The sequence below is a fragment of the Halichoerus grypus genome, chromosome 14 (genome assembly GCF_964656455.1).
Source record: "Halichoerus grypus chromosome 14, mHalGry1.hap1.1, whole genome shotgun sequence".
Taxonomy (NCBI): domain Eukaryota; kingdom Metazoa; phylum Chordata; class Mammalia; order Carnivora; family Phocidae; genus Halichoerus; species Halichoerus grypus.
The window spans coordinates 30,372,247-30,444,335 of record NC_135725.1 but is presented as its reverse complement, the minus strand read 5'-3'; the positions used below and the strand labels follow the sequence as shown (position 1 = coordinate 30,444,335).

General features: G+C 39.1%; 1 pseudogene; it reads right to left on the bottom strand.

Annotated features, from left to right (window-relative positions):
- Positions 1-44,556: 44,556 nt before the first annotated feature.
- Positions 44,557-44,951, bottom strand: LOC118550602 (ATP synthase F(0) complex subunit f, mitochondrial pseudogene; annotated as a pseudogene).
- Between the last annotated feature and the right edge of the window lie 27,138 nt (positions 44,952-72,089).

The following is a 72,089-nucleotide window of genomic DNA, read 5'->3' as shown; positions in this document are numbered from 1 at the left end:
TGACTACATGTTTAAGCATTTAGTGCTAAAATTTTCTCTATTAACACAGTTTTAGCTGCATTTAATATATTGATAATCTATATTTTAGTTTTCATTCTTTTAAAATTATTATTTTAAAAAAATTTCTTGAGACATCTTCTCTAGCCTATGGATTATTTAGAATTGTATTTTTAAAATTCATATAACTGTTTAGAGATTTTCCTGTTTTCTTTTTCTTATTTATTTCTAGTTTGATTTCATTATGCTCAGAGAATATATTTTGTATGATTTAAATTCTTTTAAATAAATTGGAGTTTGTTTTATGCCCAGAGTATGGTTTGTCTTGGTGAATGTTCCATGAATGCTTGAAAAAAAAATGTGTATTCTGCTCTTTTGGGTGGAGTATTTTGTGTGTATATATATATATATATATATATATATATATATATCTTGTTGGTTATCTTGTTCAGATCTTCTATATCATTGCTAAATTTTAGTTGTATCAGTGGCTGAGAAGGGGGTGTTGAAGACCCATAATTATAGGTTTGACAATTTCTCTATTCAGCTCTGTCTTTAAATAATAGGGTGTATGTTTTAGACTAATTTTAGATTTAGAAAAACATTAAGCAGAAAGCAAAGAGAATTCTTATATACCTTCCCTCCTTTCATACTTGCACATAGTTTCCTCTATTAATATCTTGTATTAGTGTGGTACATTTGTTATAACTGATTAGCCAATATTGATACATTATTATTAAGTAAAGCCCATAATTTACATTAAGGCTTACTCTGTGTTGCATGATTCTGTGTGTTTTGACAAATGAATAATGTCATGTATCCACCAGCAGAGTGTCATGAAGATAGTCTCACTGATGTAAGTATCACTCATGCTCCCCTTTTACATTACTGCTGCCCTCACTTTCCCTCGCAGAATTCTAGCAGATGATCTTTTTACAGTCTTTATAGTTTTGTCTTTTCCAGGATGTCAGATGGTCACCTTTGCAGAATGGCATCTTTCACTTTAAAATATGCATTTAAAGATCTTCCATCTTTTCTCATGGTGTGATAGCTCATTTTTTATTACTAAATAATATCCATTCACCTATTGAAGGACAACTTGGTTGCTTCCAATTGTTGGCAATGATGACTAAGCTGCTACGAACATTCATGTGTAGGTTTTGAGGTAGACATAAATTTTAACTAATTTAAATGAATATAGGAGCATGATTGCTGGATCTTATGAATATTTTTAGCTTTTTAAGAAAGTTCCAAACTGTCTTCCAAAGTGGCTGTAATATTTTGCATTCCTACCAGCAATGTAAATGTTCTTGTTGATTCAGACGATATCAGTGTTTTGAATTTTGGCTTTTCTAACAGGTGTGGTAACTCATTGTTGTTTTAACTTGTAATTCCGTAATGCAGTATGGTCACGAGGATATTTTCATATGCTTATTTGCTATCTTTATACCTTCCTTTGTGAAGTGTCTATTCAGATCTGTTGCCTGTTTTTTAATTGAGTTGTTTTCTTGAGTTTTTCTTGAGTTTTAAGAATGCTTTGCAGGTTTTGAATACAAGTCCTTTATCAGGTAAGTGTTTTGCAAATACTTTCTCTAGCTTGTGGCTTGTCTTTTTTTTCTCTTTCTCTATTAAAACAGTGTTGTTGCAAATGAGAAGTTTTTAAATTTAATGAAGTCCAAGTAATTTCATGGACTGAAATTTTGCACTTATTTCTAAAAACTCATTGCCAAATCCAAGATCACTTTATTTTTTTTTTCTATTTGTCTTTTAGAAGTTTTATAGTACAGCTTTTTACATTTAAACCCAGTGTATTAGATTCCTTTTTTTTTCTTTTGCATGTGGATGTCTAGTTATCCCAATATCATTTGTTGAAGAGACTATTATTTCTCCATTCAATTGCCTTTGTTTTTTTGTCAAAGATCTGTTGACTAGATTATGTAGTTAAGATGGTGGAATAGTAGGGGGACCCAGAACTTATCCTTCGAATATAGCTAGATCAACATTCAACTATTTTGAACAACTAGGAGGAGGATTGGAAGATTAAAGAAAAAATCTGCAGAGTTGGAGCAAGAGAACATGGCAGATGTGAGGTTCAGAGCTGTGAATTAGGGGAGCGGAAAACTGCACAGCCATGAAGGGGAGGGAACCCCTTTTGCAGAGCAAAGTCAGGAAGAGGGAGAAAGTGGGAGACAGCCCGGTGTGTAAGGACTGCACAATAAGCCACAGTGAAGAGATTCCCTGGGTTGCACAGGGAAAGATCGCTCCCCTTCCTGGAGGGCATTTGCAAGAGGGTATTTTGCCTCTCCAAGAACAAAAGGCCAGCCAGGGGTCATTGAGTGGTGCTCAACAACAGGGTCAGAGGTGCACGCAGAGGGCAGAAAACCTCTTAACAACTTTTCACTGTGAGCCACAATAGGCTTAAATCTCTGTGTGCATGCAGATTGGCTGCTTTTCTGCAGCAGAAGTGAGCAGAAAGCAGAAACTGGAGCAAATTGCAAACAACCTGGCTGCTGCTTTTCACTGTTTGCCACAATAGATTTAAGCATCTGCCACAGCTCTTCTGGGACAAGAGGGAGTAGGGGACTAACTCGAGGCAGACTGCCAATAACCTGGTTCCAGCTTTTTTCTGAGCATTACAATAAACTCTAGCCTCTGCACGCACCCTGGAAAACATCTTTTTGGGAATGGGACAGTGCTGGGCATGCCCTGAGCCTCTCCTCCAGGGGACTGGAGTGGGGACACACCTTACCAGGCACTTTAAAATGTGGAATTTTGAATCCCAGCCACTGGCCAGAAATAAAATACAGGAATTCTACGGCTCTGGGCACTCCAATGGCCCAAGGACAGACAGGTTAAGGGCAGGGAACTGATGAAAACCCAGGACACAAGAGATTGTTTTTCTGAGAGGGCCTCCTGAACAGCGGTGGCCAGGACTTCTGCTCCCCAGGCACAAGAGGGAAGGGTGAGGCCATATTCTAACTCCTCCGCCCACCAACACGGTCGGACTTCAGAGAGAAACCAAGTGCCTCCACTGGAGGCTGGAGTCCGCTACACTAACCCCTGCCCCCCTGCACCTGGCAAAAGCATCTTTACAAGGGTGAGTCAGCTTGTGAGCCAGCCCAGCAGGTCTCTCCCTCAGACCAACATAGGCCCTTGCATCCACCAAGTCTACTGATTAAAGAAAGCTCCAAAACATCAGCATCCAGTGGAAATAGGACCAGGATTGCTTCTTTTTTTTTTTTCTCTCTCTCTCTCTCCTCTTTTCTTAATTTTCTTAAATTTTTAAATTAAAAAAAAAATTCCTATTTCTTACTTTTTATTCTTTATCTTGTATTATATATATTTTCTTCTTTTTCTTTTCTCTTTCTCTTTTTTTTTTTTTATATCAGGCTTATAATCTTTTGTTGATTTGTTGGTTTGTTTCCTTCTCTTATTTTTCAGACAGGTTTCTTTCTTTTTTTCTCTCTCTTTCTGCTTTCCCTGCTCTTTTTTCCTTCCTTCTTTCTTGTTTTTAGAATCAGGCTTATAGTTTATTGTTTGTTTATTTGCATTTTTGTTCCATTTCCTTTTGTCTTGGATGAGGCCTTTGTTTTTATTTTTGCTATTTGGTTTTTGTTTCTTTTTCTTTTTTCTTCTTTTCTTTTTTCTTTTACAGCCTTATCTTGACAAGCAAATAAAATCACACCTACTTAATGGTCCAAACACTTCCCACTACAAGCAAAGAGGAACTCTAGAGGAAGGACCATTGTTAAAGAACAGCCAAACACAACAGCAGAGTGTACACACCATACCCCAGAAACATTTCCTGAGGTTTTTGTTGTTGTTGTTGTTGTTGCTGTTTTTAACAGGTTTTTTTATTTCCTTTTTTTTTCTCCTTTCTTTTCTGGACACAATGACTAGATAGAGAATTTCATGCCCAAAGAAAGAACACGAGATAGTACTCACCACCAGGGATTTAATCAATATGGATATAAGTAAAATGTCTGAACTAGAATTTAAAACAATGATTATAATGATACTAGCTGGGCTGAAAAAAGCATAGAAGACAAGAGAGAATCCTTTACTATAGAAATAAAAGAACTAAAATCTAATCAGGCTGAAATTAAAAATGCTATTACTAAGATGCTGTCACAAATAGAGGCTTTAACAGCAAGGGTAAATGAGACAGACGGTAGTCAGTGCTATGGAAGACAAAATGATGAGGAATAAGGAAGCTGAAAAGAAGGGAGAAAGACAACTACTGGATCACAAAAAGAGATATCGAGAACTCAGCAATTCCATAAAGTAAAATAATATCTGGATAATAGGGGTCCCAGAAGATGAAGAGAGAGAGAGAGGGACAGAAGGTTTGAACAAATTATAGCTGAGAACTTCCCTAATCTTGGGAAGGAAAAGGCATTCAAGTCCAGGAGGCAGAGAGCACCACTCAAAATCAATAAAAATAGGTAACAGACATATAATAGTGAAATTTGCAAATTTCAAGATAAAGAGAAGTCCTGAAAGCAGCTTGGGACAAGAGGTCTTAACCTACAAGGGTAGAAACATAAGCCTGCCACAGACCTGTCCACAGAGACCTGGTAGGCCAGAAAGGACTGGCATGATATATTCAGTGTGCTAAATGGGAAAAATATACGGCCAAAAATACCTTATCCAGCAAGGCTGTCATTGAGAATAAGAGAGACAATGAGTTTCCAAGACAAAAACTAAAGGAATTTGTGAGCACTAAACCAGCCCTGCAAGAAATATTAAAGGGGATCCTTTCAGTGAAGAGAGAGGCCAAAAGTAACAAAGACCAGAAAGGAACAAAAATAATCTACAAGAACAGCAAATTTACAGGTGATACAATGGCACTAACTTCATATCTTTTGATAATTACTCTGAATGTAAATGGACTAAATGCTCCAGTCAAAAGACATAGGAGAGAGAGGGAGGCAAGATGACAGAAGAGTAGGGGACCTTGTTTCATCTGGTTCCCTTAGCTAGATAACTATCAAACCATTCTGAACACCTATGAATTTAACCTGAGATGTAAGAAAAGAATTGCTGGAATTCTACTAATAGAAAAGGGACCACTTTTTGCAAGGTAGGAGGTACAGAGAAGTGAATCTGAGGGGATATATCAGAAGATAATCGGTGGGTGGAGGGAGCCTTTGAAAGCTGGCTACTGGAAAGTGATAGAGCCCTGGAGCACAAAGTTTGAACTTTTAGAGGTCTGCTCCAGTGAGAGACATCCCTGCCTGAAAGGTGTGCAGGTGGCAAAGCAGGGAAGAATCCTAGGTGGGACAGTGTGGTCCCAGGATCCTTGGGGCTACAGAAAGACAGGGGTGCCTGAGCCAGCAGAGTTCCCAAACATTGGAGTGGGGAAACTGTTGAGGGTCAGTGAGCCTGGGAGTTGGCTCTCAGCATAGTTCACCATAAACCACAAATCACAGCAAGATTGGGCAACCAGTCTCTGTGCAAGGGCGGTGCAAAGGACAGGAACAGCAACCCTTTGCCTTCCCTTGTGAGAGGCAGTGAGGGTGTGCCCATGCCCACAATGAGGCCACCACTCTCTGTGCAGGGGCCCTGCAAGAGGCAGGCCCATGGCAACCCTCCTAACTCCCCTGGGAGGATCCACTGGAGTGTGCACCCCAGGAGTCTACAGAGTTTGGCACACACAAAAGTGAAGACTACTTTTCCCTGAGGGTTAACTGAAGAGAGGGGACTGCGATCTTTCACTTCCAGGGCTGGAGATCAGGGCACAGCCATTTTTATTTTCATCCTCTAAAGCCATCGGGGAACAAAAGCCACATAGAGCAACCCCAAGAGGTTTACAATGGCCCCATAGCAAGGGGTGGTGCAACTCCATACACAGAACTGCAAAACTCCAGGGCTAGGGGAATACAGTATATAGAATTCTAGGCTTGTTCTCATGATTCTTTATCTATTAGTTTAAAATTTTCCTTTTCTTTTTTCCTTTTCAAATAATTTCTTCTTTTATCAACTTTTGTTTTGAACTCTTGTTTTAACTTTCATTTTTACATTGACAATTTATAGATATATTCTTCATTTTTGGCTTCCTTTCCTTTTATTTTTCTACATGTATAAGTTTTGCTTTCTTTACAATTTTGGGATTTAGTGTCTTCTAACAAACAGACCAAAATATATCCAGGACCAAGTGGATCACCCTGTTTTGTCAACCTGGGAGATTATATTCCCTCTTTTTCCTTTTTTTTTTTTTTTCCTTTCCTTTTCTTTTTTGGTTTCTGACCTCTTCAGATTTCTTTAGTGCCTATTTTTCTTGGGTCATGGTTGATATTTTTAACTTTATTCTCTCCTTCATCCATTCTTCACTGGACAAAATGACTAGAAGGGGAATTCACAACAAAAGAAAGAACCAGAGGTAATATTCTCTGCCACAGATCTAATTGATATGGATACAAGTAAAATGTCAGAGCTGGAATTCAGGATAACAATTATAAAGTTACTAGCTGGGCTTGAAAAAGCATAAAAGACATTAGAGAATCTCTCAGTGCATAAATAAAATCTAATCAGGCCAAAATTAAAAATGTTTTAACTGAGATTCAATCTAAACCAGATGCTCTAACAGCTAGTGTAAATGATGCAGAGAGTCAGTGACAAAGAAGACAAGATGATGGAAAGGAATGAAGCTGAGGAAAAGAGAGAAAAACAACCAAGGGACCATGAGGGGAGGGTTCGAGAAATCAGTGATACAATAAAGCAAAAGAATATTAGAATTATTGGGGTCCCAGAGCAAGAAGAAAGAGAGAGGAAGACAGAAGGTATATATGAGCAAATCATAGCTAAGGCAGTCCTAAGAGGGAAGTACAAAGCAATATAGGCCTTTCTCAAGAAACAAGAAAAGTCTTAAATACACAAGCTAACCTTACACCTAAAGGAGCTGGAAAGCAAATAGCAAGTAAAGCCTAAATTCAGTAGGAGAAGAGCAATAATAATGATTAGAGCAGAAATCAGTCATATAGAAATAAAAAAAAAACAGTAGAGCAGAACAATGAAACTAGGAGCTGATTCTTTGAAAGAATTAACAAGTTTGATAAATCCCTAGCCAGACTTATCAAAGAGAAAAGAGAAAGGACCAAAAGAAATAAAAATCATGAATGAAAGAGGAGAGATCACAACCAACATCAAGGAAATAGAAAGCAATTGTAAGAATATATTATGAGCAATTTATACCAACAAATTAGGCAATCTGGAAGAAGATGCTTTCCTAGAAACTCAGAAATTACTAAAACTGAAACAGGAAGGAATAGAAAACCTGAAGAGACACATAAACCAGCAAGGAAATTGAAGCAGTAATCAAAAACCTCCCAAAAAACAAGAGTCCAGGACTAGATGGCTTCCCAAGGAAATTCTACCAAACATTTAAAGAAGAAATAATACCTATTCTTCTGAAGCTGTTTCAAAAAATAGAAAGGGAAGGAAAGCTTCCAAACTCGTTCTATGTGGCCAGCATTACCTTGATCCCCAAACCAGACAAAGACCTAATCAAAAAGGAGAATTACAGACAATATCCCTAATGAACATGGATGCCAAAATTCTCACCAAGATACTAGCCAATAGGAGCCAACAGTATATTAACACGATTATTCACCATGACCAAGTGGGATTTATTCCCGGGCTGCAAGGGTGGTTCAACATCTACAAATCAACGTGATAAACCACATTAATAAAAGGACAAGAATCATATGATTCTCTCAATAGATGCAGAAAATAGACAAAACAGAGCATCCTTTTTTGCGTAAAATTCTTCAAAGTATAGGGATAGACAGAACATATCCCAATATCATAACAGCCATATACGAAATATCCACAGCAAATATCATTCTCAATGGGGAAAAACTGAGATCTCTTCCCCTAAGGTCGGGAATACAAGAGGGATGTCCACTCTCACCATTGTTGTTCAACATAATACTGGAAGTCCTAGCCTCAGCAATCAGACAACAAAAAGAAATAAAAGGCATCCAAATTGGCAAAGAAGTCAAATTTTCACTATTTGCAGATAGCATGATATGCTATGCAGAAAACCCAAAAGACTCCAGCAAAAAAATTGCTAGAACTGATACAGGAATTCAGCAAAGTCGCAGCATATGAAATCAACACTCAGAAATCACTTGCATTTCTACACACTAACAATGAGGCAGAAGAAAAAGAAATCAAGGAATCGATCCCATTTACAAGTGCACCAAAAACCATAAGATACCTAGGAATAAACCTAACCAAAGAGGTCAAGGATCTGTACTCTGAAAACTACAGAACACTTATGAAAGAAATTGAGGAAGACACAAAGAGATGAAAAACATTCCATGCTCATGGATTGGAAGAATTGTTAAAATGTCTATGCTGCCCAGAGCAATCTACACATTCAATGCAATTCCTATCAAAATACCATCAATATTTTTCACAGAGCTGGAGCAAACAATCCTAAAAATTGTACAGAACCAGAAAAGACCCCTAATAGCCAAAGGAATGGGGGGGCATCACAATCCCAGACTTCAAGCTGTGGTCCTGGCAAAAACAATCACATAGATCATGGAATGGAATAGAAATCCCAGAAACAGACCCCCAACTATACAGTCAACTAATCTTCGACAAACCAGGAAAGAATATCCAATGGATAAAAGACAGTCTCTTCAACAAATGGTGTTGGGAAAATCAGACACCACATACAGAAGAATGAAACTGGACTACTTCCTTACACTACACACAAAGATAAACTCAAAATGGATGAAAGACCTAAATGTGAGACAGCAAACTATAAAATCCTAGAGGAGAGGGGCGGAGCAAGATGGTGGAGGAGTAGGAGACCTGGATTTCGTCTGGATCTCAGGAATTCAGCTGGATAGGGATCAAACCATTCTGAACACCTACAAACTCAACAGGAGATTGAAGAAAAGAATAGCAACAACTCTCTGGACAGAAAAACGACCACTTTCTGGAAGGTAGGACGTGCGGAGAAGTGAATCCGAGGCGATATTCGGAAAGATAGACGGCGGGGGAGGGGCCTCCATCAGCCGCTTCTGGCAAGTGATAGAGCAGCAGAGCACGAAATCGGAACTTTTAGAAGTCTGCTCCGCTGAGGGCCGTAGCTCCAGTGGCTAAGCGGGGGGTGGAACCCTCATGGGACAGTGTGGTCTCAGGACCCTCAGGGTCACAGAAAGACCGGGGGTGCCTGAGTGCGGCAGAGCTCCCAGGTATCGGAGCGGGGAAGCCAGCTGCAGAGATGGAGCTGAGGCGTGGGCTCTCAGCTCGGGGTTGCCATAAACCGTGATCCGCGGCACAGTCGGGCCACTGCTCCTCCAGCAGGGACCCAACAAGCGGCAGATCCAGGGAGACTCACCTTCCTCCCCTGGGAGGAAAGGCACGGGAGCACACCGCAAGGATCGGCTGGGTTTGGAGACTCCACATGGGGTCGTGTGCCAGAGATAGAAATGCGCGGTCACAGGCCGGGTGAGCACGGAGTATGGCCAGAGACCGGGGAGAAGGGAGTGACTGACTGCTTTTCTCTGGGGGCGCACTGAGGAGTGGGGCCCCGAGTTCTCGGCTCCTCCAGGGCGGAGATTGGGAGGCCGCCATCTTCACTCTCCGCCTCCAAAGCTCTACGGAAAGCTTGCAGGGAACAAAAGCTCCGGAGAGCAAACCTGAGCAGATTACTTAGCGGGGACCGGCAAGGGCGGGGCAATTCCGCCTCCGGCAAAGACATTTGGGAACCACGGCAACAGGCCCCTCCCCCAGAAGATCAGCGAGAACAGCCAGCCAAGACCAAGTTTACCCATCAATGAGAATGGCAGAACTCCAGTGCTAGGGGAATAATGCACATAGAATCCATGGCTTTTTTATCATGATTCTTTAGTCTTTCAAAGTTAATTTTTTTTAAACTGTCTTTTTTTTTTTTTTGAATTTTTCTTTTTCCGTTTTTCAACCAACATCTTATCAATCCCTTTTTTAAAAAACATTTCTATTTTTCATTTTTAGAGTCATATTCTATCCCTTCATAGTAGTTACCCGTATTTTTGGCATATATATATAAGTTGTTCTCTCTTTAAAATTTTGAGATAGTTTCTTCTAACAGATCAAAATATACCCTAAATCTCTAGTGTATGGTTTTTTTCTATTCTCCTGCCTGATCACATTCTTTCCCTTTTTTTTCCTTTTTTTTTTTTAAATCCTCTTCTTTCTTTTTTCAAACAACTTTTTATCAGTTCCTTTTATAAAATTTTTTATAATTTTCATCTTTAGAGTCATATTCCATCCCTTCATCATATCAACCCTTATTTTTGTACTTATATAAGTTTTCTTTCTTTAAAATTTTGGGAGGCACTTTCTTCTAACAGACCAAAATACACCCAAAATCTAGTGTGTGGCACTGATCTATGTACCAGCCTGATCATATTTGATCATATTCTGTTTTGTTGGGCTTTGTTCTGTTTTTGTTTGTTTTTATCTTTATCTCTATCTTTTTCTTTTTCTTTTCTCTCCCTTTCCCTTTCTTTTCCCCCTGCTTCAGGTCTTTTCTGATTTGTTTAGAGTATATTTTCTGGGGACGTTGTTACCCTGTTAGCAGTTTGTTCTCTCATTAATCTATTCTCCTCTGGACAAAATGACAAGATGGAAAAAATCACCTCAACAAAAAGAACAAGAGGTAGTACCAACTGCCAGGGACCTACTCAACACGGACATTAGTATGATGTCGGATTTAGAGTTCAGAATCATCACTTTAAAGGTACTAGCTGGGCTTGAAAAAAGCATGGAAGTTATTAGAGAAACGCTTTCTGGAGAAATAAAAGAACTAAAATCTAACCAAGTCGAAATCAAAAAGGCTATTAATGAGGTGCAATCAAAAATGGGGGCGCTAACTGCTAGGATAAATGAGGCAGAAGAGAGAATCAGTGAGATAGAAGACCAAATGATGGAAAATAAAGAAGTTGAGAAAAAGAGATAAACAACTACTGGATCACGAGGGCAGAATTCGAGAGATAAGCGATACCATAAGACGAAACAACATTAGAATAATTGGGATCCCAGAAAAAGAAGAAAGAGAGAGAGGGGCAGAAGGTTAATGGAGCAAATTATAGCAAAGAACTTCCCTAATTTGGGGAGGAAACAGGCATCAAAATCCAGGAAGCACAGAGAATCCCCCTCAAAATCAACAAAACTAGGTCAACTTAGTAAAACTTAGGAGTCTCAGAGGCAAAGAGAAAATCCTGAAAGCAGCTCAGGACAAGAGATATGTAACCTACAATGGTAGAAACATTAGATTGGCAACAGACCTATCCACAGAGACCTGGCAGGCCAGAAAGGACTGGCATGATATATTCAGAGCACTAAATGAGAAAAATATGTAGCCAAGAATACTATATCCAGCTAGGCTGTCATTGAAAATAGAAGGAGAGTTAAAAAGCTTCCAGGACAAACAAAAACTAAAGGAATTTGCAAACACAAAACCAGCCCTACAAGAAATCTTGAAAGGGGTCCTCTAAGCAAAGAGACAGCCTAAAAGCAACATAGACCAGAAAGGAACACAGACAATATACAGTAACAGTCACCTTACAGGCAATAAAATGGCACTAAATTCATACCTTTCAATAGTTACCCTGAATGTAAGTGGGCTAAATGCCCCAATCAAAAGACACAGGCTATCAGATTGGATTAAAAAACAAGACCCATCGATATGCTGTCTGCAAGAGACTCATTATAGACCCAAAGACACCCCCAGATTGAAAGTGAGGGGGTGGAAAACCATTTACCATGCTAATGGACACCAGAAGAAAGCTGGGGTGGCAATCCTTATATCAGACAAATTAGATTTTAAACCAAAGACTGTAATAAGAGATAAGGAAGGACACTATATCCTACTTAAAGGGTCTATCCAACAAGAAGATCTAACAATTGTAAATATCTATGCCCCTAACATGGGAGCAGCCAATTATATAAGGCAATTAATAACAAAAGCAAAGAAACACATTGACAACAATAAAATAATAGTGGGGGACTTTAACATACCCCTCACTGAAACGGACAGGTCATCTAAGCAAAAGATCAACAAGGAAATAAAGACTTTAAATGACACACTGGACCAAATGGACTTCACAGATATATTCAGAACATTCCATCCCAAAGCAACAGAATACACATTCTTCTCTAGTACCGATGGGACATTCTCCAGAATCGATCACATCCTAGGTCATAGATCAGGTCTCAACTGGTACCAAAAGATTGGGATCATTCCCTACATATTTTCAGACCACAGTGCTTTGAAACTAGAACTCAATCACAAGAGGAAAGTCGGAAAGAACTCAAGTACATGGAGGCTAAAGAGCATCCTACTGAAGAATGAATGGGTCAACCAGGAAATTAAAGAAGAATTGAAAAAATTCATGGAAACCAATGAAAATGAAAACACAGCTATTCAAAATCTTTGGGATGCAGCAAAGGCAGTCCTAAGAGTAAAGTATATAGCAATACAAGCCTTCCTCAAGAAACAAGAGAGGTCTCAAATACACAACCTAACCCTACACCTAAAGGAGCTGGAGAAAGAACAGCAAATAAAGCCTAAATCCAGCAGGAGAAGAGAAATAATAAAGATCAGAGCAGAAATCAATGAAATAGAAACCAAAAGAACAGTAGAACAGATCAACGAAACTAGGAGCTGGTTCTTTGAAAGAATTAACAAGATTGATAAACCCCTGGCCAGACTTATCGAAAAGAAAAGAGAAATGACCCAAATTAACAAAATCATGAATGAAAGAGGAGAGATCACAACCAACACCAAAGAAATACAAACAATTATAAGAACATATTATGAGCAACTCTATGCCAGCAAATTAGATAACCTGGAAGAAATGGATGCATTCCTAGAGATGTATCAACTACCAAAACTGAACCAGGAAGAAATAGAAAACCTGAACAGACCTATAACCACTAAGGAAATTGAAGCAATCATCAAAAATCTCCCAACAAATAAAAGCCCAGGGCCAGATGGCTTCCCAGGAGAATTCTACCAAACATTTTAAGAAGAATTAATACCTATTCTTCTGAAACTCTTCCAAAAAATAGAAATGGAAGGAAAACTTCCAAACTCATTCTATGAGGCCACCATTACCTTGATCCCAAAACCAGACAAAGAGCCCATCAAAAAGGAGAATTACAGACCAATATCCTTGATGAACATGGATGCAAAAATTCTCACCAAAATACTAGCCAATAGTATCCAACAGTACATTAAAAGGATTATTCACCATGACCAACTGGGATTTATCCCTGGGCTGCAAGTTTGGTTCAACAGCCGCATTCAATCAACGTGATACAATACATTAACAAAAGAAAGAACAAGAACCATATGATCCTCTCAATAGATGCAGAAAAAGCATTTGACAAAGTACAGCATCCTTTCTTGATCAAAACTCTTCAGAGTATAGGCATAGAGGGTACATACCTCAATATCATAAAAGCCATCTATGAAAAACCCACAGCAAATATCATTCTCAATGGGGAAAAACTGAGAGCTTTCCCCCTAAGGTCAGGAACACGGCAGGGATGTCCACTATCACCACTGCTATTCAACATAGTATTAGAAGTCCTAGCCACAGCAATCAGACAACAAAAAGAAATAAAAGGCATCCAAATCAGCAAAAAAGAAGTCAAACTCTCACTCTTTGCAGATATGATACTTTATGTGGAAAACCCAAAAGACTCCACCCCAAAACTGCTAGAACTCATACAGGAATTCAGTAAAGTGGCAGGACATAAAATCAATGCACAGAAATCAGTGGCATTCCTATATACCAACCACAACACAGAAGAAAGAGAAATTAAGGAGTCGATCCCATTTACAATTGCACCCAAAACCATAAGATACCTAGGAATAAATCTAACCAAAGAGGCAAAGGATCTGTACTCAGAAAACTATAAAATACTCATGAAAGAAATTGAGGAAGACACAAAGAAATGGAAAAACGTTCCATGCTCATGGGTTGGAAGAACAAATATTGTGAAGATGTCAATGCTACCTAGAGCAATCTACACATTCAATGCAATCCCTATCAAAATACCATCCACTTTTTTCAAAGAAATGGAACAAATAATCCTAAAATTGGTATGGAACCAGAAAAGACCCCGCATAGCCAGAGGAATGTTGAAAAAGAAAAGCAAAGCTGGCGGCATCACAATTCCGGACTTCCAGCTCTATTACAAAGCTGTCATCATCAAGACAGTATGGTACTGGCACAAAAACAGACGCATAGATCAATGGAACAGAATAGAGAGCCCAGAAATGGACCCTCAACTCTATGGTCAACTAATCTTCGACAAAGCAGGAAAGAATGTCCAATGGAAAAAAGACAGTCTCTTCAACAAATGGTGTGGGGAAAATTGGACAGCCACATGCAGAAGAATGAAACTGGACCATTTCCTGACACCACACACAAAAATAGACTCAAAATGGTTGAAAGACCTAAATGTGAGACAGGAGTCCATCAAAATCCTAAAGGAGAACACAGGCAGCAATCTCTTCAACCTCACCAGCAGCAACTTCTTCCTAGAAACATCGCCAAAGGCAAGGGAAGCAAGGGCAAAAATGAATTATTGGGACTTCATCAAGATAAAAAGCTTTTGCACAGCAAAAGAAACAGTCAACAAAACCAAAAGACAACCAACAGAATGGGAGAAGATATTTGCAAATGACATATCAGATAAAGGGCTAGTATCCAAAATCATGAAGAACTTATGAAACTCAACACCCAAAGAAGAAAGAATCCAATCAGGAAATGGGCAGAAGAGATGAACAGACATTTTTCCAAAGAAGACATCCAAATGGCCAACAGACACATGAAAAAGTGCTCAACATCGCTCGGCATCAGGGAAATCCAAATCAAAACCTCAATGAGATACCACCTCACACCAGTCAGAATGGCTAAAATTAACAAGTCAGGAAATGACAGATGTTGGTGAGGATGCGGAGAAAGGGGAGCCCTCCTACACTGTTGGTGGGAATGCAAGCTGGTGCAGCCACCGGGAAAACACTATGGAGGTTCCTCAAAAAGTTGAAAATAGAGCTACCGTACAATCCAGTAATTGCACTACTGGGTATTTACCCCAAAGATACAAATGTAGGGATCTGAAGGGGTATGTGCACCCCGATGTTCATAGCAGCAATGTCCACAATAGCCAAACTGTGGAAAGAGCCAAGATGTCCATCGACAGATGAATGGATAAATAAGATGTGGTATATATATACAATGGAATATTATGCAGCCATCAAAAGGAATGAGATCTTGCCATTTACAATGACGTGGATGGAACTGGAGGGTATTATGCTAAGTGAAATAAGTGAAACAGAGAAAGACATGTATCATATGACCTCACTGATATGAGGAATTCTTAATCTCAGGAAACAAACTGAGGGTTGCTGGAGTGGGGGGTAGGATGGGGGGGGTGACTGGGTGATGGACCCTGGGGAGGGTATATGCTCTGGTAAGCGCTGTGAATTGTGCAAGACTGATGAATCTCAGATCTGTACCTATGAAACAAATAATGCAATATATGTTAAGAAAAAAAAAAAAGAAGAAGATAGCAGGAGGGGAAGGATGAAGGGGGGGAATCAGAGGGGGAGACGAACCATGAGAGACGATGGACTCTGAAAAACAAACTGAGGGTTCTAGAGGGGAAGGGGGTGGGAGGATGGGTTAGCCTGGTGATGGGTATTAGGGAGGGCACGTTCTGCATGGAGCACTGGGTGTTATGCACAAACAATGAATCATGGAATACTACATCTAAAACTAATGATGTAATGTATGGTGATTAACATAACAATTAAAAAATTAAAAAAAAAATCCTAGAGGAGAACACAGACAGCAACTTCTGTGACCTCAGCCATAGTAACTTATTACTAGACATATCCTCAGGGGCAAGGAAACAAACGCCAAAAATGAACTATTGAGAGTTCATTAAGATAAAAGCTTCTGCACAGCCAGGGAAACACTCAACAAAACTGAAACGAGGCCTATAGAATGGGAAAAGATATGTGTAAATCACATATCTAATAAAGGGTTAATATCCAAAATCTATAAAGAATTTGTCAAACTCATCACAGAAAAAACAAATAATCCAGTTAAGAAATCAGCAGAAGACTGAATAGACATTTCTCCAAAGAAGACATCCAAATGGCTAATGGACACCTGAAAAGATGTTCAACATCTCTCATCATTAGGGAAATACAAAATGATGAGATATCACCTCAACCTGTCAGGATGGCTAGAATTAACAACACAGGAAACAACAGATGTTGGTGATGATGTGGAGAAAGGGGAACCCTCTTACATTGTTCGTGGGAATGCAAACTGGTGCAGTCACTCTGGAAAACAGTATGGAGTTTCCTCAAAAAGTTAAAAATAGAACTGCCTTATGACCCAGCATTTGCACTACCAAGTATTTACCCACAGGATACAAAAATAGTGAATCAAAGGGGCACATACATCCCAATGTTTATAGCAGTATTATCAACAATAGCCAAATTATGGAAAGAACCTTAATGTCCATTGACTGTTGATTGGTTAAAGAAGATGTGGTATATACATACAATAGAATATAAGGCATCAAATAGAATGATATCTTTCCACTTACAATGATGTCGATGGAGCAAGAGTGTATTATACTAGGGGCAATAAGTCAGTCCAAGAAAGACAAATACCATATGATTTCACTCATATGTGGAATTTAAGAAATAAAAGAGGTGAACATTGGGGAAGGAAGGGGAAAAAAAAGAGATGGTGGCAAACTGTAAGAGACTCAAGTATAGAGAACAAAGTGAGGGTTGATGGAGGGGAGGTGAGTGGGGAATGGGCTAAATGGGTAATGGGTATTAAGGAGGGCACTTATTTTGATGAACACTGGGTGTTATATGTAAGTGATGAATAACTAAATTCTACTCCTGAAACCAATATTACACTATATATTAACTAACTAGAATTTAAATCAAAACTTGAAACAAACAAAAAATTTCTCCTGTTTGCCCACATTGCTGAGATAACCACCATTAACAAACTTGGTGTGTATCTTTTCATTTTTTTCAACATGTATATACACATCTATCATACATGCATATATGAAATTTAACATACATATATAGTCCATATTGATAAGCACATGAATATATTTATTTTACAAAGCAAGTTTATATAACTTTTTTCCACTCACAATATATTATGAAACATAGACATTACTCTACCACTTTTTAATGGCTGCATAGGAAAATCTGTTATAAATGATTCCCAGACCAACCTTCTCCTCCAGTGGATTTGGGGTTTGCTGGCACTTTTCAAAGCTGCCCTTGCCTCAAATGTTGCTGCTCTAAAATCCAGCTAAGAGTAGTAGAAATAAGTCCAATTACTCTTACAGAAGGGTCCTGATCCTGTGGCTCTCAACCCCTAGAGGTGGGCCAAACCACTGGCCTGAATTTGTCTCTCACCAAGAAGGATCTGGGTAGCAAATAGGACACCAAACTGACATCATGAAATCTGTGTTCTATCATCACCTTGCTAGCTCTCATCTGTTAGGGAATGCTGGAAGCCTGCAATAAAGAAACACAGAGGCCCTGGGAGTTGGTGAAGACACAGGATTAAGTTCTGAAGTTGTGGGCTTTAAACATACCCCATAAGCTAAAAGCCTGCTTGCGTATCTAACCTTTCTATATCAGCATAATATAAATTATGTCATAATTCTTTTAACCAATGTCCTGGTATTAGGCTTGAACTGGTTTTCAATTCTTTGCTATGATTATAATGCCATTCTGACTACATATCATATACATATTTCCCCCCATATCCACTTAAGGATCATTTCTGTTGGATTAATATTGAGAAATGAGATTCCTATTTTAACTTGCTAGGTAAAATGTTGATACATATTGCCAAAATGCCCTCTGGAAAAAAAACACTTTTTCATTACAAGAGTAAAAGAGTAAGTTGTGAGAGCCTTTTTGGAAAGCAATCTAATGTCATAGCTCAAAATATAAAGGGCTATCTTCATCACCATGGCTGCTATAACAAAAATACCATAGACTGGGTTGCTTATAAACAACAGGAATTTATTTCTCACTGTTCTGGAGGCTGGAAGTCCAAATTCAGGGTGCCAACATGGTCATATTCTGTCTGGTGAGACCCCACTTCCTAGTTCATAGATAACCTTCTCCTTCACATATATCTTCACATGGCAGAGGGGGTAAGGGAATTTTCTGGGGTCTCCTTTACAAAGGCATTAATTCTATTTAGGAGATTAATGAATGACCTTCATGACCTAATCACCTCCCAAATGACCTCATGACCTATTCACCTCCCAAAAGCCCCACCTCCAAATATTATCACATTGGAGATTAAGTTTCAATATATGAATTTTGTGGGGGGACACAAACATTCATTTTATGATAGGGGCCATGCTCATTGACCTAGCAGTTCCACCTCTGGGAATCTGTCTTACAGAAATAATTGAACCAGAAACTATTTACTGGGAAGTTTCAGGGCCACTCACTTGCACAGACCACAGCTTTATATTTTTAATTCCATAACCATGTTCCTAAAGACCAATATTGTATAAGCTGAAATACCCACAAAATCTGGATCTACCACTGGCTTGCACAGAGTGCATAAAGATGTAAGTATATATATAAGTGATTAGTGAAATCTAAATAACTAGAAATAAGGAAAATTTTATGTTATAGCCCTGGATTTTCTGACCTCAGCACTATTAACTTTTGACCTCAATATTCTTTGCAGCAACAGTCTGTCTTATAATAGTAAAATGTTTAGCAGAGTCCCTGATCTCTACCCACTAGATGCCAAAAGCATCCCCCCTCCAGTTGTAACCAAAAATATCTCTAGACATTGTCATATATACCCTACAAGTCAAGATGGCCCCCTCCCACTGAGAATCAGTATAACCATACCAAGGCAAACTATGCAACTATTAAAAGGAATGCCATCATTGGGTAAGTGGATGTGAAGAAAAACATAAACATACCAGTTTAAGTAACAAAATCAAGTTGAAGATCTGTAAAAGTAGTATGAGTCCACTCAGCAAGAATCATATCATCAATGGGTATATGCATGTACATTTGCATGCATATGATAGAAAACCATTAGAAAGATACACAACAAATTGTTATCAGGGGTTACATCTAGGGAGGAGTGAGATGAGAGCAAGGCGGGAAGAAATGGTAGTGAAGAGAAACTTTCATGTGTAAACGCATCTTTAAACACATCCTCGTTGTTTCAACATTTTACACTAGTAAATTATTACGCCAATCTTTTACTCATTAGAAAATTAAAGCAACTGGAGTGCCTGGGTGGCTCAGCCATTAAGCGTCTGCCTTTGGCTCAGGTCATGATCCCAGGATCCTGGGATGGAGCCCCGCATCGGGCTCCTTACTCAGCGGGGAGTCTGCTTCTCCCTCTCCCACTCCCCCTGCTTGTGTTCCTTCTCTTGCTGTGCCTTGCGCTGTCAAATAAAGAAATAAATAAACCTTTAAAAAAAAAAAAGAAAATTAAAGCAACTTATTTCCTGAAAATGAATGAAAATTACAGTATATGATTTTTTTTTGGTTTTGCATTTTGTCTTTTTTTAAATTTTATTATATTATGTTAATCACCATACATTACATCATTAGTTTTTGATGTAGTGTTCCATGATTCATTGTTTGCATAGAACACCCAGTGCTCCATTCAGTACGTGCCCTCTTTAATACCCAACACCAGGCTAACACATCCCCCCACCACCCTACCTTCTAGAATCCTCAGTTTGTTTCTCAGAGTCCATAGTCTCTCATGGTTCGTCTCCCCCTCCGATTCCCCCCTTCATTTCTCCCTTCCTACCATCTTCTTTTTTTTTTTTTTTAACATATAATGTATTATTTGTTTCAGAGGTACAGATCTGTGATTCAACAGTCTTACACAATTCACAGCACTCACCATAGCACATACCCTCCCCAATGTCTTATCACCCAGCCACCCCATCCCTCCCACCCCCCCACCACTCCAGCAACCCTCAGTTTGTTTCCTGAGATTAAGAGTTCCTCATATCAGTGAGATTATATGATACATGTCTTTCTCTGATTGACTTATTTCATTCAGCATAATACCCTCCAGTTCCCTCCATGTCATTGCAAATGGCAAGATTTCATTCCTCGGGATGGCTGCATGATATTCCATTGTATATATATATCACATCTTCTTTATCCATTCCTCTGTCGATGGACATCTTGGCTCTTTCCATACTTTGGCTATTGTGGACATTGCTGCTATAAACATCGGGGTGTATGTACCCCTTCGGATCATTACATTTGTATCTTGGGGGTAAATACCCAGTAGTGCAATTACTGGATCGTACAGTAGCTCTATTTTCAACTTTTTGAGGAACCTCCATACTGTTTTCCAGAGTAGCTGCACCAGCTTGCACTCCCACCAAGACTGTAGGAGGGTTCGCCTTTCTCTGCATCCCCGCCAACATCTGTCATTTCCTGACTTGTTAATTTTAGCCATTCTGACTGGTGTGAGGTGATATCTCTTTGAGGTTTTGATTTGGATTTCCCTGATGCCGAGCGATGTTGAGCACTTTTTCATGTGTCTGTTAGCCATCTGGATGTCTTCTTTGGAAAAATGTCTGTTCATGTCTTCTGCCCATTCCTTGATTGGATCATTTGTTCTTCAGGTGTTGAGTTTATGAAGTTCTTTATAGATTTTGGATACTAGCCCTTTATTTGATATGTCATTTGCAAATATCTTCTCCCATTCTGTCGATTGTCTTTTGGTTTTGTTGACTGTTTCTTTTGCTGTGCAAAAGCTTTTTATCTTGATGAAGTCCCAATAATTCATTTTTGCCCTTGCTTCCCTTGTTTTTGGCATTGTTTCTAGGAAGAAGTTGCTGAAGTAGAAGAGGTTGCTGCCTGTGTTCTCCTTTAGGATTTTGATGGACTCCTGTCTCACACTGAGGTCTTTCAACCATTTTGAGTCTATTTTTGTGTGTGGTGTAATGGTCCAGTTTCATTCTTCTGCATGTGGCTGTCCAATTTTCCCAACACCATTTGTTGAAGAGACTGTCTTTTTGCCATTGGACGTTCTTTCCTGCTTTGTCGAAGATGAGTTGACCATAGAGTTGAGGGTCCATTTCCGGGCTCTCTATTCTGTTCCATTGATCTATGTGTCTGTTTTTGTGCCAGTACCATACTGTCTTGATGATGACCGCTTTGTAATAGAGCTTCAAGTCCGGAATTGTGATGCCGCCAGCTTTGCTTTTCTTTTTCAACATTCCTCTGGCTATTCAGGGTCTTTTCTGGTTCCATACCAATTTTAGGATTATTTGTTCCATTTCTTTGAAAAAAGTGGATGGTATTTTGATAGGGATTGCATTGAATGTGTAGATTGCTCTAGGTAGCATTGACATTTTCACAATATTTGTTCTTCCAATCCATGAGCATGGAACATTTTTCCATTTCTTCATGTCTTCCTCAATTTCTTTCATGAGTATTTTATAGTTTCCTGAGTACAGATTCTTTGCCTCTTTGGTTAGATTTATTCCTAGGTATCTGATGGTTTTGGGTGCAATTGTAAGTGGGATCGACTCCTTAATTTCTCTTTCTTCTGTGTTGTTGTTGGTATGTAGGAATGCTACTGATTTCTGTGCATTGATTTTATATCCTGCCACTTTACTGAATTCCTGTATGAGTTCTAGCAGTTTTGGGGTGGAGTCTTTTGGGTTTTCCACATAAAGTATCATATCATCTGCAAACAGTGAGAGTTTGACTTCTTCTTTGCTGATTCGGATGCCTTTTATTTCTTTTAGTTGTCTGATTGCCATGGCTAGGACTTCTAGTACTGTGTTGAATAGCAGTGGTGATAGGGGACATCTCTGCCACGTTCCTGACCTTAGGGGGAAAGCTCTGTTTTTCCCCATTAAGAATGATATTTGCTGTGGGTTTTTCATAGATGGCTTTTATGATATTGAGGTATGGACCCTCTATCCCTATACTCTGAAGAGTTTTGATCAAGAAAGGATGCTGTACTTTCTCAAATGCTTTTTCTGCATCTATTGAGAGGATCATATGGTTCTTGTTCTTTCTTTTATTAATGTATTGTATCACATTGATTGATTTGCGGATGTTGAACCAACCTTGCAGCCTAGGGATAAATCCCACTTGGTTGAAGTGAATAATCCTTTTAATGTACTATTGGATCCTATTGTCTAGTACATTGCTGAGATTTTTTGCATCCATGATCATCAGGGATATTGGTCTGTAATTCTCCTTTTCATTGGGGTCTTTGTCTGGTTTGGGGTTCAAGGTAATGGTGGCTTCATAAAACGAGTTTGGAAGTTTTCCTTCCATTTCTATATTTTGGAACAGTTTCAGAAGAATAGGTATTAATTCTTCTTGAAATGTTTGTAGAATTCCCCTGGGAAGCCATCTGGCCCTGGGTTCTTGTTTGTTGGGAGATTTTTGATTATTGCTTCAATTTCCTGAGTAGTTATAGGTCTGTTCAGGTTTTTTATTTCTACCTGGATCAGTTTTGGTAGTTGATACATCTCTAGGAATGCATCCATTTCTTCCAGATTATCTAATTTGCTGGCATAGAGTTGCTCATAATATGTTCTTATAATTGTTTGTATTTCTTTGGTGTTGGTTGTGATCTCTCCTCTTTCATCCATCATTTTGTTTATTTGGGTCATTTCTCTTTTCTTTTTGATAAGTCGGACCAGGGGTTTATCAATTTTATTAATTCTTTCAAAGAACCAGCTCCTAGTTTCATTGATCTGTAGTACTGTTCTTTTGGTTTCTATTTCATTGATTTCTGCTCTGATCTTTATTATTTCTCTTCTCCTGCTGGGTTTAGGCTTTATTTGCTGTTCTTTCTCCAGCTCCTTTAGGTGTAGGGTTAGGTTGTGTATTTGAGACCTTTCTTGTTTCTTGAGAAAGGCTTGTATTGCTATATACTTTCCTCTTAGGACTGCCTTTGCTGTATCCCAAAGATTTTGAATAGCTGTGTTTTCATTTTTATTGGTTTCCATGAATTTTTTCAATTCTTCTTTAATTTCCTGGTTGACCCATTCATTCTTTAGTAGGATGCTCTTTAGCCTCCATGTACTTGAGTTCTTTCCGACTTTCCTCTTGTGATTGAGTTCTAGTTTCAAAGCATTGTGGTCTGAAAATAGGCAGGGAATGATCCCAATCTTTTGGTACCAGTTGAGACCTGATTTGTGACCTAGGATGTGATTTTTCTGGAGAATGTTCCATGGGTACTAGAGAAGAATGTGTATTCTGTTGCTTTGGGATGGAATGTTCTGAATATATCTGTGAAGTCCATTTGGTCCAGTGTGTCATTTAAAGTCTTTATTTCCTTGTTGATCTTTTGTTTAGATGATCTGTCCATTTGAGTGAGGGGGGCGTTAAAGTCCCCCACTATTATTGTATTGTTGTCAATGTGTTTCTTTGCTTTTGTTATTAATTGCCTTAGATGACTGGCTGCTCCCATGTGAGGGGCATAGATATTTACAATTGTTAGATCTTCTTGTTGGATAGACCCTTTAAGTAGGATATAGTGTCCTTCCTCATCTCTTATTATAGTCTTTGGTTTAAAATCTAATTTGTGTGATATAAGGACTGCCACCCCAGCTTTCTTTTGATGTCCATTAGCATGGTAAATGGTTTTCCACCCCCTCACTTTCAATCTGGAGGTGTCTTTGGGTCTAAAATGAGTCTCTTGCAGACAGCATATCAATGGGTCTTGTTTTTTAATCCAATCTGATAGCCTGTGTCTTTTGATTGGGGCATTTAGCCCATTTACATTCATTTTTCATCATTTGGTCTTCTATATCACTAATTCTCTCTTCTGCATCATTTATCCTAGCAGTTAGAGCCTCCATTTTTGATTGCACCTCATTAATAGCCTTTTTGATTTTGACTTGGTTAGATTTTAGTTCTTTTATTTCTCCAGAGAGGGTTTCTCTAATATCTTCCATGCATTATTCATGCACATCTAGTATCTTTAAAATCGTCATTCTGGGGGTGCCTGGGTGGCTCAGTCATTAAGTGTCTGCCTCCGGCTCATGTCATGATCCCAGGGTCCTGGGATCGAGCCCTGCATTGGGCTCCCTGCTCCACGGGAAGCCTGCTTCTCCCTCTCCCACTCCCCCTGCTTGTGTTTCCTCTCTCACTGTGTCTCTCTCTGTCAAACAAATAAAATCTTTAAAAAAATAAAAAATAAAAAATAAAATCGTCATTCTGAACTCTAGTTCCGACATCTTACTAATGTCCATATTGATTAGGTCCCTGGCAGTCGGTACTGCCTCTTGTTCCTTTTTTTGAGGTGATTTTTTCCATCTTGTCATTTTGTCCAGAGGACAATAGATGAATGAGAGAACAAAATGCTGTTAGCATTTACAACTGTAAATATCTATGCCCCTCACATGGGAGCAGCCAATCATATAAGCCAATTAATAACAAAAGCAAAGAAACACATCAACAACAATACAATAATAGTGGGGGACTTTAACACCCCCCTCACTCAAATGGACAGATCATCTAAACAAAAGATCAACAAGGAAATAAAGACTTTAAATGACACACTGGACCAAATGGTAACAATGACCCCAGAAAAATATACACTAAACAAATCCGAAGAGACCTGAAACCAGGGGAAAAGAAAGGGAAAGAAAGAAAAAAGAAAGAAAAAGAAAAAGATTAAAAAAAAGAATATGATCAAGTATTATCATGCTGGTGCATAGATCAGTGCCACACACTAGATTTTGGGTCTATTTTGGTCTGTTAGAAGAAAGTGCCTCCCAAAATTTTAAAGAAAGAAAATCTTATATATGTACAACAATAAGGGTAAATATGATGAAGGGATGGAATATGACTGAAAAGATGAAAATTATAAAAGATTTTATAAAAGGAATTGATAAGATAAGAAGTTGGTTGAAAAAAGAAAGAAGAGGAATTTTTTAAAAAAGGGAGAGAATGTGATCAGGCGGGAGACTAGAATGAAGCCATACACTAGAGATTTAGGGTATATTTTGGTCTGTTAGAAGAAACTGTATCCCAAAATTTTAAAGAGAGAACAACTTATATATATACCAAAAATAAGGTTAACTACTATGAAGGGCTAGAATATGACTCTAAAAATGAAAGATAAAAAAGATTTTTAAAAAAGGGATTGATAAGATGTTGGTTGAAAAAGGGAAAAAGAAAAATTCAAAAAAAGAAATTAAAAAAATTAATTTTGAAAGACTAAAGAATCATGGTAAAAAAGCCATGGATTCTAAGTGCAGTATTCCCCTAGTGCAGGAGTTCTGCCATTCTCATTGATTGGTAAACTTGGTCTCTGCTGGCTGTTCTCGCTGATCTTCTGGGGGAGGGGCCTGTTGCCGTGGTTCCCAAATGTCTTTGCCCAGTCCAGGCTAAGTAATCTGCTCGGGTTCTCGGGAGCTTTTGTTCCCTGCAAGCTTTCCGTACAGCTTTGGAGGACGAGAGTGAAAATGGCGGCCTCCCAATCTCTGCCCTGGAGGAGCCGAGAACTCGCGGCCCCGCTCCTCAGTGCGCCCCCAGAGAAAAGCAGTCAGTCACTCCCGTCTCCCCGGTCTCTGGCCGCACTCCGTGCTCACCCTGCCTGTGACCGAGCATTTCTATCTCTGGCTCACGACCCCGTGTGGAGTCTCCAAACCCAGCAGATCCCTGCGGTGCGCTCCCGCGCCGCTCCTCCCAGGGGAGGAAGGTGAGTCTCCCCGGATCTGCCACTTGTTGGGTCCCTGCTGGAGGAGCAGTGGCCCGACTGTGCCCCAGATCACAGTTTATGGCAACCCCGAGCTGAGAGCCCGTGCCTCGGCTCCGTCTCTGCAGCCGGCTTCCCCACTCTGATACTTGGGAGCTCTGCCACACTCAGGCACCCCTGGTCTTTCTGTGACCCTGAGTGTCCTGAGACCACACTGTCCCACAAGGGTTCCACCCCCCGCTTAGCCACTGGAGCAACGTCCCTCAGTGGAGCCGACTTCTAAAAGTTCTGATTTTGTGCTCCGCGGCTCTATCACTTGCCAGAAGCGGCCGACGGAGGCCCCCTCCCCCATGGTCTATCTTCCCGAATATCGCCTCGGATTCACTTCTCCGCACGTCCTACCTTCCAGAAAGTGGTCGCTTTTCTGTTCAGAGAGTTGCTGCTATTCTTTTCTTCAATCTCCTGTTGAGTTCGTAGGTGTTCAGAATGGTTTGATCCCTATCTAGCTGAATTCCTGGGACCAGATGAAATTTAGGTCTCCTACTCCTCCACCATCTTGCTCCGCCCCCCTCTCCAGTATATGCTGTTTAAGTTAGGCTCCCACGAACAGAGTGTAAGAGTTTCTGTTTCTCCACATCCTAGCACTGGGTGTCATCAATCTATTTATCATCAAATAACTGAAAATATTTTAGTATTATTTTACTTTGTATTTCTTTAATAGTGAGGTTGGTTGGATATTTACATATTTATTTACTCTCTGAATTTCTTCTAAGAGCCGCCTATTCTATCTTTTGCCCATTTGTTGTTGCTCACTGTTCTTAGATTATTTATCTTTTGCTGATTGACATTAACCTTTCATCTGTCCTTATGTGGCCATATAGAGAAAGGTTTCAACAGTGAAAGAGACCCCATTAAAAGAAATGTAATCATACTTCATTTATAATTACAGTCTTAGATAGCAAACCATCAGGATATAATAAAAATAAAAATAAGATTTTCCTTCACTTGTGATATTTTCCTCAAATTTGAAATCTCAACTTCTGTTTATTTTCTTTTTGTTTAATTAGCAGATATTTTAAATAACCTCTACATGCCAGACAACATGCCAGGCTTTTATGAGTATAAAAGTGGGAACTTAGATTCATGGACTTTTAAGTCCTTAGGAATCTTAGGAGACATTTTTCCATCCACTCAATTTATAGATAACTGAAATTCTGAGAGTTCAAATGTCTGTATGACCTCCATCAGGAACCCAGTTGGGAGCAGACATTTGGGAAGTCCCTGGCTCCCACGACCATGCCCATCCTCTTTTCATTTATTCAGCAACACTCCACACCTTAGCATGCTGCACACAGTCAGCTCATCTTAGAATATTTGCACAAGTATTTTCAGAGGAATTGTTTTATTGCACAAAAGTAGATAAGAAAGAAAGCATAATGATGTTAAAACATTTCTGGTGACAAGGATTCTGGCTCACTTTGGGACTTTCTGGTCATTATGATTTTCCCATAAAACAAATCTTACTGACCTTAACAAAGCACGCTTTGACCTGAACAGCATGCTTTGAGGCTTTTTCTGTTTCCTACAAAACAATCTGCTAATCTAAAGGCAGTCAGAAGTATTCTTGACTTCATTGCATTATTTGCTTTCTTAGCAAATACTGTACTACAAATAAACATATAGTTTAAACCCAGTTTCATCCATGTTTCACATTAGGGAATTAAAAGGGGACCCTCCACACTTTTAACTATGTCTATCTTGGCTGCTTAAGCACTGCCAAACTTTTGGGGAGCATACGAATGTTAATCATATGGCTCAGCATGCAGTACAAAGGACAAGATGAGCATCTTCTATTTTTTTTTTTTTTTTTTTAGTTCTTGTATTTTTTTATTTATTATATTAGCCAACAGATAGTACATCATTAGTTTTGGATGTAGTGTTCAACGATTCATTAGTTGAATATAACACCCAGTGCTCATCACAACATGAGCCCTACTTAATACCCATCACCCGGTTACCCTGCTTCCCTACGCCCCCCCTTCTGTAACTCTCAGTTTGTTTCCCAGAGTCCAGAGTCTCTCATGGTTTGTTTACCTCTCTGATTTCTTCCCATTCAGTTTTCCCTCCCTTCCCCTATGATCCTCTGTGTTATTTCTTATCTTCCACATATAAATGAAACCATATGATAGTTGTGTTTCTCCAATCGACTTATTTCACTTAGCATAATCCCCTCCAGTTCCATCCATGTCAAAGCAAATGGGAGGTATTCATCCTTTCTTATGGCTGAGTAATATTCCATTGTATATAGGAACCACATCTTCTTTATCCAGTCATCTGTTGAAGGACATCTCAGCTCCTTCCGCAGTTTGGCTGTGGACATTGCTGCTATGAACATTGGGGTGCAGGTGCCCCTTCTTTTCACTACATCTGTATCTTTGGGATAAATACCTAGTAGTGCAATTGCTGGGTCATAGGGTAGCTCTATTTTTAACTTCTTGAGGAACCTCCATACTGTTTTCGAGAGTGGCTGTACCAGCTTGCATTCCCACCAACAGTGTAAGAGGGTTCCCATTTCTCCACATTCTTGCCATTTGTTGTTCCCCGTCTTGTTAATTTTAGCCATTCTAACTGGTGTAAGGTGGTATCTCATTGTGGTTTTGATTTGTATTTCCCCGATGACAAGTGATGTGGAGCATTTTTTCATGTGTCTGTTGGCCATTTGTATGTCTTTTTTGGAGAAGTGTCTATTCATGTCTTCTGCCCATTTCTTGACTTGATTATTTGTTTTTTGGGTGTTGAGTTTGAGAAGTTCTTTATAGATCTTGGATACCAGCCCTTTATCTGTAAGTCATTTGCAAATATCTTCTCCCATTCCGTGGGTTGCCTCTTAGTTTTGTTGACTGTTTCCTTTTCTGTGCAGAAGCTTTTTATCTTGATGAAGTCCCAAAAATTCATTTATGCTTTTGTTTCCCTTGCCTTTAGAGATGTGTCTTGAAAGAAATTGCTGTGGCCGATGTCAAAGAGGTTACAGCCTATGTTCTCCTCTAGGATTTTGATGGATTCCTGTCTCACACTTAGGTCTTTCATCCATTTTGAGTTTATCTTTGTGTATGGTGTAAGAGAATGGTCTGGTTTCATTATTCTGAATGTGGCTGTCCAGTTTTCCAAGCACCATTTATTGAAGAGACTTTTTTCCGTTGGATATTCTTTCCTGCTTTGTTGAAGATTAGTTGACATAGAGTCATGAAGCGCTTTGAGAATTTGAAGAAAGCTAAGACCTTCTCTTTAAAAAAGAACAATATATGGATGTACACATATGAAAGTTTCCCAAGGTCACAAGCCCAGACAAAAGCAGGGACTTAAGAGCCCCTAGACTTCTCTGCCACCCCAGCTGCCTCTTGCTGACACCCTTAACAGGGTTTAGTGGCTAAGAATGAAAGAGGCCTCAGGGGGCCTCAGGTTGGAAAGATATAGCCATCAAGAGAAGCCTGGAAGAATAGGAAATAAAGGGGTAGGGCCCTTATGAGAAGACAAGAGAGTCCCAGAGTTAAACTCTGCCCAAGTAACCATTTATCTAGAAGTGGCCAGGTTTCTGGGACTATTAACAGTAAGCAGCTGTGTCTAGGCCACAGTCAATGGGGGTGCAGGGCCAACACCCCATGCTTTGATCTCAGCTAGCATGACATTGGAAGCAACAGGGAATATGACGATGTTATCCAGGAGGGTCTACTCGCTGTTATCCATACTGCATTAACTATATTTTTGTATTTTTGTATTCCTGATGCTCTGACCTTTGGGGCCTTGATCCTGGGGAGGCTGTGCTTCCCAGGGCTAGCGAATTTCTAGAGATAGCAAATTACTCTCTTCAAGTGCACCTTTGATGCAATCAACCAATACAGAGCCCATATCCCCAACTAGCTCCTCTAAAAAACTGTTACATCCTAAGCCAATATTTCCCCTGCCCTAAATTACCCCAGAGCCAGGTACCCAACAACTAGGGACTACCCTTAGCCTGCTAAAATTATTCAAACTAGCCAATCCTAAATTTACTCAGAATACCTACCTTACCTCACCTGTTTCTTCACTAAAAAACCACAAATAAAGGCTCCAGGTCATGCTCTCCCCTCTTGTACCTCTCCATCTCTGAATGATTCTGGTCCTTTTTCATGTGGTTCTGGGTGCCATGATGTGCCATGCCTCCTAATTCTAGAAGTCTGTATCAACCTCTTCCTTCATGACAGTCATTTCCATGTCTGTGTGCCTTACCATACCTGATAAAAACAAGTCCCAGGTACAAATTTTAACCCACATACCTGACAGCTAAACTGGAACTGGTTATCACATAAACAAAAGGATTGGAACTCAGACTAGATACATGGTGATGGGAACAAAGGGCTGGGGAAGGTCAAGTGCTAGCTAACTAAAACACAGGTCCAGGCCATGGTCAGATTAAGACATCAGTGCCTTGCAATGCAAGTTTTTAAACCAGGCAGTTTGAAATAAAACACCAGATGAGAGACTTTTAAGTCTCCACTTGTTAATGAATGACAAGTGTCTCCTCACCTCTCATCTGCATTTGATTCTTGGATAATCACCTGCACCTCCAACACAGCTAGTTCCAGAGGGAGTCATTCAAGGGTTCATCAGTGAATCTTCTAGGTTGGAACTAAAACTTCCCAGAGATATATGCTCAAGAGAAGAGAATTAGGGTTCTAGTTTCAGCAGTCCCCTCTCACTGGCAGGTCCCCTTTGGGGCCTGGTTGGCGGCAGATTTTTTTAAAGTAAATATTGGTGTGATTCTCTTCTACAGAAATTTCTCCTTCTGTGCTTTTTCTTTTCTGCTTCCTTTGCATCTAATCTGTCAGGTCCCTGAGCTCAGTCTGTGTGCATGCCTCTGCTAAATGCAGGTGATGCTCAGCAATCCTTGGAGTATCCCTTCTCTTCTCTCAGGTAACCCCAGAGAGGTAAAAAAGTGAAGTTCAAGAAGTGAAATGGCGTAAATCCCATTTCAAAATAGGAAGAAAGAAGAAAGGCTCTGACTAATAATAGTATTAATAATAGTAATCATAGCAATAATCCTTGAGTGGATGTCTGTGCCAGAAGCTGTGCTGGGACACCCCTCATTAATTCTTAAAATGCTCCCAGTGGGTATTTGAAGAGGCTTTGCCTAACTGGGTGCCCCTACTTTGTTCCTGCCCCTATATGGACCCTGGCTTGGCCACAGATAGTTCTTCCAAGCCCTGATGCACCTTCCAGGAAGAGGGGTCCTGCAGGGGCTCTGACCTGAGCACATACTCTGTCATGTCTTCTTCTTCTTTCTTCCCCCTTTTTTATTGTAGGGGAATGAATAGTGGAAGCACTCAGGGCTTGGGGCAGAGACATGCTTCCTTGTAAGTGAACATCTCATTTGAGTAAGAACTTGAGGGTTGAACAGCCTGGGTTCAGATTCCAATTCTGCCGCTTCCTAGTTGTGTGACCTAACCTCTCTGTGCCCCTCTTCTCTCAATCTAATAAAATATAAAAGCAAGATCAAAATCTGGACATACAGATACTTACAGGTTAAAGCGTCAGTTGAACTAGGAAGAACATAAATCTCATTCTTTGAAATAAAACAAATTATTAATTGTGCAAAATTCCATGTTAGTGGATTAGGAATTTACAGAATTGCCATAAACCAGGTGAAAAAATACCACATAAGATTATTTTGATAACCTTTCTCTTGGAATCTTGCTAATGGCTTAAATAAAGACCAAGGAATCTCATATAAACAAAATGATTGTCATGGCTTTAGGAATATTAGTGATAAAGAGAAGGAGGGGAGAGAAGAGAGGGAGTGGGGAGATGGGAGAGAAAGAGAGAGAGAATGAGAGGAAGGAGGGAAGGAAGGAAGGAAGGAAAAGAAAGACTGTCATCTATAATCTGTCATCTGCTAGTTATTCAATTTCACTGTACTTTCTTAAATGGTATATATATAAACTTTATGCCTGTGATTTCAATGTGCTCCTTGGAAATATTTTGTATTGAGTTTTTCTCTCTTATAAGGTTGCTTTTGTGTAGGTGGTATCCTGTAAAATAGTTTCAGAATTAACTCCTCTCTCTCCTAATGAAAAAAAAATCTCATCTGTAAAATTTGGTTCTGCTATTAAAGTAGGCATCCAGTTGAAAGTAAACTGGCTTATTAAAGCACTCTCACAGACTCAGCATTAAATATTGCCACCTTAGCAAGATAAAATTTGAATACAAATATTAGTCAAGGTTGTCACGTGTCATGTAAATTATAAATTTCCAACCCACTGAACCAAGTAATAGGTATGCAGTGCATAGCCTGGTAGAAGGATTTGATGAAAACCAGAGCTATTTTTGTTATCAGATGAGTGGGAGTATTCTAAATGTTTTTCCTAAGGACAAAATGTGCTCCTCCATAATAGGATAAGAGCCACTCTAAAATGAGAAGTCAATCTCACTTGGATGCATTTTATTGGAAAACACTCACCAGGGGTCAATTCCTGCTCCAACTGGTTAGAGAACTAAGCAGACTGTGATATGTCATCACCAGATTCCATTTCAGGATTAGTGGCTCCAAAGTACAAGATGCCTCTCTAAGTCTTCCTGTAATATTACACCCAAGAGTGACTTTTCCCACCATTCCAGTCCCCTTTGCACACTGAGGGTCAGAGGATGGCTTTTCACAAGTCTCAGAAGAACAGGCACATGGATAATCCAATACATATTCTAAATCATCCCTCTTGGTTCAGGCCAAGTCATAGCACTCATGGGACCAGCCAAAGCAGAAGCTCACCTGCCTTGGAGCTGGTTGGGTGGCAAGAGATGGAATTTATTTAGAACTGTCTTTCACCACAAGTGAAGGCTGCAATGTCCCTGAAAAGATGTCTGATTCTGCTACTAATTAGGCTCAAATGACCTTGAAAGGTTCAGGGATTTCTGTAATTCCTGCACTCCATATATAAAGGGCTGCAACAATGAGATTGTAGGACATTGCCTGTAGCCTTCACACGTCAGAGCTGAGGAGTCAGGAGCAGAGCTGTGAAACTTGACCTCCTTTGCACCACAGCAGGTTATCAGCTCACCTGCAAATTCATCTTTAAGGTACAGTGTGTTGAGCTTGTGTTGTCAGACGTGGGAACAGCTCACATTTGGAGCTGGGAATTGAGATACACTCCTTATATTTTTGTCCTGTGTTGGACACTTGAGCTCATTTTCTCCCCATTTTGCATCAGTTTGAGAATAGATTTAGATAGAGGCTTTCCATCTCTGATTTCTGCATGTCAACAATGCATAGATTTCAAGTTAAAGAGTATAAAAAAACCCAGAAATTAGTGTTGATGTCACTGAACAAGTCTCTCTTAAGATTAAATAAAATACAGAATATATCTCATATTGATTGATGGATAACTTAGTCCCAAGGAAACATTCACTATAGTTTCCCAAACTATGGAGGCTTCTTGGAAAACTGACTGTCAGGAGGATTAATCTTTAATTTGGGGTTGTTACTTGACTGAGTAACCTGGGACTTAAGAAATTAAACTGTAGAATTTTCTTTTGTTTTAATTTCTATGATTGGCCTTTATGTAGTCCTTTGTTATACAGACATAGTACATGAGCCTCACACAAAGTCAAGGCTTAATAAATGTTATTTGATTAAAGTAATTTTTATTTAAGAGGGAGTTACTCTTTAAGTGTAAGTTAATCTGCAAAGTAAATTTAAGAATTGCCGTTGGAATTATGACTTTTCAAATTGGAAATGAGTTACTACAAATAAAACGAATCCTCTCAATAGATATAAACTCTAGTTAAAAAAAAAAACTTTTGCTATGGGGGATGCAGAAAAATAGAGCTGTTCATTTATCAGAGAATAGCCCCCTTTTGCTAAAGTCCTAATTATTGATATTTACCCATTCCTTATGTGCAAGGCAGCCAGATAGTCTCATCTGGGGTGAAGAAACTAAAATACAAAGCCCCTATAATGTTGAAAACACAGATTGTTCCCTTGAACTTGATGCTGATGGATTTCCCTGACTTTTAGAACTGGAGGGAACCTCAGTGAACCTCAATTCACAGATGAGGAGAATGATGTGGAATTTATTTAGAGCTGTCTCTCACCACAAGTGAGGCTGCAATGTCCCTGAAAAGATACTGTCTGATTCTGCTATTAATTAGGCTCAAATGACCTTGAAAGGCTCAGGGATTTCTATAATTGCCTCCATTCCATATATAAAAGGCTGCCACAATGAGATTGTAGGACAGTGCCAATCTTTGCCAAAATCTAAAAGAGAAACATATTAAACAGGAAATGACACTCATAAAATTAAAAAAAAAAAACATTTGAATATATATATAAGAAATAACTATATGTTAGAATAATATGGTTGAAATAGCTATAAGCTTTACAAATATCATCCAAATAAATTAGGAGAAATAGAAATTATAACTGGCCCTTTCAGAATATCCACCGTTAGAACTTTGAGCATTTCTTTTTACTTATCTCAAACTACGTATCTTTTCTATGCTAATAGGAAAGCACGCAATAAAACTGGTTAAAGTTTATATTTATTTGTTTAAATGATGAGTTCTTTTTACATGTGAAACATAATTTATTTTTTAAATTTTATTTTATTATGTTGTGTTAGTCAACTGCATCACCAGGTTTCAATGCAGTGATCCACGATTCATTGTTTTCATATAACACCCAGTGCTCATAATTTAATTAAAGGACATACTGACTGTAAATCAGCATACCATGATTTGTTTATCCATTAATTCTACAAATTTAAGTGCCAACTACTTTCTTTTTTTAACATTTTTTATTTAAATTCAATTAATTAACATATAATGTATTACTGGTTTCAGAGGTACAGGCCTGTGATTCATCAGTCTTATATAACACCCAGTGCTCATTACATCACATGTCCTCCTTAATGTCCATCACCCGATTACCCCATCCCTCCACTCCCTCCCCTCCAGCAGCCCTCAGTTTGTTTCCTATGATTAAGAGTCTCTTATGGTTTGTCTTCCTCTATGGTTTCGTCTTATTTTTTTCCTCTCTTCCCCTATGATCTTCTGTTTTGTTTCTTAAATTCCACATATCAGTGAGATTATATAATAATTGTCTTTCTCTGATTGACTTATTTCACTTAGCATAATACCCTCTAGTTCCATCCATATCATTGCAAATAAGTGCCAATTACTTTCCATGGTCTATCTTGAGGTGGCACATTCAAGTATGTTCTCCTGAGTACAAGACCGGAGGCTGTGCTTGTGCCTTTTCGCTAAGAGCTGAATACATTGGCCTTTTTTGCCTTAGTGGAGACTGGAAGTACTTCTTTAGCAGAGGGTCTCTAAGTCCATGAACATTCCAATACGCGTGTTAACTGCGGATGGTAATATTATACACTCAACATTTAATGCAATTATACTTCTAGGAGTTTATGCTCCAGATATACTTGTATATATGAGGAAAATATATGATTCACTGAAATTTTTTGTTAATAGATCCAGACAGGAATTAATTTAAATGTCCATCAATATGAGAATGATTAAATAAATGATGGCATATCCCTAAAAAATGGGGACCATAAAAAACAATTTGGGTTGGTAAGGAAATATTTTCTTACATGAAAAAAGCAAAATGCAGAACAGCATATATAGTATTGTTCTGCTTGCAAAAAAGAAAATGTTATATACACATATATATGTGTACATAGGCTTTCATAAAAATGGAAATATCGTCATTAATAGCCGATATCTTCAGGAAACAAACCCAGCCACAGTGGGTAAGGAAGAGAAAGACTTGTAGTTTTGTATCCTTCAGTACTTTTTAAAGTGTTCTGCTGTGTACATACTATATTTACATTTTTTAAATGCAGTTTTAAAAGGCCATCTTTGCTAATAATGTAAAACTTTGTAACCCATTGGCCAAATTATTTGGGGGATTTTCTGTTGAGAAAGATTGAATAAATTATGACATGAATAATTATCCAAATATATGGACCATCACAACAAAAAGGAAACAAAGGAAAAACACTGTCCTTAATATTCAGGGAGAAAAAGGAAAGTGAATGCTCCTCTAAGTCTCCATATTTCTCCTCTCAAGGGTCTTATTTTCTTCAGTACCACCACCAAGTGTGCCAGTTGTTTGCTGTCCTTGTCAGCCCTACTCACTGTTCCTTCCTCCCAGTCCAACCTTCCTGCTGAATTTGTGCATTTCAACACAGCTGCCTCTCACAACTCTTGAGTTTCTAAGGAATTATGCTTTCTTGATCACAGTGATCCAGCTTATTTAGAAAGCACATTGTGTGAGACAGAAATTAGGAAGAACACCATCATGACTTTATTCTCACTCAACAGGGCAATAGAGATGATAAAAGAGGATTTGTTCCAGGTATCCCATTTGCTAAAAGGAAAAAAAACGTTTCTGGAAACAATGATTTGGGGAAGTTGGAATCTGGTTAAAGCCTACTCTTTTAAAAAGATACACAGCCTATTTTCTGTTCAGAAAAAACATAACAGTGATTAGTAATGACAATCAGGCACTGGGCTGGGATTTTGGTAAAAGTGGGGAGGAGAGAAACAATATTTTAGTAAAATTTTATATTTTAGCCAACTTACTTTCGAAGTTTTTAATAGGAATGGAATATAAAATTTGCTAAAGAAGTTACCATTTTTAGCTCAAAATTCTTTGGAGATTTTTTCAAATAAATTTATTTATTTATTTATTTATTTATTTATTTATTTATTTATGAGAGAGAGGGAGACAGAGAGCACACACGCATGAGTCCTTGCACAAGGAGGGGAAGGGGCAGAGGGAGAAGCAGACTCCCCGCTCAGTGAGGAGCCTGACAGGGGGCTCAATCCCAGGACCCGGGGATCAGGACCTGAGCCAAAGGACACTTAACTGACTGAGTCACCCAAGTGCCCCTCTTTGGAGATTTTTAATTGTCCAGAGGAGTGGGGTCAGCACAAGAGAATCATAGGTGTTTTGTCTATTGGACAAGCAAGTCCAAAATGCACTGTGTGAAGGGCACCAAATCAAGCAGCGTCCTTGCTCCAAAGTAGAGTCCAGTTAATGGGACAGGAGTATGGAGACCTGACTCCTACTCCTATCTCAGCCAGGTGTGGAAGCTCTTCATGCTTCAAAGGGGTTGGGAAGATGCAGACCTGGGTGCTTCTCTGTGCATGGCAGGATGGTCTTAATGGCCTCTCAGTTCCCTCCCAGCCCCAATTAGGTGGAGATCAAATGGAACCACCAGGAGGTGACCAACATAAACCTGTAGTGGTTAGCAGGGACCTGGGAAGTGGAGGAGGCTGAATTCTGTTTGCTTTTGCTTTGCAATGTTTTATTTTAACTCTGCATGTGCCCAGTGTATGTTTGTCCTGGAATCTAAGGCATAGCTACATGGCTCATGAAGAACTCAGGTTTTCCCCACTAGTACCTATAGGGTTCAAAGACTGGTGACCAAAAGACCAAATCCACCAACAAACATCTTCTGATGTTTCATACAATACTTTAAAACATCTTAAATTAATTAACATTTTAAAATAAGGAGATTATATGTGTTTTTAAAAATCAGGATTTCCAGCTTCTCTTGGAAAACGAATATCTAGTAACACTGGAACAGTGCTCCACTGGCAACAGTCAGTTGGAGCTGACTGGCTGTGTCTCCTTCAAATGGACCATATGTTCTAAAATTTGCCATAGAGCCTTCTAAACACACCCAGACCAATAATTAATAATAATAATAAAATAAACACACCTAGTCCACACAGGCTTCTGAATCTGTGGCCTTAATCAACATTATGTATATAAAGTAGACAACCCAGGATTTTGTTAAGCATTTACTGTGTCAGGTGCTAAATATTCAACACAGTAGCTTTTTCAGTTGAAAACTCTTTAACCTTGTGAAATTACATATAATTTCATTTTATACTCAGGAAAACAGAGACTTAGTTCTGTTGTTGGGCAAGTAACTTGCCCATATGGGATGTAGAGGTCTCCTAACTCCTAGTCCAGGGCTCTTTCCTTGACATAGGCAAGGGTCTGCTCCATGACACTCTTGGCTCCAGGGCAGGATATCTTTGTGTGCATTGAAAACATTCCTCAGTAAGAGAACAGCCCGTAATTCATAACTGTCCATAGTGTCAGATGTATGCTTTTGTATAAAGATTATTTTCTAACTTTTTATTTTGAAGTCATTTTGGATTTAGACAGATACACTTAACAAAACTCTGAAATTAACATTCATATAATAGAATTAACTGCAGATTTTATTTGGATCCAGTTTTTCCACTAACATCCTTTTTTTTCTGTTCCAGGATCCAATCCAAGATACTACATTACATTTATGTAGTATATATATATATTTATCATGCCTCCTTTGTCTCCAATATGTGATAATTTTTCAGTGTTTCCTTGTCTTTTGTGACCTTGACACTTTTAATGAATATTTTGTAAAATGTTCTCAAATTTGAATTTAGCTACAGTTTTCTCATAAATAGACAATTTTCTGGTGTCAGGGGAGGTATACTACAGAGGCGATGTGCCCCTTTGTCAAACTATATGGGGGGCATATAATATCAACATTGTTCATTAACAGTGATATGAACCTTCATCATCACATGGGTAGAGTGGTGCTTTTTTCTCCCCTGTAAAGTTATTTTCACCTCAGTCACCAAGTCATCCCAGATGCAAAGGGAGAGGATTCAGCTCTACCTGTGATCATACATTAAAACCACAATAGTTAGTAAATTTGGGGAGGGATATTTTTGAGGCTATGCAAATATCCTGTTTGTCCTTAAAGTTTCATCCACTAATTTTATTATTCATCAATGGATCCTGCCTATTGCAATTATAGCTATGTTGTTTCATGGTGATTTTCTATTCCCCTCTATCCTTCTACATTTATTTGTCAGAATTCTTCTGAAAGGAATAGTTGTCTCTTCTCCCTCATTTATTTTTTTCAATAATTTATATCAGTTTGGATTCATTCTTTGGGTTGTAACTAATAATCAGGTTATGTATTTTGTTGTTTTGTGATTGGGGGCTCTTTCAAGTTGGCTCCTCTGTCTTTTTGCAATGACCCCCATCTATTTTTTACTTTCTTACTTTTTGGCATTACAAAATGCTCAGTACAAAAAACCTTAAAATATAAAGTGTGTCTAAGGATTATTGTCTAAGTTGGTGATGTGAATAAGAGGTTGGGGGTAAATGTGAGAGAAGCAAGGTAAATAGCAATTTTTCTCTTGAAAAGAGAGAAAATTTATTATTTTTTAAACTATTTATTTGGAAGTAATTTCAAGGTTATAGAACAGTACACAGAATTTCCATATACCATTAACTCAGTTACACCTATAACCATCCTGTTTGGTCTACAATTTGCTTTATCTATCTACATATTTTTTCTGAACCATTTGAGAATTAGTTGACTTATCATGAGCCTTCACCTCTAGCTAATTCAGTGTGTACTTCCTAAGAACAGGTTATTCTCTTCCATGATCATAGCACAGGTGTCAACTTCAAGAAATTTAACACTGATATGATCCTGTTATTGTCCATATTCCAATTTTGTCCATTGATTCAGTATTGACCTTTATAACATTTTGAAATTTGATTTTTGAACAGATTAACTAACTAGATTGATGTTCCTGATCTTACTGGTCCTCATTCCCGGCTGGGTACCTAGACCTCCTCTCCTCTACAAGCTGCTGTCTGATCTAGTTACCAAGGCTCCCAACCAAGCCCACAGGGACTCTCAGGATTGAGAGTGCAGGTTGGACCTGGGTAGGTCCAAGAAATGCTCTTGCAGAGCAACTTGGGGTAATTATATTCTCTGGTGATAGACACTAATTAGTCCTTATTTTTTTTAGAGAAGATAAACTTTCCCCTAAATAAGTGGAAAAAGTGGTTCAAACTGTGGGAGGTAATGATAGGACCTTTGGAATCAGACAGCATAGGTTTAGAGCTCAGCTCTAGCATTTACTGGTTTTGAGATTTTGACAAGAACTTAAACCTTCTAAGCCTGGCTTCTTGTCTGGTATCTGGGGGAAGTAACACCTACTTCCCAGAGCTATTGGTAACATTAAATGAGATAATTTTCAAGATCTCATTAGCAACTGCAAAGCATGATTCATTGCTCATTGTTACTAATGCGTGATGTCAGCACCCAATGAGCAAACAGATGAGGGACTGTGAAATCAGCAGGTCTGGGCTAGATTCCTGGCTCTCCCTCTTGTTAGCTCTGGGACTGGGGGAAAGTCATTTAAACTCTCAGATTCACTTCCTCATCCTCAAATAAGGGGATAATAAAAACTACCACAGTATGTTGAGAATTAAATGAGATAATATTTGGTACTGTACTCAGTGCAGGTTGCTAATATGATTATAAATGATGGTGATCATGACGAGCATTTTTCCTTGGACCAGCTATTATGTTAAGTGTCTTGGATGGTAATCTCACTTAATTCTTAGAACAACCCATTTTTTATATGAGAAACTTAAGCTTTAGGAAGGTTATGTTTCCCAAGGTCACATGGACTCAAAGTCCCTTCTTTACTCATATAATTATTAGTTACTTGCATAATAATTGTTGGTGTCCTCTATGATGACTTAGTATCATCCCAATTAATTCAGATAAACCCCACAGAAAATAACAGGGCTGAGTTATTACAGACACATTCAATGCAAACATTTATTTTCCATATACATCTTCTTTTAGTTAGAATTTCCAACTACTCAAGAACACACTCATACCGTCCCAGGTGGGCTTTTATTTCACCTGAGCCTTTTCTTTTTCTTTTTTTTTTTTTTTAAAGATTTTACTTATTTATTTGACATAGAGAGAGAGAGAACAAGTAGGCAGAGAGGCAGGCAGAGGGAGAGGGAGAAGTAGGCTCCCCACTGAGCAGGGAGCCCGATGTGGGATTCGATCCAGGACCCTGGGATCATGACCTGAGCCGAAGGCAGCCGCTTAACCGGCTGAGCCACCCACGCACCCCTCACCTGCGCCTTTTCTTAAGACCCAAATATCACATTGTAGGCAAAATCTGAGGTGGCCTTGAAGGATATTAATTGGAGGGAAAAACGTAGAGAGAGACTCAAGACTTAAATTCAAATAACCCAACTGGATTTTGGAAAGCAGGTTAAAAATAAAGTGTTTTTTCTGAAAAGGTGCTACACTGAGGAGAACCACTTTCACATAATGCTCCAAATTCCATCTGTGAAGGAGGAGAGGAGAAAAAACTCACTCTACTCTTTGTCCAGTGAGGTCTGAAGGTGGGATGGGGGGAGAAACCCATCAAAACTTCTCAGGCCCATAATCAGTTGCTGTCATCTTAGCAACTGGACTTAGAAACATCATTCCTAAATATATTTTCACTAAAGGTGAAAAAGACCACCTGAAAGGAAATGGGGTGATGTCCGTGTCCCCCAGCAGCTGTAGAGGCAGAATCTCCAGGTGATAGAATCAGCATTTGGCAGAACGGTGAGAAGATTATAGTTTACTAAGTGCTGGAGGGATCAGTGTACCATGTGTGTGTTTGTTTTAGTCCTTATCATGCCACACAATAAAACTGATAATAGTAGGCACCTCTGACAAAGGGATTGGAAAGGAGAAGGGTCACTGACAAACACAGGCTTTGATTTTAGGCAAGCTTTCGATCCCAGCTCCATCACCATTGATGGGCATCAATGACTTTGGGCAATGGTTTGCCTCTTTGCACCTCCTCTGTCAAATGTGGATAAGAATAAGGTTTTAAAGGGGCACCTGAGTGGCTCAGTTGTTAAGCATCTGCCTTTGGCTCAGGTCATGGTCCCAGGGTCCTGGGATCGAGCCCTGCTTTGGGTTCCCTGCTCCTTGGGAAGCCTGCTTCTCCCTCTCCCACTCCCCCTACTTGTGTTCCCTCTCTCGCTGTGTCTCTCTCTGTCAAATAAATAAATAAAATCTTTTTTTTTTTAAGAATAAGTTTGTAAGAATTAAATGCAAGATGTAAAGCACTTTGAAGAATGAAGGGTATTCAGTAAGTACTCAATAAAGGGCATAAAACTAAGCCACAGATCATAGAGTAGCAGCCCACCAGCCAGTAGGTGAATGTGTGGCAGCAAGTTTACTGGCCCATTGGTGGGGGGAGGCCTGCTCCATCCTGAACTCACTTCTACTCTTTGTTGTCCCACCAGGGCTGAGTATCCGTTACCAATACCCTATTGTCTATCTTAAAGAAGAGAAAGAATTATCTGTACTCATGTTTTTTTCATCAAAATTAGGGATACAAAAAAGATAAGAACAGTGATTCTGATATATATTTTTAAAGCAGGGGAAACAGATACTATTCCTAAGTGTTGATTATGAAAATAACCAAGATAATTCATTTATGTGAACTTCTGGCCACTAGAGTTATTTTGAGCCATTGGGGGTGAAGGACAACACAGCTATCTGGATATCAAGAAAAATAAATTAATCCTATATTCTTAGAGAATCTAAGGGATTAGAGGGAACCAAAAATAATCAGAAGCACACTCACTCACTTAAGAAGTCTATTCCTCTCCAATCTGCATATACCATGAGAAGAAAGCAACAAACTGAAATGTAGAAAGGATGAATGTAAAGATCTAAACTTGGGTTTATAAAAAATTCACTTGCATAAGAACAGAATGAAGACACTCGAGTTTGAAAAGTTCCTCAGTAAAAAATAGGAACTTAATCTCAAAATCTTTAAATGTGACTCAGGAGATTTCAGGTACCTGATGGGTTTATGTGTCTGCAAATTCCTTAGTATTTCTATTTTGTGACTATAAAGCGCCACTGATCTGTCCCACAGGAGATCACAGCAGCTTTCCCTTCTTCCTGATCCCACTCAGAACAACTTGGGAAAGTAATGCCTTTTCACTCTCATTGGAGCATCTATTGGGGCAACACCATATCCATAGAGCATATAGTTGGTGGTTTTCTCTGCCTAGCCAGCTGCAGGTGCAGAGAGAGTAACTGTCAGTGCTTAGGTTTCCCATCAGTACCCCCAGGGAAAACTGGACTCTTTTTATTTTTTGTTCCCTGCCTTATTTTGATTTCTTAAACATGTTGTGCATCACTCAGTGAATGTTATTATAGGATCTGACCACAAAGATCCCCAAATATAACATCCTAAATAATGTAAGAGTGAAAGTCATCACTGAGAGCTTTTGCTAAAGGCTTCTTTGTATGCAATCCAACACTGGACCTTGGACAGGAAGGGAAGCATCTTATCCCTAAGACCTAAGGCTGTCTAATTCTGACAGCCCAGCAACAGAAATAAATAAACCTTAAATACATGCTAAGTCAATAAGGACCAAAGTATTTCATATCATGCATAAACTAAAGACAAGAACTTATTTGGGTGGTGGTTCAAACTCAGTTAACACTTCTGATCTCTCACCAGGGACGGGACAAGAGATTGTGAGTTTCCCAAGGGCAAGCATGTACTGGGTTGGTAGATGAACATTTAGGGAATGAATGGCAGCGTATTTGGAACTTTCGTCTATATTACCACATTTCATCTCCACTTCATGGATAATAAAACTGGGGGTCAGAGCACATAAAGGGCTTATTGCCCAAAGTCACAATAGTGACAACAGTCCTCTGTCCTCATTCTTAGTTCCCTGGCCATCCTGTCTGTCAGGGCATAGCCTGCAGGCCTGGTGAGTGACGTGGGACTGCAGTTGTGTTTGGCAGGGGTGGGACAACTGTCTCCACACATCCCCTGGTGGGTGAGGTGAGACTTGGTGAAGAGTTCCAATATAGTTGCTTCAGAGATAATAGCAACAGAGAGACTAACCAACAAGGGAACAAAGAGACTAACCAACAAGGGTGGTATCCCATGCTCAGGTACAGAGGCAGGGAAGGGGCTACACAAAGAAACTCATTAGAAGGAAGCAGACAGAGAGAAAGTGAAATAGTTCAAGATGCCCTGCAGGGAGAGCACAATGAAGAGGTTTTGAGAAAAGCTAAAGAAGAAAAAAACCAACAACATAGGGCCAAAGCTGCAGATAGAGAATGCATCCCTTAAGAAGGGCAACGAGGGAGCCCTCAGACTTCATCCATCCAAAAGTCATCCTTCCTTTGGCCAGCACAGTTTTCGACTCCTTCTTGAATGAGGTATCTCTACAGATAACCCCAGTGCCCACCACACTTTATCACTCCAGTCCCGTAGCTTCACTCCTGCATGACGCCTGCCTGGTCACTGAGAGTATCTAAATTCATGACTCTTCCTGAAGTCCTTCCAAAGGTCACAGCCCCAAAAGTGCTTCCTAACCCAAAGGGAACAGGAAGAAGAACCAGCATATATCAGATTCTTCAGGGCCTGCTGCCTGATTTCCTTTGGGCTCACCCTGATTTAATTTATTCCTTTAGTGTATGGACACCACACTGCTTTCATCTGTTTCTCTTAACCTAGCTCATAATTATGCAACATAGTGTCCGCTAGAATAAATCTTCCTTCCATATCTTCACCCCAAATGAGGTGAATGTGAAATGACACAATGATGTGAGTAATCTTTGTGTCTGCATAGGCTTCTTTTTTTTTTTAATAAAAAATTATTTATAAAAAAATGTTAATTCTAAATTTCAAGAAAAAAAATTCCAGTGAGTACCTATTTAGCCAAACTGTCCTTTCTCTGAGTACTGAATATCTAATATGAACTTAAAATGTTTAGGAGCATTTTGTAATAAAGGAATGTGTGAATAAGTCCTGCATTACTTTTGGTCTACTTAAGTTTCAAGTTTGCAAGTTTTCCTGTTCTAAGCAAGCACTATTTTCTTTTTTTACCAGTCATTTTTTATTGGATGTTAATTCTGAATTAGAATATGAAAGGATTCAAGGGTGCCAGGCAAAGGTCATGGTCAGGAATGCCGAATGTGCTTCCACACTGGGCCCTCGTCAGTGGTACTTGCGTAGCCGCTCCTGTTTGAGTTCCTTGTAACATCAATAGTAGTTGAAAAGCGCATAAGCTGCCAGCACCATAGAAATCCCAGCAACGCCCCCTTTCTTCACATTGACATACTTGTTGTAATACCGGTAGTAACCTCTTTGAAATGCTCCAGCAATGCCCTTAGGGGTGAAATCCCGCATCAGTATCCAGCTGGGCAGCTCTCCTAGTTTCACATCCATGAGCTTCTTCTCCTTCACTGGTACGACTGACGCCATCCTGGAGTCACAAGCAGTATTTTCTTATCTAACATTTATACAGGTAGAGTCACATGAGGAAAATGAGAAAACTTAAGACACCTCTGCAGCTTGAACTGAATCCATAAGAAACCTAATTGCTATAGAGGAACACACACCTACACTCTAGTTCTATGAATGCTGGTATATATTTTTAACCACTCTTTTAATATTGAGTGACTGAGAATTTATTAGAATTCTGTGCACTGAATCCATTAGCCTGAGGAATAAAATAAGTGGGAAATATGCTCTTAAAAGATGGAGCATGTGCTATCTCCGGGTTGGAGCTTCAGAACTCAAGTAGGGCTTAGAGAAAACCTGGAGAGGCTCTCTAGGGCACAACACCAGCCTCCTGAGACTGCAGAAGGCCAAAAAGCTGGAGCACGTCCCCAACTCAGAAAGTGCAAAAGTCACCCTCCAGACCTTCCCTCAGCATCTGGGATATTTCACACAGGCTATTGGCAATTCCAGGCCAGCTCGTTTTAGAAAAAAAATTAACTTGACAGGGGTCATTTAATTTAATTTAATGAAGAATAACTAAGAACCTATTATATGTTTCAAGATATCAAAAACAATAGCAAAACAGTAAGGTCCAGGTCCTTTCTAATCTCCAGTAAGGGCCAAAGCTCTTCTCTGAGCAGGTGCTCACCAGCAGTCAGAGAAGGATCTTTTCTGCTGTCCTTTGCATCCACTGCCTGCCACAGCCACTAGGATCTAGAAAATGGGCAATGTTCACATAAGAAGTGAACATTTTTGAGTATTAAACATGTGCACTTTCATGGGACACACACACATGCCACACAAGCTTGCTCTGGACGTGGCCATTTCCAGATATGGTGATCATTTCTTGTGATGAGAATCTTAGAGCCAAGAGTATCCACTTTGAAAATGGACAGACCTAGGTTCAAATTCCCACCATTCCATGTTCAGTTATAAGGATATAGGCAAATTCTATTTCTCAGTTTCCTCATCTGAACAATGAATGTAGAATCACCCAGCTCCCAGAGTTGTAGGAAGGATCAAATGCAAGTGTGTATACAAGGCCTCTCACATATTACGTGTTCAATAAATGGTAAAGGTTATTGTTCTTCTGTGAGGAAAGATGGAAAGAGCATAACATCTGTTGATTACCTATTTGGCATATATTGTGTTTAGAGCTTCTGCATGTACATTTCATTTTGTATACATACACAAACAACAGTGAAGTAACTGTTAAGGATCATTTCTTTAAGTTAAAATCTTAACTATCATACAAATATAAAATGAACATGAGTCAAATATTTTATTTAATTTATTAATGAGAAAACTAGTAAGATATTACAATTAATTCAAAAAGAATAAAAAAACACATATGTAGGCTATCACGAATACTGAAGTGAATTTAGAAGTAGATTAAAATTGCTTGGTATCCACACGGCTATCAGTTGCATTCCCCTAGACAAAATTTATTTGAATCTCTATGTTCAAGAATCATTTGCATTACTATATTTTTTCCATAATTTCAGAGTTGTAAGGTAGCTCAAATACAATAAAAGGGGCAGGCCCCCTGTAGAATCAGATAATCTGTAAGGGTTATTAGACATCCTTTTTATTTTTGTTCATTTCCATTTTTTTACTATATTTTCTGACAGAACCATTATTATTCCCATTTGTAGTTGAGGAAACAAAATCATGGTGACTGTGCAATTTCTCTACAGTCACCAAAGGTGTAAATGGCAGGGGCTGGATTCTAACTCACCTTTCATCACTCCAAAATCAGAGTGGTTTTATTTGAAGAACTGGGATTTTTTTTTTCTTTTGTGTTTCAGGGGATGAACAATCAATATATCCATCGGGAAGTCTTCTGCTGTGAAACTTGTCATGAGCTCAAAAGCTTCTGGGAAAATGAAATTAGCAAACAGACTTGTTACAGGGAACTGGAGGAAGATCGTCAGGGAAAGAGTGCCCTGAGAAAGTATATGGATTATGTCTCTACTACTTTTTAAGTTAGATTTCTGTAGAAATATACCAGATGTGAAGATGAGAGACCAAATTACTGTCATTATCACTGTTCTAAGAATACAAATATTCAATATGGTATGGTAAAGTCAATGACGCCATGAGAAGAAAGGAAAACAAGACCTGGAAGAAGTTTATTATATTCACAGGTCTCAGAGGAAGGGTCACCACATACCATGCAGGGCCACAGAGGAAGCACCAGGTCTTGCCCAGGTGTCAAAAGACAGAAACATGGTGAACATCTAAGCCAGAACTTTTATTGGAGCTTCTGAACAAAAGGCAAGGCAGAGTAAACAGTTTAGTATTCGATAATTTGAATAATCCCAGAGGGCTTTGGGCTATAGATGTGGTTCCTAGTTGTCTGGTACCTGGCCCTGGGATGATCTAGGGAAGGGGAAATATGGCTTCATGTGTGAGAGTTAGAGGTCGTTGCGGTCCCAGACTCATGATTGGTTGACATGCTCACAGCAAGCCTTTTAATATCTCTAAGAAAAGGCTAGTCCTTTCCATGACCAGCAAGCTTCTTAAGATGTCAAAACATCATAAAGTACAGCAAATTCAATACATAATTAATTCATCTACTCATTCAGTCTTACCACCACCTATACCAGGGGTTTTCAACCTAACACTATTGACATTTAGGGCCAGATAATTCTTTAGGGGGAGGGGGCTGTCCTGTGCTTTGTAAGATGTTTAGCAGCATCCCTCAAAATGTTGCAGTCCAGTAGGACTCCCCTACCCATTATGACAACAAAAATATCTGCTGACATTACCAAATATCCCCTAGAGGGCAAAGTCACCCCTTATTGAGAACCAGTGACTTATAGATAAGGATGAGCCTTTTTATATATAAATAAAAATGAGGTTCTATTATTTATATCTTGATAAACTGAAAAATTTTTTTCCTCACCTCTCCTCTGTTGCAATCCCCAGCGTATGAGGTACACTAAACTCCAAGGTTAGGTCAAAAGATATATGTAAGTATAAAAGATCTCACATCTGGGATGATATATATTAATATTCTTGGAAGAAGGAAAATGTGGTCTTCCTCTCTTTGGCAAGTAAACATGATACTCTTGCAGAAGGAATCTGCTGAAGGGGAGCATATACTTATGTGAGGTCACATGTGTCAACATCACTCTGAATAAAAGAGTCAGCACCTGCCCTCACACGTGCAGAGCTTTGGAACAGACAGATCAACTCACCTTTTCAGAAGCTACCTGGGTTCTCTCTCCCTAAAATGGGAACAGCCCAGCTAGGCTATCTGTTTTGCTAAGATGCCTACTTACAATGGAATGGCAGTTGAGTATTCTGCTAGTCACAAGGCACCATGCCTCCATGTTTCTGATCATGCTGAGCTGAAAACATGTGTAACTCACATGTGTTGAACCAACATTAACTTCTAAAAAGCTTTAGTAGCTCTGGAGGGGAAATAGCTTCTCTCCATAGCCAAAGAAGAGCTCTGCCACCATTCCAGCTACATTCCTGTTTATCCAGCGAGCAAAATCAGGCATTTCAACATGCAGGAGAGTCACATATTAGGGCACCCAGTCCTGGTGATTCCAGGGGAGTGAGGAAAGTCAGTTGTGTGGTTCCTGCCTTCTTCCGCCCTCCAAGCCTTGGCCCACAAACCCACTGAGAGCCAAATCCCAGCATGAACTCTGTACATCTTCCCTTCCCTGAACTCTCAAGATAGGGAATTAAAAGCATAACTTGTATCATCATTCTATTTTTATCAAAATATATACACAGCTTATCTGTATATACAAGAAAAAGATTAAAATAAAATGCACTAAGATACTAAGAGCAATTATTTTTGACTGGTGGAATGGCAGATTTTATGTGTATAAGCCCTCCTAGTTTTTCCAAAGTTTATACAAGAATGCTCCACCATTTTGTAATTAGGCAAAATAAAGTTATTAAAAAAACAACCAATTGCAAATGGTCCATAGAACAAATGCATTTACAAATAATTGAACTTTTTTTTTTTATTTTAAAATAGATTAAACAAATAATTCTCCAGATTCCCATGGGCCCCAGAAATGACCCCTTCCAAGTTGGGGCAGTTTTCTCTCCCTTCTGTAACCAAGATAATAAATCTTCAAAATGTGCTCATCATGAAATATTTCATCATTGTGTCCCACAAATAAATGTTTAAAGATGTGACCAGAGCCTCTGCATTGAAAATCTTAAGGAGCAGGGGAGTAGAGGCAGCTTCCTGTGGTTCCCCACTCTGTTCTGGAGTCTCACTTGCCAGAACTATTTCCCTTATCAACTATAAATAAAAAAACCAAAAGCTTTTTTATTTTGGTAAACAGTGAATGAAAACCTAGTGGTTTTGTCATTGTTTTTGCTAGATATCCCAGATTTATTTTCACACCAAAACCAGAATGTTGGAATATTTGTTTAAATCCTGCTGATCTGAGCAAACAGTTTGAAACAGAATAATAGTGTACCTTCCAACATACACTTGCAGACCAGTGGCCTATACCTCCCCATACTCCACTATGCATAAGTACACACTCCCAACATACATACATAATACTCACACTCTTTTTTATTCTGCTCTCCACTTATAAAAGGCAAATTCAAGCCACCGTGCAATACAGAAATGTTCTAAGTGAACTAGAAGACAAAAACCCTAAATTTTTCCACCAACCACTTTGCTGATAGAACAAAATCAATATTGCTTTATGTTCTTCTCTGCTGGTCTGACCAGCAAGACTTGTGCCAAAGCTGGGTAGAGTGGAAACAGGTGCTTTGCCATGGACATGCTTGTTAGCACACTCCTGCAGATTCACTGACAGAGGAATTCAGCCCGAGCTGCAGAGCATCTATTTACCCTGGTAACTGATGTACCTGGCAGAGGCCTTGGAGGTGAGGTCATGAAGGAAGGTGAGTGACCCCAGAACTAGAAACCCCTTATTTTCTCTGAGCCAGAAAGAAGCAACACAACAGGAATAGGATTGGTCCATAAAGAAGTTGAAAACTGTTTGCAAATAACTGATGGAGACCATTTGAGAATAATCAAATGCATTGTAGGTATGACGACCAACCTCCTGGTTTTGGGGACAGCCCAGGTATACACCTATCATTTTGTTACAATTACAGATTATAATTTTCCCTTTTACTTTAAAAGTATTTCAGTTTAGATGATAAATTATATGGACATGTAAGTCTAAATGATCAGCCTGTAACTATAACTGAGAAACTGTGCAGTGTTTATATATTAAAAAAAATCGTGGTTTAGTATAAGAAGTATGGTCTTCAAAATACCTCTTCAGAATTAAACAGAATTCACAGCATCAGGTAGACATAAAATCTGGTGGACTTGAGTGGGGAAAGGGGTTTATCAAACCTCACTTCAAGACCACTCACCTCCCTCTGCTTGATTCCTGCTTATCAGTTATGTCAGTCAGGATGCTTTCAGCTGCAGGTAACAAAATATCCAGCTCATAATCTCCTAGCCAGATGAAATCATTATTTCAAACTTGTTATAAAATAAGATTTAGTCTAAAAAGAACACCAGTGAGAAAAAATTTAGATTTTTCATTCAAACTGAGGGTGGGGAATGAGATTGGCAAGCTGACTTGGTCTGATCATTATGCCAAGGTTGTCAGCCTGTGTTGGTTGTTGCAGCTCTGTCCCACAATCAGGCCAGTGAGTTGCAGGTCACAAAGAAACCAGGATCAGGCCCATTTCGCTTTAATTAGGAAAAACTACTATAAAGGCGTGTCTGTTATCCTACTGGAAGAGAAGTGGCAAAATCACTGTCTGACCTTTCATATTCAAACAAAAGTACAGAGATTGTAATCGGATCTGAAATGGGAGATCAAGAACTCAATAAACTATAAACTCTTTGATGACAGGGATTATTTTACTACTCTTCTTTACATATTGTAGTAACCACAGAAGTGTTCTATTCAGAGCTCCTTCAAGATAGCTTGCAATGGGGCACATAGCTGACTGAGAACTCCAGCTGCCACCTTCTGGATCCATCACTGAGCTTGAGCTGAGGCCAAACTTAACCCTGACTGCTCCTAGCCATGACTGAGCATGGCAGAGGAAACTAGTTCTGGGGAGTTCCTGCATGATAGGGCTCCTCTGCTGGGCAACTTGTCCAGGGCCTCCCCATCAACCCAGTCCAAGCTTTTTTAGTACTGTGCTGTGGGGTGGAGCTCTTCCTACCCACGTTTTTTTCCCTCCCTCTCCTTCCACAGGGATCAGGCCAGCATGGAAGTCTGAAGGCTGTCCTGACCGCTTCAGTTCACTCTCCACCTTTATTTTTCATGGGTGATTCCTCCGAGTCTGCTTCTTGGAGGATCCAAATTGACACATAAATTTAGTGCCTCGCACATGATAGAAAAAATCTAATTTTGTGCCCAATTGCTCTTCATTGGTTCCCAGTAAGGACATCACAATTCTAGTTTAAGAATCTCAGAAAAAAAATCATGCTTTCTAGTCAAACCCCATACTTGTCAGGGAGAATCTGTGTTCCTATATATTAACTACAACTCCTCCACAAATCAGATGAGTCTAGAATAATAAATAGTAAATATTGTTTGGTCTCCATTAGAAAAGTGAGGTCAGTATTTGTAGGCTTAAGGGAAAATATTATCTTCAAGCTTCAAACACCAGTTGTATTGCTCCTCCACTGTATCTCAGTCTGTACACCAATGTTTAAGCATTACCTTTCTCATATTGACCTTCCTTACTACAAAATAAAAAGTCTGTAAATGCACTTATATTCACCAGTTTACTGAGAACCCAAGATAAATGGAAGCAACACAGTGATAAATAATGTCGATCAAAAAGGGGCAGCAAGCAGTCTAAATATTCAGAAAACAAGATTTAAAGAGAACTTGGGTAGATAGAGTCCTAAATCCTTTACCATCTGGCAATAAATAGTGTTATAGCTGTTATAAAAAGTGGATAAATGTGTCATGAACCCCAGATTCCTAAGCTCTGTTCCTAGAATAAATTCATCATTCCAAATGCATTAATTTGGTGAGAAGCAGAGGGCAAGATTTGATGGGTATGAGATTTATTGGAGGAAAACCTGTGAGAGAAAAATGAGAAGTTGTGATGTGCTAATAAATGTTTAAAAACTGGCTCTCTGTGGAAAAAAAATGTACATGTGTGTATACATACGTAAGTTTATCATAAATTTCACAGGTATAAAGGATGTGTAGCACACAATTTACAAATATTAAGAAAATATACAATGATCTTTATTATAAATTCCATATAGCTAACTGATTTTCATAGTATGCTTTCATTGGTTTAAGCCAACCTCTTTCATCTACAGCCAATCTATAGTTGCAATTCAGCCATGATTTGACAAAATTGGACAACAAATACTTAATTACTATTAATTTAACAATAAGTCAGATCAAGGATAGTTTTCTAGTACTGAAAGAATATTTACACAATTTATATGTATGTATTTATTTATTTGTTTGATATTTGCAATGTAATAGCTATAGACACAGTACACTTCTAAATTTAATCTGCGTTATTAAAATTGTCTCCATCACTTTAAAAGTCTAGATGGGGGGGCATGTGGTCTTTGTTGCAACTACTCAACTCTGTCATTGTTGTGTGAAAGCAGCCATGGACAATATGTAACCAAAGGGTCAGGACTGTATTTCAGTGAAACTTTATTTATTTACAAACACAGGCAGCTGGCCAGATTTATAGTGTTTGCCAACATCCATGTTGTATATGGTTTATTTCAAGCTACTGATGTGACATCAGTGAAGGTGAGTTGAGAAGGCAGCGGCTCCCCATCATATAGTAATTTCACCATATAAATTTAATAGGCCTAAATAACCTAAAGAGCATAGATTATTGTAAAATGCAGTAAAATAACTAGAAAGTGATGAATTTCACATAGTTATGACTGTTTTTAATATAATTAAAAATTAATATAATTAATATAACATTAAATTAATAATCTTAATAAATTTAATAGATTAAAATTAATATAATTTAATTGTAATTTTATAATTTACTCTTAATAATGTTTATATTTAATAACTAGCTTAAAAAATCCCTAAAAAATTAATAATTGTCCTCACAAACTAATAGCACACCACTAAGAAGAGCCAGAGAAGTTAAGGAGAGTCATCAAATTGTGATACAGGTCTGACCTCCATGAAAGAGGAAGGGAAGAATGTGGAACTGGGTTAGGCAGCAGGGCAAGCCTCATAAAGTTTTGGCCAGACTAATGGGACGTCCTTGAGCCAAAGGCAACTGTTCAAAGAAGCTCTGCATCTTGCAGAGAGAGGCCTGCTTTAGTACCTCTGCTGTGCTCAGTCACCAGCTGAGAGGAGCCCAAGAAAAGTTTGGCCTAGGTGCAAACGCTTGGGGCAGATGTAGATGGGAAGTAGTTGCAGATGGGAAGTCAGCTATGCTCCCCACAGCAGCATCTCTGAGTGGCGCTTTTTCATGCCCACTATATCCAGGAAAAGCTAAAGCCCCTTTAAGTAGTGAATGAGTTCACATTATATTAAGAAGTTCAGGTCTGTGATTCAACAGTCTTACACAATTCACAGCGTTCACCATAGCACAGACCTGTACCTCTGAAACAAATAATACATTATATGTTAAAAAAAAGAGAAGATAGTAGGAAGGGAAAAATGAAGGGGGGGAAATCGGAGGGGGAGATGAACCATGAGAGACTATGGACTCTGAGAAATAAACTGAGGGTTCTAGAGGGGAGGGGGGTGGGGGGATGGGTTAGCCTGGTGATGGGTATTAAAGAGGGAACATACTGAATGGAGCACTGAATGTTATACGCAAACAATCATGGAACACTACATTAAAACTAATGATGTAATGTATGGTGATTAACATAGCATAATAAAATTTTTTAAAAAAGAAGTTCATCAAGTTCCATGAAATACACAGATAGCAATTTATTTAAAAATACCCATTAGTGAACTTTAAAAGATCTCAGTGACAAACGTCATGTGCATTTGGAGGCAGACTTAGTTAAAGAACCTTTCAGAGATCCTTAATGAGGGGAACCTGTGAGCCTGGAGGTTGGTTACAAGTTAAAATATAAGATGCATACTTTATAAGCATAATGAAGAAATACAACTTATGAAAATTACTAATAGGTGGATATCAACAGGCCATATAAGCTCAATAAATCATCACTTCCTAAGTAAAGTGTGCAAAGAGCTATGAGACAGTTGCCTGTTTATGAGAGAGCAGCCATCCCATGTTTTATCTTACCTTTCAAACAAGCAAACTGTTATTTTTATGTCCATCACTTTAATTTAATTTGAGGTAGAATGAGGATATAACCAATGTTTTAACATTATTCCCCATATCCCTAATTCTTCTCTCAATACTTCAACTTTCAATCCTTGGTTGTTAATGTGCCTAAGCAACAACTATACCTAACAACAGGCCGACGCTCCAGATTCTTTACATTCTTTCCTGGGCCTGTAATTGAGCAGAGTTTTAAGTGAGAAGCTGCCAGGAGCAGAATAGTAATAGGTGCCTAAAGCCTTCAAAATATTTATACCCTCTAACTTACTTGCCTCTAGGAATCTCTGCAAGGAAAATAGATGGGTATATGAAAAGAGTATTAAGTATTATTATACTCATTTTAGGGTTATTTATAAGAGTGAAAAATTAAGGTTGAAGCCAACTTTTTTAAAATCCTTCGTCGTATATTCTGATTTTCCTGCCGTAAGCATGCATTACTTTGCTTTAGCAGTGTTATAAACCGAATTGTATCCCCTCAAATTCATGTTAAAGTCCTAACCCCCAGTACCTCAGAGTGTGACTATATTTGGTTATAGGGCCTTAAAAAGAGGTGACTTGGTTAAAATGAGACCTTTAGTGTGGGCATAATCCAATTTGATTGATGTCCTTATAAGAAGAGGAGATTAGGATGCACAAAGGGACACCAGGAATGCACACACACCCAGAGGAAAGACCACATGAGAATGAAGCAAGAAGGCCATCTGCAAGCAAAGGAGAGAGACATTGGGAGAAACCAAATCTACTGACACCTTGATCTAGGACTTCCAGCCTCCAGAGCTAAGAGAAAACAAGTTTCTGTTGTTTAAGACCCCCAGTCTGTGGTATTTTCTTATGGCAGTTTTTAGCGAACTAATAACATTTACCCAATCTTTCCATTTTGGTTATTTTTATATTTATGAAATGAGCACAAGTGCATATATATATATATATATATTTTTTTTTTTTAATTCAAGTATCACAAAAGGACATATAATTAGTAGTGAGTACCCTTCTTACTTAGGCTCTTGAGGGAAAGCTGATATCAAGCTTCTTGTATATCTTTCTCCAAAGCTTCAATTTGAATAAGCAAATAAATATGTGAGCTATATTTTTATGCAAAATGAGACTATACTATCTTCACTAAACTGCACCTTGTTTTTTTAACTTACCTGGAAGTTTTTCTATGTAAGCACATTCAGTTTTTCTTTAATGTTTTCCATTATGATGATGTTAACAATTGGTTTAACCAATCACATCAAAGAACACTTTAGGTTGTTTTTCATTTTCTGGCTTCACAAACAATGTTGTAATAAGAATACTTACACATACATTTTTGCATACATGGATAAGAATTATGGAATAAGTTCATAAAAATGAAAATGTTAAGTCAAAACATGAGTTCCCTGTTGTTGTTGTTGTTGTTGTTTAATTTTGACTTCTTGACTTCTTGTCTTGCAAAGATATTGTATTAATTTAAACTCCCACCCTGAGTGACTATTTCCATAGTTGCTCACACTGTGTGTTGTTCAACTCTTAATCATTGTTAATCTGACAGGTGAAAAATGGCATCTCACTGTTTTAAACTGAATTTAATTAATTATAAGTTTGGTTGAGACCTTTTTATATGCATAGGAAAACAGCTGGATTTTTTCTTCTGGTACAGTCATTTTATATCCTCTGCCCATTTTACTATACATTTTCTTTTTCTCAATTGATTTATAAGCACCATGCATTTCTTTTCATGTGTATATACAGTTCTATGAATTTTGGCAGATGCTTAGAGTCATGTAATTACCACAATCAAGATATAGTAAGTTCCATCACTCTGAAAAATCCCCTTATGCTGCTCCTTTGTGGTCAATTCCTCCACCAATTTCCAATCCCCGGCAACCACTGATCTATTCTTTATCCCTATACTTTTGCTTTTTCCAGAATTCCATAAATGAAGTATATAGTATGTAGTCTTTTGAGTCTAGCTTTTTTCACTCAGCAAAATGTATTTGGGATTAATTATTGTTGTGTATATCAGTTGTCTATTCCTTATACTTGCTGAGTATTATTCTGTTGTGTGGACGTATCATAGTTTGGTGATCCACTCCCCACCTGAAGGACATTTAGATCATTTCTAGTTTTTGATGATTATGAATAAAACTGCTGTAAACATTTGCATGCAGATTTCTGTGGAACATAAGTCTCCATTTCTCTTGAGTCAATATCCACGATTAAGATTGCTGGGTCATATGGTAAATGCCAAACTATTTTCCCAAATGACTATACCATTTTGCATTTCCACCACAATGTAAAAGAGTTCCAGTTACTCAGAATCCTGACCAACACTTGATTTGACTTTTGTTTAAGTGTTTTTTAAATTTTGTTGGGGTTTTTTTGGGAAGAGGGAATTAAGAGGGGACTTTTTTTCTTGTTTTTCTTTTTTCTTTTGGTCATTCTTTGAGGTATTGTTACCTCATTGTAGTTTTAATTTTCATTTTCCTAGTTATGGTAAGCATTACTTTTATGTGTTTATTTGCCATCCATACAACTTCCTTGGTAAAATGTTCAAATTTTTGCCCATTACATTGTTTATTTTCTTAACATTTAGTTTGAACTTTATATATTCTAGAAACAAGTCCCTTAACAGGTAAGTGATTTGCAATATGTGCTCCATTTATGGCTTGATTTTTATTCTCTTCTACAGTGTCTCACAGAACAAATTTTTAATTTTGATAAAGACCGACATTTTTTTTCTATGAATCATGCTTTTTGTGTTGAATCTAAGAATTTTTTTCTTTAACCCAAGGGAAATAATGAAGATATTATTTTGTGGTTTTGTTTTTTTTTTTCTAGAAGTCTTAGTCTCACATTTTATATTTAGGTCTATGATCCATTTTGAGTTAATTTTACGTAAGATGTGGAGTATGGATTGAAGTCCATTTCTTTTTAAAGACTTCATCCATTTATTTGAGAGAGAGAGAGCAGAGAGCACAAGTGGGGAGAGGTGAGGAGAGGGGCAGAGGGAGAGGGAGAAGCAGACTCCCCACTGAGCAGAGAGCCCCATGTGGGGTTCGATCCCAGGACCCCGAGATTATGACCCAAGTTGAAGGCAGACACTTAATCGACTGAGCCACCCAGGAGCCCCTAAAGTCCATTTTTTTAAATATGAGTGTATGATGCTCCAGCACCATTTGTTTAAAAAAAAAAAAATCTTTCCTCCATTGAGTTGCCTTTGTCTCTTGTCAACAATCAATTAGCTGTATTTGGGTATATTTATTTCTGGACTCTGTTCTTTTATTATTATTATTTTTAAAGATTTTATTTATTTATTTGACAGAGAGAGACACAGCGAGAGAGGGAATATAAGCAGGGGGAGTGGGTGAGGGAGAAGCAGGCTTCCGGCGGAGCAGGGAGCCCGATGTGGGGCTCGATCCCAGGATCCTGAGATCATGACCTGAGCCGAAGGCAGACGCTTAACGACTGAGCCACCCAGGCACCCCTCTGGACTCTGTTCTGTTCCATTGACCTATTTGTCAGTTCCTTCACCAGTGCCATGCTGTCTTGATTATGACAGCTCTATATTAAGTCACAGAATCAAATAATGTGAGTCTTCCAACTTTCTTCTTCAAAGTTGTTCCTAATCTAGTTCTTTTGCCTTGCCATATAAAATTTAGAGTCAGCTTGTCAGTATCTACCAAAAGGTCTTGCTGGGATTTTGTTTGATGTTATACTGAATCCACACATCAGTTTAGGAAGGAACAAATTTATAAAACTATATATTCATAGACTTTGCTCATTTATCTATTGATTTTTTTTTCTTCACTAATTTGTAAAAGCCATTTGTTTCTCTTAAAAATATTTGTTAGAAGGAAAAAAAAACAAACCTCAATGGGACCAACAGATATGGACACAAAAGCACTAACCATTTGCATTTTTCTCTCCTCAGGCTCAGAAAAGAATGGAAACAGAGACTGGAGAAAAGGCTGCAGATGCTGGACAATCCTGATGAGAAGAAAAAGCAGGCAAGCACAGTGGGCTGAGAGCTGCCTGCTTCATCCACTTCAAAGATAACAAGCCACCAAGGGCACTCTTCTAGGAGAAATATCTAACACTAAGCTATGTTGATTTACTAAGCAGGACGCTATTCGATTTCCCATTTGTAAGGGATTTACATGTGAAACCTCCCCCAGTGCTAATGGGAGTCATTATCCAACTCAATCCTTTCTGCACAGGACAGAGTGACTGCCAATGTGACAGGGAAGCTTGGGTTATTTAATATAAAAAGCTCTTAGAATTAACACTCCCCAGGTTTCAAAGATCCATGTAGTGTAATTTATTTCCACATTTTCTTTTCATTTTCAAATCTGAATGTTTTATCTAAGCTTACCAAAGGCAATGACCTGGATGGGAATTTGGCTTCCCTGGATCGTCTGGAAAAACAGAGTCAATCTTTTCTTCCTGTCCTGCTTTTTGTGAATACAGAAATGCAACTACTTTAAAAAATAAGGCTATTATTATAAAAAGAATAATTTATTAACAATACAGTTTGAAAATGAACTGAACTAAGTATCTTTCTCTTCTCTTCATATGAATTTCTTTTCTCATAAGCATCTTTAATTAGAAACATAAAACAAGACAATGCTCAATAAATTTGGTTGTTGTGCCCTCACTGGAGTGTGCCCTGTGTTAACTCCTTCACGCCTGTCTTGGTTAGCTCTCTGGTGCTAGTGCAAGTGTCAGCTCCAGCTGCCCCCAGACACATTCTGGAATTTACAGTCACCCTCACTGTAGTCTCTTCTCAGTTCCAGAGCATGACTGCAGGGCTGGGCAGGTTCTATCAGTCACAGTAACTAGGGTTCTTCAGTCCACAGAATCCTCTCTGGGGGGACAGGAACAGAGAGAGGAGCCCTGAGCACCAAGGAATGCAGATGGTCAGAGGGACCCAGGGAAGATAACCTGAGACAGTGCTGGGAAGGCTTCTGTCCCTCACTAATACCCTTGATAGCATAAACTGCTTCCCTCGGAAAACTAACAGTACTTCTCACAGCTAAGAGAACCATGGGGTGGCCAGAGGGTTGGAGAGGTGATCCCACATCCCCACAGCTATTGGTTCTTATCCAATTTGGATACAACATATAAACAGTAATCTACAGCTGGGAAAATCTGAGCAAAGTTTGGAAAAAGAGGCTAATAATAAAATACAATTTTAGTAAGGACAGAGAACCATGGGAATACATATCAGGTTACCTAACAATATAGAGCAGTCAGGGAAAGCCCCCTGGGAAACTGATGTTTAAGCTGAGACCTATAAAAATGAGTAAGGGTCCATCCAAGAAAAGAAAAGGGGTTGAATATCCTGGACACGGGAATAGCACATGTAAAGAGCCAAAGAGGAGCATGTTAACTGCAGAGCAGAGGTGGACTAGGGATCCACAGAGGTGAAAAACTGTGTTTGTGACACAGAATGAAGAGAACTGTTTTATAGGAGAGTAGATAGAGGCCCAGGCTAAAGATTCTGGACTGATCCACAGGGGAGCAGGGAGCCATTGACATGTTTTAAGGTGGAAGAATGACCTGATTAGACTTTCATTTTTAATTTTTTTCAAATTTTGTGATACACATACACACATTATATAATTTTATATAAGGGCATAAATCATTATATCATACAGGTTGGTATGCTTTTATTACATTTTTTATTAACCGTTTCTCCTTGTTTTCCCTGTCTTAACACTCTTCTCCCCCGCCCTTTTTTCTGCATTCCCTACCATCAGCAATCCCTGTATCCCATTACCCATGTTAATAACCTGGTGTGAGTCCTCCTGTATTTTCCCAGAGTTCACATAGCTGTGTACAGACACACACATTCACTCCCACACTTACACACTGACACAAACATACACAAATACACATGCATACTCACACACATTCTACATCTAAAGGGCTTTGTGTGAATATGTTTGTGTGGTAACATTTTACAAAGTAAGATCATATGACACTTTTCTACATCTTGCTTTCCTCACTCAACCATTCCTCATATAAATGCCAGGGCAATTTAACTCCAATTCATGTTTTTAATGGGATCGTATTATACCCTGATGTGGTTGTTCCATAATAAAGCCAACAATTCTTTTAGAGATGGACAGTCACATAATTTTCAGGTTTTTGTCATTCAAACAATGTAGCAGCAAATACTCTTATTCAAAGAGTATTTATTTACTTATTTATATATTCTATTGGTTCTGTGCTAGAAAATAGATTCCCAGGAACTGGAAATGAGAACAAACAGTATTGCAGTTCCTACTTTTTAAATGCTACCAGAATGCTTTCCAGAAAGGCTGGCAAAATTCCCATTTGAACAAGCAGTTAATAAGAGTTCACCCTTCTCCCCATATCACTGCCAGGAATAAGCATCATATCATCATAGCTGCTCTTCCTTTTTTCTAATCTGAGGGATGACATCACATGGTTTCTCTGACCCCTAGTGATTGGGGTTTTCTTTTCATTTGTTTGTTTATTAGTTTAATTTTCTTGTCTGTGAATTACTTAGTCAAACTGGCCACCCATTTTTCTAAGGTTTGCCTTTCTACATCAATGTGTATAAACTATTTATACATTGCAAAAGCTAACCCCTGGATTATCCTTTGCATTAGGAGTCTGGAGGGCAGAGTTGGCTTGCTTAAATATCCATTATCAAGTCCGAAAACCTCAAAGCTATCAAGGAAAAAGTAGACATATTTGTAAAATATGTAAATATGTAAAAATAAAAAGCTTATATGTGGTGAAAGTTACCATAAGCAGTGGCTTTGGCAGATTTGCAAGTTTAAATGGTCATTCATCTGCAATTGAGAAAACAGGAGATGGCAGGAAGTGAATTAAGAGGTTGTTTCCAATGTCTACATGGCAGAGAACAGGGTTGAGCAGATAGAGTGGGTAGATCATGCAGCATACACGTAGGGTAGCAAGGCATGGAGATTCTAAAAATATAAACGTTTATATTAAATGTTATATATTTATATATACACACACATATACATAAATGTAATATATATAAATGTTTATTTTAAGATTTTGCTTATTTATTTGAGACAGACAGAGAGAGAGAGAGAGACCAGGAGTGGGGAGGAGGGACTGAGGGAGAGGGAGAAGCAGACTCCCCACTAAGCAGGGAGCCCAGTGTGGGGCTCGATCCTAGGACCCTGAGATCATGACCTGAGCCCACTGAGGCACCCAGGTGTCCCTAAATGTTAATTTATTTTAAATAACATTTAATTAACATGAGCCTAAAGAAACAGCAAAACTGGATCTGTTACCACTGGGAACCTCGGAACAGGGCTAAACCCCCAAATTATGGTTTCCTCATCTATAGTAATGGGAATACTATTCTCTGTTTCTCAAGGTGGTTGGGATTAAATGATCAGATGTAAAAGCCAGTACATCAGGACCTGGTACAAAGCAAGACATCATGTACCTCAACTTTCTGCCTCATCCTATCCCTTGCTCTCACTGGGCTGGGCTCACAGAAAATGAATGACTTGTATGGGGCAGTAGTCACTAAGCCTGCTTGCTAGTCAGAATCACCTGGAAAACTTTTTTAAATTTATGGATCCCTGGACTCCACTCCCAGAGATTCTAATTCTGTTGGTCTGGTGTAGGGCTCGGGAATTTTTGTATTTTTATCAAGCTGCCCAGGAGATCCTGATACTTACCTAGACGGGAACAGCTTTCCCAAAGGACACAGGATCTAGTGGAAAAGACAATTAAACTGAGCCAGTCACCAGCTGTACATTAAATCTCCAGAATTTAGTCATCCTGCACAACTGAAATTTTATGCCCTTTGACCAACATCTTGTTTTGCCCACCTCCCAGCTCCTGGCAACCACTGTAGTTAGTAATACTGTATCTTATACTTGAAATTTGCTAAGAGAGTAGACTTTGAGTGTTAACACACACACACACACACACACACAAGGTTTATGTGAGGTGATGGAAATGTTAATTAGCTTGATTGTAGTAACCATTTCACAAAGTATGTACGTATCAAAACATCATGTTGTACCTTAAATATATATAATTTTTATTTGTCAATTGTACTTCGGCAAAGAGAGGGGAAACTGAATCAAGGTGGTAAGGCCGTTAAGAAGGGCATGTGAGGTGCTATGAATGGTCTGGCTTCAGGGAGGTGTGAAGGTCTCACAGAGGGGTGACAGCAGGCCTAGAAGGAGGGAATAAACTGTACTGTCAGCAGGAGGAGTCAAGGGAGGGAAAGGAGAGGTAGGTTGAGGTTAAATGGGAAGCTCTTGAAATGCTGGCTAAGGAATTTGGACTTTAGCACAAAGGCAATGGAGACTCATCAAATTTTTTTTTTAAGATTTTTTAAATTTATTTATTTGACAGAGAGAGACACAGTGAGAGCAGGATCACAAACAGGGGGAGAGGGAGAGGGAGAAACAGGCTTCCCACAGAGCAGGGAGCCCAATGCGGGGCTCCATCCCAGGACCCTGGGATCATGACCTGAGCCAAAGGCAGACGCTTAACGACTGAGCCACCCAGGCACCCGACTCATCAAATGTTTTTAAGCAGGAAAGTAACTTGCTAAGAATGTGTCTTAGTAACTGAATAAAACCACCCTGGCAGCTGTGTGGAGAATGCACTCTACAGATGCTAGGGATTGTCTTTGTTAGAACTATGATTATCCAAACAGCCTGATTTGGAAAATATACCAATGTGATCTTCCACTCTGTTCAAGGTAAGTGGAAATACAAATAACAGTGTGGTCTAAGTGATGAAATATTAGGAAAAACACAGCAAATTTCTCTTATGCCCTGTCTCGAAGTCAATACCTTTAAAGTTCAGCCTTTTATTTTAAAATTATTTAGCACTTTACCTTTAATTACCTTGCCTGAGTTATAGACTGAAAAATAGCAAAATCTTGAATTGCACCAATTTAGAGGTGAGCTCAGCTGCTCAAAAGGCTTTACTGATTTTAAACCACAGCTTTATTTGTTTGACAATGAGTAGCAATAAAAAGTCCTTTTGTCTATTGGACAAATGATTCAGTATTAGTGAAGGAAGAAATTAGAACAGGAAGTTTTCCTTTTCACAAAGCAATTCAAAAGTGAAATTGTGAAAAGTTCTTGACTTCTAGCCCAGTGCCCAAGCCCTTGCACCCTTTATGGTACAGACAAGCTGAAATGGGTGTGCCCAGCCAGGAGACACAATGGCACTTGGAGGCTTTGCTGCCAGAAACATCTTAAATGGGGAGGAGGAGGGAGAGGGAGAGAGACACTGGTTAGAAAGATCTACTGTCCTAATCATCAGATGAGATGGGCAACACCCAAAGACTGCTGGGTAAATTGGAGGATTACTTTCAGTGCTGGACCACTGCCCCGAGCACCATGAGCACTGAAACACAGCTTAAGTGTAAAGGAGGCACAGAGTCAGGCCTCCCCAGATGACCGTAGGCAAGAGCAGAAGAACAAGGAGGAGCTTCAGCCAATCCCCTCAGCATCTGCTTGCCAACATGCTCCTTGAGAACATACAGATTCAAAGGAAAACAGTAAGATTTTTTCACACCAGGAATCTTATATTAGCTTAGAAACTAATGAGTTTTCTTTGAAAATAATGAATAATTGCAATTTCTCCAATTACAAAAATATACATGCTTGTAAAAATTCAGGAAAGCAAAAAGCTTATAAAAATTACCCAAAGTCCACCACCACCCAACAATAAACACTGCTAATATTTTGAAAACTATCAAACATCTCCCTATTCATGTAAACTAAAAAAGATAAATGGTTTTCAAAAGTAGGCTCTTGTCACAAATAATTTTCATTAAGTTGTTTTTCCATTCAACAATATGTTTTGGACATCCAAAAATTAATAATTACAGATCTACATCATCTCTTTTCAGTTGTATAGTACTTGGATGTGTAGGGGACAAAGGCAGGTGCCCCAAGATGGGCCACTTTGGCATGAACATTATTTTGAGTTAAAAGCAATCAAACCCAGGAGGAGTTAAGATGGAGGAGTAGGGGACCCTAAATTCAACTGGTCCTGGAATTCAGCTAGATAATTATCAAATCATTCTGAACACCTGTGAAATCAATCAGAGATTTAAGAAAAGAAATGCTGCAATTCTATAAATAGAAAAGCAACCACTTTTTGGAAGGTAGGAGATGCAGAGACTTGAATCAGAGGCAATATATCAAAATATCAGAGGATACCCCATGGGGAGGGAGCCTGCTTAAGGAGGCTACCACAAAATATTATAAACAGCAGAACGCAAAATCAAAACTTTTAGAAGTCTGCTACAGTGGGGGATGTCCCTGGCTTAAAGATGCTCAGGTGGTAGAGCAGGTCAGAATCCCAGATGGGACAGCATGGTCTCAGGATCCCCAGGGTCAAGAAAACAGGGGTGCCTGAGTATGGCAGAGTTCCCAGGCATCGGAACAGGGAAGCTAGCTGAAAACAGCAAGTCTAGGCACTGGCTTTCTGCTCAGTATGTCATAAACTTCAAACCACTGCACAATCCCATGATCACTCTCTGGGCAGAGGCCCACCAAAAGTCAGAAATGCTACGAGAGACACCCCTCCTCCCCCCAGAAAGGAACAGCATTGGTCTGCACAACAGGAGTCCATAAAATTTGGAGACTTGAAACTCAGTCACATGCCTGAGATAAAAATGTTTGGTCACAGGGGGGAAGAACAAGATGGCAGAGGAGTAGGAGACCTGGATGTCGTCTGGTCGCAGGAATTCAGCTGGATAGGGATCAAACCATTCTGAACACCTACAAACTCAACAGGAGATCAAAGAAAAGAATAGCAACAACTCTCTGAACAGAAAAGCGACCACTTTCTGGAAGGTAGGACATGCAGAGAAGTGAATCCGAGGTGATATTCGGGAGGATAGACGGCAGGGGAGGGGCCTCCGTCGGCCGCTTCTGGCAAGTGATAGAGACACGGAGCACAAAATCGGAACTTTTAGAAGTCTGCTCCACTGAGGGACGTAGCTCCAGTGGATAAGCGGGGGGTGGAACCCTCATGGGACAGTGTGGTCTCAGGACCCTCGGGGTCACAGAAAGACCAGGGGTGCCTGAGTGCAGCAGACCTCCCAGGTATCGGAGCAGGGAAGCTGGCTGCAGAGACAGAGCCGAGGCACGGGCTCTCAGCTCGGGGTTGCCATAAACCATGATCCGCGGCACAGTTGGGCCACTGCTCCTCCAGCAGGAACCCAACAAGCGGCAGATCCAGGGAGACTCCCCTTCCTCCCCCGGGGAGGAGCGGCACGGGAGCGCACCGCAGGGATCTGCTGGGTTTGGAGACTCCACACGGGGTCGTGAGCCAGAGATAGAAACGCTCGGTCACAGGCCGGGTGAGCACGGAGTGCGGCCGGAGACCGGGGAGACGGGAGTGACTGACTGCTTTTCTCTGGGGGCGCACTGAGGAGTGGGGCCCCAAGTTCTTGGCTCCTCCAGGGCGGAGATTGGGAGGCTGCCATCTTCACTCTCGTCCTCCAAAGCTGTAGGGAAAGCTTGCAGGGAACAAAAGCTCCCAAGAGCAAACCCGAGCAGATTACTTAGCCCAGACCGGGCAAGGGCGGGGCAATTCCACCTCCGGCAAAGACATTTGGGAACCACGGCAACAGGCCCCTCCCCCAGAAGATCAGCAAGAACAGCCAGCCAAGACCAAGTTTACCGATTAATGAGAATGGCAGAACACCAGTGCTAGGGGAATACTGCACATAGAATCCATGGTTTTTTTCCCATGACTCTTTAGTCTTTCAAAGTTAATTTTTTTTTAACTGTCTTTTTTTTTTTTTTGAATTTTTCTTTTCCCTTTTTTCAACCAACATCTTATCAATCCCTTTTTTAAAAAATCTTTTTTATTTTTCATTTTTAGAGTCATATTCTATCCCTTCATAGTAGTTACCCTTATTTTTGGTATATATATATATATATAAAGTTGTTCTCTCTTTAAAATTTTGGGATACAGTTTCTTCTAGCAGATCAAAATATACCCTAAATCTCTAGTGTATGGCTTTCTTCTAGTCTCCTGCCCGATCACATTCTCTCCCTTTTTTTTTTAAATCTTCTTCTTTCTTTTTTCAACAAACTTCTTATCTATCAATTCCTTTTATAAAATCTTTTATAATTTTCATCTTTACATTCATATTCCATCCCTTCATCGTATTAGCCCTTATTGTTGTACATATATAAGTTTTTCTTTCTTTAAAATTTTGGGAGGCATGTTCTTCTAACAGACCAAAATACACCCAAAATCTAGTGTGCGGCACTGATCTATGCACCAGCCTGATCATATTTGATCATATTCTGTTTTTGTTTTGTTTTGTTTTTGTTTGTTTTTATCTTTTTTTCTTTTTCTTTTTTCTTTCTTTCCCTTTCTTTTCCCCCAGCTTCAGTTCTTTTCTGATTTGTTTAGTGTATATTTTTTGGGGACGTTGTTACCCTGTTAGCATTTTGTTCTCTCATTCATCTATTGTCCTCTGGACAAAATGACAAGAATGAAAAAATCACCTCAACAAAAAGAACAAGAGACAGTACCGACTGCTAGGGAACTAATCAATATGGACATTAGTAAGGTGTCAGAACTAGAGTTCAGAATGATGATTTTAAAGATACTAGCTAGGCTTGAAAAAAGCATAGAAGTTATTAGAGAAACACTTTCTGGAGAAGTAAAAGAACTAAAATCTAACCAGTTGAAATAAAAAAAGCTATCAATGAGGTGCAATCAAAAATGGAGGCTCTAACTGCTTGGATAACTGAGGCAGAAGAGAGAATTGGTGATATAGAAGAATAAATGATGGAAAATAAAGAAGCTGTGAAAAAGAGAGATAAACAACTACTGGATCATGAGGGTAGAATTCAAGAGATAAGTGATATACTAAGATGAAACAATATTAGAATAATTGGGATCCCAGAAGAAGAAGAAAGAGAGAGAGGGGCAGAAGGTATATTGGAGCAAATTATAGCAGAGAACTTCCCTATTTTGGGGAAGGAAACAGGCATCAAAATCCAGGAGGCACAGAGAACCCCTCTCAAAATCAATAAAAATAGGTCAACACCCCAACATCTAATTGTAAAACTTAGGAGTCTCAGAGGCAAAGAGAAAATCCTGAAAGCAGCTCAGGAAAAGAGATCTGTAACCTACATTGGTAGAAACATTAGATTGGCAGCAGACCTATCCACAGAGACCTGGCAGGCCAGAAAAGACTGGCATGATATATTCAGAGCACTAAATGAGAAAAATATGCAGCCAAGAATACTATATCCAGCTAGGCTGTCATTGAAAATAGAAGGAGAGTTAAAAAGCTTCCAGGATAAACAAAAACTAAAGGACTTTGCAAACACGAAACCAGCCCTACAAGAAATATTGAAAGGGGTCCTCTAAGCAAAGAGAGAGCCTAAAAGTAACATAGACCACAAATGAACACAGAAAATACAGTCACCTTACAGGCAATATAATGGCACTAAATTCCTATCTTTCAATAGTTACCCTGAATGTAAATGAGCTAAATGCCCCAATCAAAAGACACAGGCTATCAGATTGGATAAAAAAAACATGACCCATTGATGTGCTGTCTGCAAGAGACTCATTATAGACCCAAAGACACCCCCAGATTGAAGGTGAGGGGGTGGAAAACCATTTACTATGCTAATGGACATCAAAAGAAAGCTGGGGTGACAATCCTTATATCAGACAAATTAGATTTTAAACCAAAGACTGTAATAAGAGATGAGGAAGGACACTATATCCTACCTAAAGATTCTATCCAACAAGAAGATCTAATAATTGTAAATATCTATGCCCCTAACATGGGAGCAGCCAATCATATAAGCCAATTAATAACAAAAGCAAAGAAACACATCAACAACAATACAGTAACAGTGGGGGACTTTAACACCCCCCTCACTGAAATGGACAGATCATCTAAGCAAAAGATCAACAAGGAAATAAAGGCTTTAAATGACACACTGAACCAAATGGATTTCACAGATATATTCAGAACATTCCATCCCAAAGCAACAGAATACACATTCTTCTCTGGTGCCCATGGGACATTCTCCAGAATAGATCACATCCTAGGTCACAGATCAGGTCTCAACTGGTACCAAAAGACTGGGATCATTCCCTGCGTATTTTCAGACCACAATGCTTTGAAACTAGAACTCAATCACAAGAGGAAAGTCGGAAAGAACTCAAGTACATGGAGGCTAAAGAGCATCCTACTAAAGAATGAATGGGTCAACCAGGAAATTAAGGAATTAAAAAAAATTCATGGAAACAAATAAAAATGAAAACACAACTGTTTAAAATCTTTGGGATACAGCAAAGGCAGTCCTAAGAGGAAAATATATAGCAATACAAGCCTTTCTCAAGAAACAAGAAAGGTCTCAAATATACAACCTAACCCTACACCTAAAGGAGCTGGAGAAAGAACAGCAAATAAAGCCTAAACCCAGCAGGAGAAGAGAAATAATAAAGATCAGAGCAGAAATCAATGAAATAGAAACCAAAAGAACAGTAGAACAGATCAAGAAAACTAGAAGCTGGTTCTTTGAAAGAATTAACAAGATTGATAAACCCCTGGCCAGACTTATCAAAAAGAAAAGAGAAATGACCCAAATCAACAAAATCATGAATGAAAGAGGAGAGATCACAACCAAGACCAAAGAAATACAAACAATTATAAGAACATATTATGAGCAACTCTATGCCAGCAAATTAGATAATCTGGAAGAAATGGATGCATTTCTAGAGATGTATCAACTACCAAAACTGAACCAGGAAGAAATAAAAAACCTGAACAGACCTATAACCACTCAGGAAATTGAAACAGTAATCAAAAATCTCCCAACAAACAAAAGCCCAGGGCCAGATGGCTTCCCGGGGGAATTCTACCAAACATTTCAAGAAGAATTAATACCTATTCTTCTGAAACTGTTCCAGAAGATAGATATGAAAGGAAAACTTCCAAACTCGTTTTATGAGGCCACCATTACCTTGATCCCAAAACCAGATAAAGACCCCATCAAAAAGGAGAATTACAGACCAATATCCCTGATGAACGTGACGCAAAAATTCTCACCAAAATACTAGCCAATAGGATCCAACAGTTCATTAAAAGGATTATTCACCACAACCGAGTGGGATTTATTCCTGGGCTGCAAGGTTAGTTCAACATCCACAAATCAATCAATGTGATACAATACATTAATAGAAGAAAGAACAAGAACCATATGATCCTCTCAATAGATGCAGAAAAAGCATTTCACAAAGTACAGCATCCTTTCTTGATTAAAACTCTTTAGCGTATAGGATAGAGGGTCCATACCTCAATATCATAAAAGCCATCTATGAAAAACCCACAGCAAATATCATTCTCAATGGGGAAAAACTGAGAGCTTTCCCCCTAAGGTCAGGAACGCGGCAGGGATGTCCACTATCACCACTGCTATTCAACACAGCACTAGACGTCCTAGCCATGGCAATCAGACAACAAAAAGAAATAAAAGGCATCCAAATCGGCAAAGAAGAAGTCAAACTCTCACTCTTTGCAGATGATATGATACTTTATGTGGAAAACCCAAAAGACTCCACCCCAAAATTGCTAGAACTCATACAGGAATTCAGTAAAGTGGCAGGATATAAAATCAATGCACAGGAATCAGTGGCATTCCTATACACCACCAACAACACAGAAGAAAGAGAAATTAAGGAGTCGATCCCATTTACAATTGCACCCCAAACCATCAGATACCTCGGAATAAATCTAACCAAAGAGGCAAAGAATCTGTACTCAGAAAACTATAAAATACTCATGAAAGAAATTGAGGAAGACACAAAGAAATGGAAAAACGTTCCATGCTCATCGATTGGAAGAACAAATATTGTGAAGATGTCAGTGCTACCTAGAGCAATCTACACATTTAATGCAATCCCTATCAAAATACCATCCACTTTTTTGAAAGAAATGGAACAAATAATCCTAAAATTTATATGGAACTAGAAAAGACCCTGAATAGCCAGAGGAATGTTGAAAAAGAAAAGCAAAGCTGGCGGCATCACAATTCCAGACTTGAAGCTCTATTACAAAGCTGTCATCATCAAGACAGTATGGTACTGGCACAAAAACAGACACATAGAACAATGGAACAGAATAGAGGCCAGAAATGGACCCTCAACTCGACCAACCTTCGACAAAGCAGGAAAGAATGTCCAATGGAAAAAAGACAGTCTCTTCAACAAATGGTGTTGGGAAAATTGGACATGCAGAAGAATGAAACTGGACCATTTCCTGACACCACACACAAAAATAGACTCAAAATGGTTGAAAGACCTAAATGTGAGACAGAAGTCCATCAAAATCCTAAAGGAGAACACAGGCAGCAACCTCTTCGACCTCAACTGCAGCAACTTCTTCCTAGAAACATCGCCAAAGGCAAGGGAAGCAAGGGCAAAAATGAACTATTGGGACTTCATCAAGATAAAAAGCTTTTGCACAGAGAAAGGAACAGTCAACAAAACCAAAAGACACCCGACAGAATAGGAGAAGATATTTGCAAATGACATAGCAGATAAAGGGCTAGTATCCAAAATCTATAAAGAACTTATCAAACTCAACATCCAAAGAACAAATAATCCAATCAAGAAATGGGCAGAAGAGATGAACAGACATTTTTCCAAAGAAGACATCCAAATGGCCAACAGACACATGAAAAAGTGCTCAATATCACTCGGCATTAGGGCAATCCAAATCAAAACCTCATTGAGATACCACCTCACACCAGTCAGAAGGCTAACATTAACAAGTCAGGAAACACAGATGTTGGCAGGGATGCGGAGAAAGGCGAACCCTCCTACACTGTTGATGGGAATGCAAGCCGGTACAGCCACTCTGGAAAACAGTATGGAGGTTCCTCAAAAAGTTGAAAGTAGAGCTACCATACGACCCAGCAATTGCACAACTGGGTATTTACCCCAAAGATACAAATGTAGCGATCTGAAGGGGTACCTGCACCCTGATGTTTATAGCAGCAATGTCCACATTAGCCAAACTATGGAAAGAGCCAAGATGTCCATCGACAGAGGAATGGGTAAAGAAGAGGTGGTATATATATACAATGGAATATTATGCAGCCATCAAAAGCAATGAAATCTTGCCATTTGCAACGACATGGATGGAATTGGAGGGTATTATGCTGAGCGTAATAAGTAAATCAGAGAATGACATGTATCATATATTCTCACTGATATGAGGAATTCTTAATCTCAGGAAATAAACTGCGGTTTGCTGGAGTGGTGGGGGTGGGAGGGATGGTGTGGCTGGGTGATAGACATTGGGAAGGGTGTGTGCTATGGTCAGTGCTCTGAATTGTGTAAGACTGTTGCATCACAGACCTGTACCTCTGAAACAAATAATACATCATATGTTAAAAAAAAAAAAAAAAAGAAGATAGTAGGAAGGGAATAATGAAGGGGGGGAAATCGGAGGGGGAGATGAACCATGAGAGACTATAGACCCTGAGAAACAAACAGGGTTCTAGAGGGGAGGGGGTGGGGGAATGGTTTAGCCTGGTGATGGGTATCAAAGAGGGCACGTATTGAATGGAGCACTGGGTGTTATACACAAACAATGAATCATGGAACACTACATCAAAAACTAATGATGTATGGTGATTAACATAACATAATAAAAAAAAGTAAAAAAGAAATAATAGAATAATACTATGGGACTTTAACTCCCCACTCACAGAAATGGACAGATCATATAAGCAGAAGATCAACAAGGCAACAAGGGCTTTGAATGACACACTGGACCAAATGGACTTCAGAGATCTATTCAGAGCATTT